At 43.9% G+C, this 61,957-nt stretch overlaps 5 protein-coding genes and 1 pseudogene across 8 annotated transcripts in view; 4 read left to right on the top strand and 2 right to left on the bottom strand.

The window, feature by feature from the left end:
- Positions 1-1,443, top strand: part of LOC133928052 (protein LAX PANICLE 2-like) — a 7,476-nt gene extending 6,033 nt beyond the window's left edge. The window contains exon 4 of the mRNA XM_062374342.1: positions 1,065-1,443. Within this exon, the coding sequence (XP_062230326.1) occupies positions 1,065-1,253 (189 nt within the window). The 3' untranslated portion in view covers positions 1,254-1,443. The remainder of the gene's footprint in view (positions 1-1,064) is intronic.
- Positions 1,444-6,605: 5,162 nt separating this feature from the next.
- LOC133928026 (uncharacterized) lies at positions 6,606-11,154 on the bottom strand. 4 transcript variants are annotated; one of them, XM_062374321.1, is made up of 11 exons: positions 10,547-11,154; positions 10,125-10,184; positions 9,870-10,037; positions 9,308-9,371; positions 8,557-8,900; positions 8,355-8,459; positions 8,211-8,244; positions 7,941-8,032; positions 7,259-7,327; positions 7,106-7,186; positions 6,606-7,015 (listed from the first exon to the last, which is right to left on the bottom strand). In XM_062374321.1, exons 1-11 carry the CDS (start codon positions 10,748-10,750, stop codon positions 6,953-6,955), a joined length of 1,284 nt encoding a protein of 427 aa, XP_062230305.1. In that variant the 5' UTR covers positions 10,751-11,154; the 3' UTR covers positions 6,606-6,952. The 4 variants fall into 4 exon arrangements, with proteins under 4 accessions (XP_062230305.1, XP_062230317.1, XP_062230310.1 ...); XM_062374333.1 differs by having other exon boundaries at positions 8,557-8,843; XM_062374326.1 differs by having other exon boundaries at positions 10,553-11,154.
- Positions 11,155-20,801: 9,647 nt separating this feature from the next.
- On the top strand, positions 20,802-38,095 carry LOC133928009 (coiled-coil domain-containing protein SCD2-like). Its single transcript, XM_062374311.1, has 17 exons — positions 20,802-21,307; positions 21,650-21,834; positions 33,395-33,470; positions 33,620-33,661; positions 33,753-33,815; positions 34,071-34,120; positions 34,202-34,229; positions 34,600-34,674; positions 34,773-34,883; positions 34,962-35,022; positions 35,619-35,735; positions 35,822-35,943; positions 36,345-36,414; positions 37,016-37,057; positions 37,193-37,233; positions 37,310-37,436; positions 37,842-38,095. Exons 1-17 carry the CDS (start codon positions 20,930-20,932, stop codon positions 37,946-37,948), a joined length of 1,695 nt encoding a protein of 564 aa, XP_062230295.1. The 5' UTR covers positions 20,802-20,929; the 3' UTR covers positions 37,949-38,095.
- A 7,570-nt stretch (positions 38,096-45,665) lies between these two features.
- Positions 45,666-48,449, top strand: LOC133927994 (transcription factor ICE1-like). Its single transcript, XM_062374304.1, has 4 exons — positions 45,666-46,399; positions 47,355-47,582; positions 47,822-47,992; positions 48,078-48,449. The coding sequence occupies exons 1-4, from the start codon at positions 45,782-45,784 to the stop codon at positions 48,159-48,161; spliced, it is 1,101 nt and encodes a 366-aa protein (XP_062230288.1). The 5' UTR covers positions 45,666-45,781; the 3' UTR covers positions 48,162-48,449.
- A 1,042-nt stretch (positions 48,450-49,491) lies between these two features.
- LOC133928001 (aspartokinase 1, chloroplastic-like) lies at positions 49,492-53,484 on the top strand (annotated as a pseudogene).
- Positions 53,485-55,551: 2,067 nt separating this feature from the next.
- LOC133927986 (auxin response factor 4-like) lies at positions 55,552-61,092 on the bottom strand. Its single transcript, XM_062374298.1, has 15 exons — positions 60,833-61,092; positions 60,603-60,709; positions 60,415-60,510; positions 60,234-60,290; positions 59,988-60,149; positions 59,792-59,876; positions 59,456-59,546; positions 59,217-59,378; positions 58,941-59,060; positions 58,742-58,814; positions 58,484-58,652; positions 57,481-58,397; positions 56,675-56,865; positions 56,425-56,597; positions 55,552-55,960 (listed from the first exon to the last, which is right to left on the bottom strand). The coding sequence occupies exons 1-14, from the start codon at positions 60,885-60,887 to the stop codon at positions 56,462-56,464; spliced, it is 2,421 nt and encodes an 806-aa protein (XP_062230282.1). The 5' UTR covers positions 60,888-61,092; the 3' UTR covers positions 55,552-55,960; positions 56,425-56,461.
- Between the last annotated feature and the right edge of the window lie 865 nt (positions 61,093-61,957).

Genomic DNA, 61,957 nt, shown 5'->3' with positions numbered 1-61,957 from the left:
AATGTGACCTGCGGGGCGACAGCAACCACTCGATCGACTGACCGGTACGTCGTACGCACGCTCGTCGTGCGTGTACCCGGCTCGGCCAGGAACGATCGACTCTCTCTCTCTCTCTCTCTCTCTCTCTCTCTCTCTCTCTCTCTCTCTCTCTCTCTCTCTCTCTCTCTCCCGTCGTACGCACGCTCGTCGTGATTGTGCTAGCCCCTCTCGATCGCAAGCTCTATCAGCCGGGACTGGGAGCTACTGGTGCACATACGAGCGTGCATGTGTGTGGTGGTCACGGCCTGCCACAAGCCCGTTTGTTACCTAGCTACTGTTATCCCTGACAGCTTAAGCTTTTTTATTTAACTATTTAATATGATGGAGAGATCCATCGATCATTCATGCGACCACTCCGTATCAGATCTAGTAAACTACAAGTTGTTATACGTTAGTACTTATGTTCTATGTGCCAGTCAACGAGGGGACGATCTTGACTGTGTGCTAAATAAGACCTGTCTATGCTCAATTAATATGGGAGTTTCTAGCATCTAATTAGGATCATTGTAGCTTTTTATTTCGATATAGAGTATATATATAGTATTGAGGCATTGGAGATGGAGAGGAGGAGAATTAGGAAAGCAACTTTTGGCCGCACCGTCGCATGCCTAGCTAGCTAAGTCTTGGCCTGAAGTGGTTAATTTCTACGGTAAGGCCGGACGGCCTTTCGAAGTGTGCTGTGCTCTCCATGCTGTAGAGGTTGTATGTTGATGGGTATGATGGATAGATGGCTGCACTGCAAAGGAAAAACGTGACGGCGACATGCAATATACCCATCAAATCAATGTCATCTAACCAACTAGTTAGTGTACAAGGTTCCATCTGCGCAGCATGCCTACGTCCACATGCCATCATGCTTACGTTATGTTATGTACGTAGAGCCGTACGTAGATCACAACAACGGTAGAAACAATACGAAGATTAATAAGCTTCATTATTGGAGAATTTGAGATTTTTTACATATATTGTTTTCAGTTTAACATTTGTTCTAAAGCTAATAATTGTACCGATTAATGGCATGACAGGTGGAACTGACATGCAGAGGGCAGCTTCTTCCACCATTCTTGCTGGTGAAATACGTGAGAGATGGCATCTGGGGTTCGTCGGTGCTATGGGAAGAAGAGCCACTTGGCGAGCGTCCTCGACGCTCACCGGCGGCAGCAACAACTGACCATGTCATGATACTATGTTACAGCACAAGTAGGACCAACTAGCACTCAACTTGTAATTAATTGATCACAGGTTCTTTGGTTACTCAATTCCTCGCTCCCCTGATATGATGGTTAACTGATGCTTAGACATCCCAGATTAACCAACCAGCTGTTGATAAAAACATAAAATTTTAATGTTTTGGGGTCCTTTTCCTTTGTGGACCGGCTAGCCCATCTGGCTTGTTGCAGCCCAGCCCAAGCGGTGATATATTTGTGATCGGGGCTTGGATCAGCAAGGGTTCACGGTGGGAAATAGATAGAGAACAGAGAAGAGAGGAGGAGGAGGCGGCTGTTGGGCGATGGCAGTGGTGTAATCGCATCCCCAATCCCTTCGGGGGTCGTGGGATGCTGGAGGGCGTCGTTGCGCATATATGTAGGTTGGCTCTACATTCTCTTGGTGCAGATTTGGATATCCTCTTCATTCTCTTGGCTTTCTTACTTGTTCTCTCCTTCGGTGCTCGGAATTGCCTCGTGTACTGGAGCCGAGTGGTGCTCGATCTTTGGTTGGTGGTTCTGAGCAGCAAGAGATCGGGTGACGAAGCCCTTATGTTGGTGCTTGTCGGTGCTATGTGTGTCGAGGCTCACCCGCACGCGCCGATACGGTGCGATGGGGTATTGTATCTTCGTCTCCCTCTCACCGGCAGCCGCTGACGGGTGATTGGACTTCTGGGACAACGGCAACTGAGTCGTGCCTTACCTCGATTGAGTTTGCCTTTAGCCGAATTGCAATGTAAGTATTTTGATTTACTCCTCCTTTACATCTCTACTTTCTGGATGGCTTGGTGATGTAACATACTCTGTGATGACTATATACACTGAGGTTGGCTAGATGTCTAAGTACAATAGGTGTTGATCCGGTTGTTCTCTGTTGTTGAATCGGCACAGGTAGTTCTGAAATTTGTGGTGTATTCCTCTTTGTTCAGTCCCTGTGTTAATTGCTAGCGTTTTGTTCATTTCTCTTTAGGCTTAATTCCTGGATAAGGAGTTGTTGTAATTGTTGATTCAATTTATTTTGTTGAATTCTGAAAGAACAGGCTATCCATAGGTATTGCTCTAGTATATTGCTGTTTGGTTAGTGATTTGTTCCTCTAAGAGCAACCTTCTACCTTTCAGTTTTCGTGTATAGTAGCTTGTCCAAGAAGAAATCTCAATTCCAGAGAATATTTTTCGGTCTTGCATCTAGTTATGATCTTAGCTTCTAGCCCAGCTTATGATATGTCAAATGGATAATTAGGAAGCAGGATATCAGTAGTCCCGGAGCCAATTGTTGAACTTCATCTGAGAGCATTGTTTATTATATCATTCAGAAGATGTTCAGTTCTTTATCCTGTTTAATAGGAGGTGTTTTTGCTTCTGTATTGTTGGCACTTTCATGTATGATCATGTTAAGTGTAAATGTACTATTTTGTTTCTTAATTTTTATATGTGGGATGAAATCCTTGCTCACATTATGGCAATATTTGCAACAATCTAGAAATCCAACTGCTTCTGCGATGGCTAGTTCTAGCTCCTTTGCCTTACCACCATCATCCTTAAATGCGATTAAGCCTGAAAGCTTTGATGGGATCAACTTTAAGTGCTGGCAGTCACGGACGAGGCTATGGTTGATGGAGCTCGGATTTTTCTAGATCCTCACCGAAGAGCCGCCTGCCCCTCCGGGGAAAGCCGTGCAAAACAAGGTCGAAAGAGCGTGTCTCAACACATTAAGGGCCCATTGGGAGAACGCTAATGTCTCAACCCTAGCACGCCTCTTGTTCATCCTATTGAACAGACTCTTCGACGTCTACGTGGGGTTCGAGGAAACACAGAAGGTGTGGATGAGCTAAATGACAAGTATGCTGAAAGCGATAATGACAACGAGTCTTTCATGGTGGCAAGTTATCTGAACTTTCGTATGTGAGATGGCAAATTAGTTATGGAATAAATCCATGAGTTGCAGCTGATTGTGCGAGACTTAGGCCAGTACGGTTGTGTTCTCCCTGAAATTTTTTATGTTAATGTCATTCTGGCCAAGCTGCCTACTTCTTGGAATGACTTTATCACTGCACGTTGATACTTAAAGAAGCTATTGACTCTTAATAAACTCATTGCTGCTTAAATGTCGAGGATGAAGGCGTCTGCTCAAGCTAATCTTGTCGAGCATAAGAATCAGCTTGGGAGGAATGTGAAGAAAGAGAAGACCAAGTCTGCCTTTTTGGGATCAAAGGCTAATGCTAAGAAGAAGAAGAAGAAGAAACCCGAGATTATCTGCTATGTCTGGGACAGGTTGGATCACAAGGACAACAGATGCCGCGATAGTAAGGGCAAGAGGTCGACACCTGAGCAACGGAAGACAAGTGTTTTTGCTTATGTACTGTTGCCAATTTCATGTATGTTCAAGTTAAGTGTAAATGTACTATTTTGTTTCTCAATTTTTATATGGGGGATGAAATCCTTGCTCACGTTATGGCAATATTTGCAACACCAACAACCCCTGAATTGATGTTTTTACTTTTTATTTCTTTATTTTGCTTTGATCACCCTTTCCAATCTTTTAAAAAATTAGCCCCATTTCGTGGAGATCTTCATTAACTTTCATCATCTAACACCATATTCATTTGCTAGCTTTCATCAGTTTCTTTTGCAGCTGTAAGCATTCCTTTACTCAAGGTTACATTTTTTTTCACTTGTATTTGTAAGTTTCTATTAGCTACCACTTAGTAATATATGATTCCAAAAGAGACCACACGTAGTCCAAAAGTTTCTATTTGGCTAACAGGAACGAAAGCCTTTACAATCTTAACAAGCAACCACACGTAGTCCGATTCCTTTATGCCAAGCTCGCAATAGTAACCTAGCTCGCATGGTGAAGCCTGGTAGTGCCCTCTCAATTTTACTACGGACGCCCAGACACAAGAGCGAGAGGGCATTGTCAGCCTTCACAGCGGCGGAACGACTAGCAGAGCGGGCAGCGGGTAGCTACTAAACTACGGAGGCAGGCTACGCTGCGGCAGTGGTGAATCTCATCATCCCAATTCTCAAATGTCTAGTCAGCATATTGATAGTGAATCCTTGTTGAAGTGCAATGCATACTTGACCAATGACCATCTAGTGGATTCTATGTGTTGCAAATGCCAGGACATTTCTAGGAATACTCTAGAGCAAGATATTATTACCATGCTACATGGCAAAGTATAGAATAGTGTAGCACCTAGATATTTTGTTGAAAGAGTGTCGAATGTGCCACACTATTCCAAGGGTACCAGAGCTTAGCTTGTGGACACCTACTCTCAACTTCTATATCTCTATTGGCCAATTATGTCATGTAGTAGACCTTTGAGAAATGTTGAAAAAATCGATTAGTTTGGACATTGAAATCTTTGTGGAATGAGATAAAAAAAAATCGATTAGTTGCTGCTTCCTCTGGATTTTTTTTTCTACAAATATTTTTTATTTATTAATATTTACAAAAATATGCTGCCATTTTGAAATTTCACAAAAATATGTCTTTGTTGCCCTTTCACCGATTAACAAAGACTTGTCGCCCGCCCATTAGACGATTTATTCAAAAAACCACCCTTTTATTAGGTGATTTATTTGAAAATCACAAAAATACTGTATTTCGATGCTCTAAACCTTCAAAACACCATCTAAATAGTCCTTAAAATTATATATAATGTGGTGGTTCATAGTATTCTACCATCTAGATCTCCACAATTTTTGAGCCAAAAATATGACTTTTACAGTGGAAATTTATCTTTTTTGTTTCTCATTGTACAAGCCATTGTGATCAGGGATTGCTATATAAAATGGATAAGTCACCAATCGAATCCCTTTGACAAATCGGGTGTTGAGTTGAAATTTTATGGTAGTGCTATATGATAGCATACTCTACACCAACAAAAGAAATAAAAAAAAATCATGATTATTTAGATGGTGTTTTAAAGGTTGAGAGCAGCGGAACGTGATATTTTTGTGATTTTTGAATAAATCGTCTAGTGGGTGGGCTACAAGCCTTTGTTGCCTCGGCAACTAGAATTTATTTTTGTAGAAATTCAAAATGATATATACTTTTGTCATATTAATAAATAAATAAATAAGAGAATATTGCAAAAAACACACATGCAACTTGGGAGTTTAGAAAAAAAACCTACAACTTGTTTTTCTCCAACCACCCACCTGTAATTTTGAGGTTTGTCAAAAAAAAAACATATGACCATGGACCACATGATTTGGTGCCCGCATAACTTACTAGGGTTAATAGGGTGGTGTAGTGTCTCACCTCGAGAACCATTTAAAATGGTTTAGCATTTTCTTATTTGGATTCCCTATTCACATAAATATTTATGCTATATAAGTGTGTAAAAATAGAGTGACAGATCTAATTTAATAGTTTATAAGACTATGAAAAGTCATTATAGGAGCTACCACGTAATTTTGGAAGTCACGCACCACTATATCATGCGATCAAACAATGCTAGAGGGTATTTGACACCAAAAGTTGCAGATGGTTGACTAAAAGAATAAGTTGTAGGGGGTTTTAAAAACCCCAAAGTTGCAAGTGTGTTTTTATAATTTTCTATAAAAATATTTTTTTAAGTTTTTCATTGCTCCCTTCCCCTGCCCGGGTTGACAGTATATCCGTCTACCAACTACAAATCCAAATGTAGTCCAATATGACTTGCTGGTAATCATTCACGAGCATGGTAAGAACGTGTTTGGTTTGTGACTCAAACTAACCAAGCCAATTTTTGACCTTGTCCGGCCATTTTGTCATCCTTTAGTTGGGAGCTAAATTTTAGCTAGCCCAAAAAAAAATTGGCATGCCAAATTTTTGCTTCCAAAAATGTTCAGACCATTTTATCTTCTAAACTGTATATCTAATTTATAATATTTTTGCACCATAATATTTCTTATAATTAGATCTACAAAACAAGATTCTAGATGACTACATTTCAGTGAAACTTTTCTATTGATAAATAGGACCCACATATCATACCAAAAGTTTTATCAGACTTTAGCATGACTACAATTCAAATACTATTTCCCCTCTAATTTAGCACTTATCTCAAATTTAACTTAATCATGAACCAAACATCATCTTTTTTGTCCTAATTTAATATGACCCTAACTTTAGCTACGACCAAATATTGGTCAGACTTTTTAAGACCTACAACGAAACTCGCCCTAAGTAAACGCGAGGCAACCTCAATGAAATTTCAGAAAAAATGGAGGGCCTTTTCGTAGAAAAACAGGACCAGAAGGAGGCGCGGACAGCCCAAAAAATTAGGGCGACGCGACCACAGGAGGAGGAATGAGGCCATGAGGGAGTTCGATGCTGTAACATACCCGTCCAACATACGGAGTAGTAGTCACTTGAGCAGCAGTGAACGGCAAAATAGAGAATATTACATGTGGAGCAGCATATGGCCAAGTGTACTACTGATGAGCCAACAAAAACACAAGCAGTACCAGACCATTACTCTTAACGGAGCACAAAAGGCGGAAGGAAAAAAGTAACTATTACAGCCACACTAACATACTCATTACTAGATCAACTAAATTAACCCCCATCAACAGCACACAATTAAAGTAGCTAGTGGGATTATCTTGACTCAGCTGCTCTGCTTCACGCGGTCAACACTGACACTCAGTAGACATGGCCGTCCGTTGTAGGCGCCATGGCCCTGAGATGGGGGAGGACAGCTATCTGTTGTCAAGACTCACCACCCTCCTTTCTGCATCTTGAATCTAGACATAGGCCTTGAAGAAGCACAAGTACCAGGCTGCAAAAACGTTCGGGAAAATAGTAAGACAAGAGATCATGTGAATTTCTATTGCACCAATGACAAGTTCAGGGGAAAAGAACAGCTTACTTTCTCCGAAGAATTACCCACTGAAGGTTGAATGGATGAAAGATCGTCATCATGTTCAATAATAGATCCTGTAAAAGCCTGCTGACAGAATAGATCAATAAACTAAGGTCAAGTGCAAGTTCAGACAGTATGGAAGCACAGCTAACAAAGTACCAAGAAAAAGACCTTTCGCCCACTTGATATTATCTTTCGATCGTGAGATCGAGCGAGGTCTGAAGAATCCTGCAAATAGAGTAACCAGCAATCAGCAGTATCCACACATGAAAATAACAAAATACCATGAATGAAGCATAGGGGTAACCGTAAACTTCGTCCCCAAGCCCCCAGACATGGCGCTTGTTTTCGGTTGACAAAAGAAGCATAGGGTAATAGTTCTACTAGTTTAAGATGAATATGAATATGAATATGAATATGAATATGAATATGCCTTATTCTACATACCACTGACCCAAAAATACGTGATAAATGATGCATGCATATGCCTGCTATTAGATCCGAGCATATTGGCTCGTATCTAGCTAGCACTTGGTTTAGTTAATATGTGTCTATTAACTCTATTTAATCATATTGACAGATGAATTAATCACATCAGTCATGTACAAAGATCTAAAGCCACTGATTAAAAAAAATCAGCCACCACCCACCTGCCTATCGCCTTTTAAAGCAGTGTCTAAATTATGGGCAAATAGTAAAATCATGTGTGAGAACTGCTACTCCCAATTTTTCATGTTCAATAATCTTAGTGTAGAAGTTCACTGAAGAAAACCTCACTTAGAGACCTATGCAAACAAAGGAACGCATACAGAAGTTCAGTAAGAAGTAAAACCACAAGTACCTTGAGTCCTGGAGCAGAGTATTTTGGATCCAATGGCAAGGAAGGAGACTTTAACGAACTAACCATATGCTTGTCATCTTGGAAAGAAATAGCTGTAAGTAGAACGATTGGGTCAAACATAAATCAGCATGGTTGGTAGCTAATTCTACACACTTCAAGCAAGCATATGAAGTGCCAAGGGAATCAAGTTCAGTTCCATCTCCAGAAACATTACAAGAGCAAGATGTCAATTCTACTACAAGTCGTCTTCAATGGTAGAATAGAACTAACCTTTAGTGGGAATCCAAACTTCAGAGTTTATTATCTGCAAATAAGAAGAAACACGATGTGAGGACCTAAGGGAGATATATCAATTAATAAGATGTTCATTCAGGGACAAAGGAGAAGGTACTCAAGGAAGGATAAACAACTTACAGAAGTTTGGCCAGGAAATATTGGATGAGATGTGTGAGCTGATGGCGTGTGAGAAACACCTTTCGGCAGTCTCTCTCCTCCTGGCTTCTTTAGTGCACTCTTCAGCTATTAGTCCGTGCATCAAAATGAATAATTCCAACACAACATATTAAACAAATTAAGATTACCTCAATCTTAAGTCAGATCAACTTGAGATAAGTACCTGGATATTCCCATGACTCCTATCATTACCACCACTTCCAGAAAACGAGGCAACAAAACCAGAACTGTGGTGCTCATTGTCATCACTCAAAGCATTTCCAGATTCCCCATTTCCCTCACCATCCTCACTTGTTTCAGCACCTTCATCATCTCCGTCATCGTCAGCATCTTCTTCTTCCGAAGTACTTCCAGCTTCCTTTTCTTTCATTTCAAGTTCATCTAACCTTGCCATGATTCGAGTAAGTTCCCTATCTCTATCTGACATGGTCCCAGCTGAGCTTGAAGCCTCTGAAGCAGACAAGTAGAAAAAACAGTTGTGCCAAAGTAGAATACTCAATGCGCTTGCTACACACGTAAGCACCAGGGTTTAATACCAGCACAGGACCATCAAGATGACATAATATCGCCAGAACAATATGTCATTCCATCGTGCCTAAATAATAGTAAAAAAGTACAAGATACACCCTTAAGTAACCCCACTGAAACAACATTTGCTTGTGGCATGAATATTGACGATCAACTTGCCCCAAGATTACTTAAAACTTGGGTGATTCAGGATTACTCAGCAAGAATATTCTACCAGGTAAGAATGATTTACAAGAGAGCAAGGATAGAAATATTGGGAAAAATATTAATATTAGAAACCATTATGTTAAGAACTCATCTCAAGAGGCAAACAAATCATGAAGACAATAAAAGTGCAGATTAGTTTATAACCATTAGCTAACTAAAAGGAAATTACAAATGGTTACCTGATTTGGATGAATTACTCTCCATGTCTTCATCATATTCTTCCCTAATTTCAACAAGACCCTCCTGCCCACACAAACAAAGTTAAGCATCCAATTTAACATAACTGTGCACAGAAACAATGAATACTGAACAGCAAGACGTGAACAGCTCTCACTTCTGTTAAGACAAAAATCATAAAAGTAGCACAATTATTCATAAGATCTACAAGGCTATATTACTACATCTCAACACACTACGTATAGTCAGACCATCTCTGTATTATATACAAGGATTGGAAAACAGTATAGTATTTCCAGGGGTGTGGTTTAGAACATAAGCAAAAACTGGCAGGCAGCATCCAGCTTTCAATCTAAAAGAAGGCTAAGGTGCTAGCTTCGTCTGCATACTGAGACCCAATAACTGCAATTGACGAGTCCATATGTCAATGAAGGTTTGTTATTAATCACTATCCATTTTCTCTTTTTCTATTACCAACAGCGTCAAGAAAATTGATATTATTGTCGTCTTTACTAAGTAAAACACAAATCTACCACTGCACAAAACCCATTAAAAAAGCCTTACAGAAGCCTCAGCAGCAGTGGACTCAAAGAATTTTGCCTCAGCCTCAAGGTCAAAGATAGTTGCCTTCATCGCTTCGACTTGAGCTTCCAATTCAAGCCCCCTCCTGTGCAATATCTCAGTTGTCTGCTTAGCAGACCTATCTGCATAGTACCCCTCACCTAGAAGCACCTAACACATAATGCAAATCACGAACATATAAGTTGATACGCCCATGTAGACTGAAAATCAAAAACTGTTTCACAGTGGCAACCTTACCAAGAGTTCATTTGTGTGGATTAAACGCCCCGGAAAAAATGCAGCGCCACCAAAGGGAACCTGCAAAGCATAGTTTTAAAAAAACTTGTTGAGAAATATAACACACACATGAGATTTTCCTTTGTTTGAGACTACTATTTTCATCTGTTGCAATCACGTACTTGCTCAAACTCCGAAATCAGTTATGAGAATGAAAATCTTGCCATATTCACCTTGTTATTCATTATGCATAGCCACAAAACGCCCTATATTTTGCAATGGAGGGAGTCTATTACTAGTAATAACAGCTGCTGGTTCTTCAGTTTTCAGACGTCCTCAAACTTTTCTCATCAAAATGAAGAAATCGGTAGTAACAAGTAAGCTAGCAAACTTATTTATAGAAGAAGATAAAGATCGATAGTTAAGAGAGCGAAGGGAAGGACCATGACTTCGTGTGAGAGTTCATCAGGGAGCCTGTTGACGAGGGAAACGAGCGCGGCGTTGTCGGCGACGAAACCCTGGAGGCGCTCGAGCTCGGCTTGGCGATCAGCGATGGCTTCGGCCACCCTCGCCACAGCCCTCTTCGTCTCCTCGGGCGAGAATACGGCGCCCAGCGGCGTCGCCGTCCCTTTCCTCGGCGCAACCATCGTTCTCTACTTGCCCACCACCCGACCCAAACCTCACAGATACGTCCCGGTTTGGCAACTCGGTAGTCGGTACGGGCACCTTAGACACCCCGGAGAGCCGCCGCGCTCGCCCTGCGTGCCTGGCCCCGCCTCGGTGCTCAACTTCTGGGCCGAGCGCGTGCACGAGTGCCTTCCCCCACCACGGCAGAGAGAAAGGCGAAGGAAGGCGATAACCTGTCCGCGCGGAGTACGCCTCTGCGTCGATGGAGGAGTGGATGCGGTGGCGGTGAGCGAGCCGCGAGAAGGAACGGGGGAGGCGGCGGCGCAGCGCGGCGGTTGAGTGGGGCGCTTGCGTGCGGCGTCGCGAGAGGGGAGGCCGAGAGGCCACACGACACGACGGAAGGTGTGGGCTGTTTTGCACGAGTTTTTTTTCTATACTTTTATATTTTTTAACATTAATATTTAAATAAATAGATCCTCGGTAAAAATATAATGTGAGAGCTCTCGACGTCTATTTTTTAATTTTTATTAGAGATCTATTTATTTATATATTAATATTAGAAAATATAAAAATAAAAATAAAACTCATTTTGCACTTCATCGGCCCATGGCTCCACGAGAACGGATCGGATTGGGCCGGAAAATTTCGTCCAATGAATCCTACCGAATTCTATGCACATTTGTATCGAGCAAGGGGATTTTTATGCTCGTTGATGGACCGGCATCCCAACCTATCCTGACTTCGAAATAGCTTCGTCTACAGGGCTGGCAACTGATGGAAGTGACCAACACATATGAAAATTCCCTTCATCTTCTATTTCCTCTTCTTTATTTATAGAAAAAAGTTCATTTTGCCTGACTTAACTATTGTCTAAGTTCATTTTCTCCCTTCAACCGTAAAACCAGTTACATAGGCTCTTTTAACAATTAAAACCGTTTGTTTTTCCCCCTGAGTGGGTTTGGACGATAGTTTTATCCGATGTGGATCACACGTCATAGTGGCCCCATATGTCCATGATAACTAGTTCTACTGTTCACAGGCCCCCTGTCTCCTCTTTATCAAAGTCATGGGGCCCACTTTTCAGCAGCATAGAGCAAGAGCACGGCCACGACGGCTCTGGTCACACTCACGGGTGGCTGGCAAGGCCGGTGAGCTGCACGGGAAGCTGCAGCGCATGGAGGTGGAGCTCAGATGGGGGCTTTGCTACAGATAGGCGTGGCCGAAGTCGGTCGGTGGCGGTGACACTCGGTCCTTCGGAGAGAACCTTGCCGTTGGTGAACTAGGCCATGGCCTGGCTAGCTAAGGGTAGCAGCAGCTTCACTGTGCTCTGGCAAATCTGCCTGTGGGGCTCTCGCCCGATGGGCATGATAAGGGTGCGGCCGGCGACGGCAAGGCGGCTCGACGAAGCAAGGGTGCTTGGTAGAGGGCCGCCCGGTGTCGAGCTTGAACCGAACTGGCACGAGAATCAGCATCCACGGGCCGAGGGGGACATCACTGCACTACCAATTGGCCTAGAGAGGTACTGGTTCGGGTCGACAACTTGGCACTCCTCGGTGGTGGCAATGGAGACCGGCAGTGAGGATATCGCCTACGTCGGACTGTACAAGGGAGGATCCACAACAGTGAGCAGCTAGGGATAAGGTTGGACGAAAAGCTCGAAGCTCGTGAGCTAGCTCAGCTCATGTCTGGCTCGACTCGGCTCATTTAGATAACGAGCCAAGCCGAGATAGAATTTTAGCTCGTTTAGATAACGAGCTGGCTCGCAAGCCAAACGAGCCAGGAGGAACCCATATAACATTGTGCAACCTAGGCCTAGTAGCCCATTTGCATAACCAAATATACACCCCCACTCTTAGAAACCCTAATGCAACATCCTGTTTCTATTCTCCCGCAGCCGGTGACTCAGTGAGCGATGAATCGGCAACGTCATCCTCCGTCCACAGCAGTCCTCAGTCCCCCATCGGCCGTCCACGACGTCTGTGTTGTCGACCACCTAGATCCCCATCCACCTCGGCTACTCGACGTTATCGCGGACCTCTGTTCACGTTATCGATAGTCCTCCGACAGCCAAACAAACTGGCTCGTGAGCATAACGAGTCGAGCCGAGCTGGTTTTTTTGCTTGTTTTTGTTAATGAGCCGAGTCGAGCCAGCTCGTTATCTAAATGAGCCATAACAAGCCGAGCTGGCTCGTTATCTAACCCTAACCAGGGAGCAACATGAGAAGGTGAGGAAACTGTTAATCAAAGGTAATCGAGATGAAGCTCACCATTGTGGCGAATTTGCCAGTGCTGTGAAGCTCGACCCAAGATTGAAGGCGAAGAAGAAGGCCCTAAGATCGGCTTCTTTGGCGGGGAGGCAAGGATCTAGTGGCTATGACAGTACCAGGAACTCGTAGTGCACCTTCCTGCGGCGGTTTCTTCGACGAGTTGTGGCCAAGGATGGAAGCAACTTGAGCTCCTTCTCATCGACCGCCGCTCTGCTCGGCTGTGGAGCAAATGGGGAAAAATGACAATGGGAGAGAGGGAGAAGGAAGGGGCTAGGGTTTTGGTGCCGACCGAATCCAATGAACCAACAAATAGGATAAAATGGCGGCAACAAACTAGTGGTTGGCACGATGCTCTCCGAAAGGCCGAGCGCCACCATCGTTGACTGACTTCGGCCACGCCCATCTATAGCAGAGCCACATCCGAGTTTGTCTTCGTGTGCTGCAACTTCATGTGCAGCTCAACGACCACCAGTGAGCACATCCAAAGCCGTCGTGGCCGTGCTCTTGCTCTGTGTAGCTGAAAAGCGGGCCCTACAACTTCGGTGAAGAGGATGATAGGTGGGTCCCGCGAACCATAGAGCTAGCTGTCATATGACATGTGGGGCCACTGTCATGTGTGATCCACATCAGATAAAACCACCGTCCAAACCTGCTCAGGGAGGAAAAACAAATGTTTAATTGTTAAAGGAGCATGTGTACTCTGGTTTTGTGGTTGAAAGGGGAAAATGGACTCAAACAATAATTAAGGAAGGAAAATAAACTTTTTCCTTATTTATAGTCTGGTAGAGAGATGGTATATATTGTGAAACCGGCTCCACCGGAGGGGGGGTCGGCTCGGCTAGGAGTACGACACGTAGGGGTCAGGCCCACCCGGACATCCCTCCTCTGTGTTCTATTTGGTATGGGCTCTGTACCAAACATGACTCTCAAGTAGAGAGACTTCCTTCACCCTTTTATATATGTAAATAGTTCTCCCATTTATATAACAACAAAAAATGACAAAAGAGAGAAAATAAGAAAGCTCCACCCTATATCTTGTGTCTTTGTGTTCTTCCTTGGATTTGTGATTGTGCTTTGTTCATCAGAAAGAGACAGAGCCGGAGAGGTTCTAACCACTGGCAGTGTGCATCGTAACAGTATGTTGGTGTGTTTGGTGCAAAAAAATAATTGCCGATGTTTAACTTACATATTAGGCTACTATTTGGTTTGCTACTAAATTCTGGAAAAAATATCCCCCCCCCCCCCCCCGCGAAATGCTAGCTCATTTTCTTGTCAAAGTTTGGCTAACTCATGGGTTGCCAAATTAGTGACCAAATTTTGGCAACGTAAAGTATGGCAAATTTGTTAGCACTGGCGCATCAGGCAGAGAGAGAATTTTTATTAAATTTATTGTACAAAAATTACTGGGAACTATATAATTCTTGCAATATTTATGCGAATTAGACAATTGAATTATATTATTTTACTAAAATGGTCCCCATTGTTTTGTTGTTTGACAGAGAAGGGTTGATATGGTGGAAAAGATACTCATCAACAGCATGGTTGCTCTTGTTGAGAGGGTTGGATAACCAAACCAAGCGGTGGAGGAATAAAGTGAGGCTTTCATAAAACTGTCTAAATAGACTATGTCTATTAGATCGGTTTGACATTTTACTGTAGGTACCATCCAGATACGGTACGAACTGAGCTTAGTCAGACTGGTCAGCACAGCATGAGGCATCGGATCGTACCTAGGTCGAACATGCGGTACACCATAGCGGCACAACACGGCCTGCCCTGACTACCCAGCCACCCCACACCGCCCCCAGCTCCGTCGCTCGGCCACTCCGTCACACAGACTGGGCCAGCTTAGTTAGTTATCTGGCCAACCGGCCCATATCTAAATGGGCCCGGGCCATGTCGTGAGGGGAGGCCCATTTGGTCAGGTTTGGTTCCTATGGCATCTAAGTACTGTTTGGATGATTTTATTCGCTGTGTTGCAGCTCTGCATGAAAAGTAAAGGATTGATGCGTCCTCTCCAAACACCGAGGGCGCACCATCAGGTAGCCAACCAGATTCAAGAAGAACTCACGGTTCGTGTGCAAGAGGCCAGTGCAGACAGAGCACATGACTTGTAAACTAGATGAGATGCATGTCTAGATGTGCTCCGCAAGGTCCTTCGCTCATGGACTGATTAGCAGTGCTAATAGAAACAAACTAGTACTATTCCAAAGGTTATAACTAAATTGAACAAACAAACAAATAACGAGAGACGACTAATCGGACAAAGTACTGCTGCTGCTTTCATTGGCTCGAGTAGGTACAGTAACACAGCACGAAAACACAAACACACCACTTAAAAATTCATAAATCTGAAACAGGTTCCAGAGGAAGGAGACGGATATAGCTGCAAATTCACATAGCAAAGCATGCAGCATGCATGACCACTCATGCGAAACATCAAGCTGAGTTGGTGGCCGAAAGAACGACACTGACTGAGGCACTGAGCATGCATGGTGCAAACCAAAGTAATATACATTTATATGGCTTTGCCCACCTTTCCCTCTTGCAATTTGCTGCCCTTATTACCTGCATCTTGGCCTTGGGTCTTCTTGGCCCTCACGAAGCAGAAGCACGAGCAGCAAGGGCACTGGAACAGGAGCTTCATACCTTGTGTCGTTGTGTCGACTATGATCTTGATCTGTGTTTGTAACTCTGAAGCACTCTGCTGGCTCTTGCTCAGGGCCAGGGGACTCACACACCTAAGCACCACGCACTCTGAAATGTTTTGATTGATCTCTGGCTCATCAGCGTCGACATGTACACGCTTGGATTCCCTTTTTAAATAGATGGAAATGGACTGGTTTCCTATATGCCGTCCCTTTTTCTGAAAGAGAGATGGCCCAGTCATAGAACGATTAGCCTATAGGCTATAGCTCAGCTGTGCATTATTATATTCTGTTTTTATCTGCACACTGTTCTGTAACAGCAGAGCTGACTATATAGCTTTCCTTGAGCCAATAAACCACAGAAATTTGAAGCCCGGCCCAAACATTACTGGTCAGTCAGTATACATTATGCTGCATTAGTGCTAGCATTTCATATGTTTTGCCGTTTTGGTGAAGCAAAGGCAGGAGATGAACAAACTAATTGGTGAGACATGTGTCCCAGTTGCACGGCAGACAGCTGCGCTGTCCTTGGTCAGAACTCAGAAGGTTATGTATGCATACATACATGGACCGTTGAGGCTGACAGGCCAGGTGACCTGATAAATCCTGGTTAGTTATCTGTACATATTGACTGCAGCCTCTGTTGGTGTCCATTCGATCTGCACCGCTGCAGTGCAATGCAATACATTGGCGACGGAACCGGCTCCTCTACTTGAGAAATTAAAGTTACGGATGAATAGCATCATAACTTTGCTTCTTTTTTTTTTACCGTGAATTGGAAATGGAACTAACTTTGCTTCATTTTTTTAACCATGAATTAGAAATGGAACGCCCAGATTTAGCATTACAGTGTTGGTAAAATACTAACGTGTATAAATTTAGCATAGTATTTTTGTAAACAGTAATCATACTATAATGTTACTGTTCCCCTCTCGCAGAGTACTGTTCATTCAACTGTTCATTCATGGCTTTACTTTCTCAAGTCAGAGGAGCTTGTTCCATTGGCGACGAGCTAATAGTGATTGGAATGCATCCATCAGCTTCAATGCCTGAACAGAACGGCAATATAAACACCAAGTTAGCTGCACCAAGTTGAATTGGTTAATAATACCAGGCAGCTCATGCATTTACTTTGAGCTGATAGGCAGGGCAAGTTTTCAGATCAAACACAGACTGCAGGCTCAAACCGATCTTTCAGCTGCGTGAATTGATGGAGCGAACGGTGCCCTGCTCCTTGTACAGGGAAATGCAGGCTCGTGAAGAAGAACATGGTACGCAGGTTAGGTAGACAAGCAGGCCGTAGATGGTCCTGTAGCTAGCTAGTGTGGTCATGTGATTTGATGCGTCCGATGGGGCTCGCCAACCACCATCGTAGGCATGATAGATCGGTTGGTGGATGTGTGCTGCATTGTGCATACTCCATGGTTAGGTTAGGTGCGCGATTAACTAGATTTTTTTAATAACAGAAGCATAACTTTTAATTTCTATATCCATAAATACTTAAATTCACACTTAAAAAAATCAAACTTGGATGATTTATATGCATGTATATTCACACCCTCAAAACCCGGACGTCGTCTCTTCTTCCTCTTTTTCCTCCCTCTACCTGAGCCTCGCCGGGGCCGGTGGATCTGCCGCTGGGACCAAAGAGAGAGAGATGCCGAGGCAGGGCAGGCATGCATGGGCAGCACGGGCACATGGCTAGATTGGCTGGTTTTTTTTTTTTTTTTTTTTTGCTCTTTTGCAGTTGGCAGCACTTGCCCTGCACGAACGCATCCGTTCTTCTTCCACCTAGTGCAAGCAAGGAATCGCGTGCATAGCCAACCGGGCGGTGGCTAGACCAATGCACGGTGTCACACCCATGTCCTATACAGTTAAAATAAATTGTCGCCGTTTGAGTTACAGTAACTACAAAATGGGTCCAAAATTGTCTATTGGTTACATTAACCAATGCATATATGGCTTGGAGAAATAACAACGCGCGTATATGCATGAAAGGATCTAGCTCCTGTTTGTAATTAACTCCATGGCTACCTGTATATGTGCAGGCATGCATGCTTCCTAGCAGCAGCGGATCAGGGGTCATTGGGTGAGCCGGGAAAAAAAAAAACCCTAGCGGTCTATCTCAACTCGAAATCTCAGCAGCCCAACAATCCTGTATAAGATCATCTTAAATATATTCTTTTTATTTCATTCTCTTGCTGATTCATTTTCTCGTTCGCATTCTTTTTATTTTTATTCTATCTTTAACAAATTCCTTTCGAAGTATTTATAAAGGAAAATGAGATAGAATACAAGGTAAGAGGAATATAGTGGAAATCTTTTTTTGATAAAACCGTGAATGAAAATCATTAATACGCTAAAGAAAATGAGAATCTCTTTGCGAAGAGAATCGGTACCACGAAAGGATTCAATTGGAGGTGGTCTAGCTCGGTGACCCCAATTACAGTTGGCTGCCCTAGGGCCTCATCCCCTCCAGCCGTGAATCGTCCACTCGACCACGGGCATCGCTGGATCTAGACGGCTACACACCACCACCGGCCCATAATGTCACGCCGCCGTGACTTGTGACCGCCAGTCACCGAGGCGCCAGGCCGGCATGCACTCCATTCCTCCAGGCTCCAGTAGTCAAGTGCTCGCGCTGGATGCGCCCTCGCCGTGATCGTCACCACCCCGCAACGGCGACGTTGTGCCTGCGGCCTCGCGCGGTTGCACACCGCGGCCCAGCTCAGTAGCTACGCCTAGCTCGCCTGCTCTGTTAAAATATGGCTGTGCTCGGGTGAATCAACCAAATTCAGGCACGCCCTTACAAAATTTTCTGATCCGCCGCAGCTTCCTAGCTAAGCAACATTTGCCATACTAATAAGGGCTTAAAGCAATCTCCATCAAGCTAGGCTTGTTGACTGTTGAGGCTTAGTGATAGTACGTCGATAGCTATGGTCTGATCTCTGCTCAGGATCATGCATGCATGCACCGATCAGCAGCACTGCTCAAGCTAGAGCAAGCTTCTTTTTCTCTCTCTCTCTCACGTGCAGAAAAGTCCTCGAGGGTCTGCATGCGCCGATCGAGCATGGGCTTCTATCTCCACATACCTTAGACCAGCGGTTGTCCATTGATGTGTCGGCACAGTTTCGCACAAGCATCGTCATTCTTTCCTTGCTTGTGTGATTGTGTCGGCCAGTCGCCCCTGCAACCATGCGTAACGTCAACGTACCGGCGATGATGATGACGGTGATGCAAGACGTGTAACCTACACTACCTGGTTCATAGTAACCTATCATCATCAGTTAAAGTATACATAAAATGCTAATATTTCTCTATCAATTTAGATTTTTAATGAGTTAGTTAATGTATACATCTTTTATGTATAAAAGTTAGATGTCTTGAATTCGAGTTTTAACGAACACAATTAAATAAATTATAGTCAATTCCTATTTTCAGGTTTGAAGTTTGCCCCATCTGTTTAGCCTTTATATTAAGCTTTTGGGTAGGTTGTTTGGTGTATGAAGCTCTATATTATCAACTAGCTTGTACTGTATCTGTACCTATGGATTAATTAGAGTGGATGCCTAATCCAAGCCACGTAGCTATAATTCATTGATTACTTAAAAACATCTTGGATGAATTTTTAATGGCGAGAGCTAAAAAGGGCGGCATCAAGCTCATGAGAATATGCTCTGATTAGTAAGCATATCGTTGATAAAACCATGTAACCATATAAAGTAAGTGCGATGTCATCAGATTTATGAGAAGCCACTCTAACTACACAGGGTCACAGGCATGCGGCTAGTTTCTCTGGGAACCCATGAATTTTTCTATAATAAGAAATGGAAATGTTTCTCCAATTCTCTGAAACTAATTTATTTCCAGGAACCAAACGAAGCTGAATAAAAAGAAACTTTTACTTGCACTAACCTAAAAAAATTAGTACTTGCACTAACCTCATCTTCAAAGTACCAACCATTGTTTCAGCAGATCTAAACCTGCCACGAAGGGTCAATTAATTTCAGCTTCCTAGCCATATTCCCCAACCATCACCTGCGGATCCTCTGCGCCGGCCGCCTACCTTGCCATCTCTGCAGATAGTACTATGTCCGTCGGATCATATCGATCAACGGTGGAAGAGGAGGAAGAGAGGTTGTCGATGTGACAGATCCGCGCATGGGATGTGATGCGCCAGCAACGCACCCGAGAACATCGCTCTCTTATGCTCCGGGGACGTGCAAGGGATTTTAAGTGGGATCATATTCTCCATGCTCAAACAAATATATTTTATTGTAAAAATTAAATTGTACAATTTAGTTTCTAGATGACAACAATCTAATCATTCGTTTTGTATCAACGTTTATGATTCAGGTTTCACAATTCAATTTTTTATAATATAAAATCTACAAACTGCCTTTTGCTATCCACAATTAAAACAAACAATTTTGCTTTGCACAAATTTGCATCGGTTATTCTGTTTTGCACCACAGCCCCCTTCTCTTTTCCGATTTCATACTGTTTTCGCTCACCACCTTCTGTTTGTTGTTATTGTTTGGGGCGTCCTATACTTTTATATTTTTTTTTCTTTTTAGGAACACATGTGCTATCCTTGCTATGCATCCCTCCCGGAACGGATTTTCCTCAAACAAGTTATGCCTTAGATCAAATACATGTGTAATTCATGTGTGGCCCTACGGAGACTGCACATTTACTTTCGTCGTATAAGGTAACAATGTTTAATATCAAATAGCTGGCTTTTGAAACACATGTTGCTATGTCTTTAATATTAGCACTTATGATAGTAAAAAAATATAGAGGAAGCGGGATATTAGAGTTGAGGGCAGATACTTGAAAATGATATAAAATATCATTGATGATGTTATAGTTGTTGTGATGTGAAAATGCAACTTAGGTGATTACTACTTCACAAATAACATACTTTATTACAATGCCGCTACTCAAAACTCCTCATGTGTAGATAGAGTTCCCATGTCAAAGTTGGTTTACGAAAATAGCTAAATTACCATAATTTTTCAATAGTCAACTTGAATAATAAACCACACATAAGAGTAAAAATAAGGTACGGAACAAACAGAAAAGGAAAAGAATCGGAACTGTTAAAAAATTAACAGAAGTTGAGGGGGCAAACTGCAAGAAGACAAAAACTGAAAACTCCACCGGCGTCGCGAGCGTGCTCGCCCACTTCCTTCCTACTCCCTTGCCTCGCCTCGCCATCTCCGCGCCGCGGCCGTCCGTACCGCGCCGCCCGACGGCCCAGATCCCTTCGGCGAGTTGCTCCATGGACCGTTTCCGGGCGGGGAGCCCCGTCTACGGGCGGCAGCGTAGCGGCAGCAGCACGGGCTCCTCCTCCCCCGGCGGCGTCTCCCCCTCCCACCACCGCTCCTCCTCCACCTCCTCCGCCGCCTCCGCCGCGGGCGCCGGAATCTCCAACGTGCGTCGCACGCAAAACGTTGCCGCGCGCGCCGCGGCGGCAAGGCTCGCCCAGGTCATGGCCTCGCAGAGCGCCGCCGCGGCCGCCGGCGACGACGATGACGAGGACGACTACGCTGCCGACCACCCGCCACCGGCCCCCGTGAGGTTCGGAAGCGGCCGGCCGGCGCACGGAAGCAACGGCGTCTCCATTCTCGGCCGCACCGCAAGATCTCCCTCCCCTGCGGTATTTTGCTTACGGATCTCTCTCTCCTCTCGCTCGAGGCTGCTTCTCTACTTCGGAATCGGCTGTTCCGGGTTGCTGCTATGCACGAATTAGTCCAAATTGGTCAGAGTGAGGTCAAATTGTTACGAAACCGGCCATGAGTAGATTAATTTGCAAATGAAGATTGTTCCGATTTTCTAGTGCTGGATCACTTTTAGTTATGCTTGTTAACTCATTTTGAATTTGGGGATTTAGAGAAGTGATCAGCGTATTTAAATTTTGGGTTAGTGTCTCGGTTTGCTCAATTTGCTAATTGCTGGTCTGCGGCCTTCTGCTAATTTGATCTCCTCGTGTTTTCATTAGTTAGGTCGGAACATAGTAGAACCACCTCCTAGTGTCCGCTCAACATCAGCAGGGAGGCCAGCCGTTGCGTCGCGACCGACCACCACAGTGGTGCCACCGATCAAAACCAACACAACATTGCGAACCCCGTCCCCTGTTCCGCCTGTGACTGTGGAGCCTCCAGTGGATCGCACTCGGCAGAAAAGGTACACTTGATTACATTTCCCGAGATCTCCAAAACTTGGTATATGTTTTGTGCACTAAAAATAGTTTAGTCTCAGTGCCCACAAAATGATTGCATGACTAGTGGTATTAGCGTCCCAGCAAATGGAACAATACTCACTGAATTTTACTTGTTGTACCACTCATCGAAAGAAGTGATGATATTAGCTCACTGCATTAATCAACTCTTGCTATGGGCTTAATTTGACTTAGCATTTATGTATTGTTGCATCAATGTAAGCATCATCCCCACTAATGTTGGTCAAGAATTAGGTGCCGATGAATTAACCTGGAAAAAAGAGAGAGAGCAAAGACATACAACAAAATTTCCGAGCTAAGATTTTTAAAGAATGACATCACTACATCAGTATCATAAAGTTGAAAGCATAACATGTTTTGTGTTTGGTATAAGTGTTTTCAAGCCGTCCGATTAGTCGTGATTAGTCGACGATTAATTGACAAATCGATCAGTTGCCACCGACTGGGCACTGTGATGCGACTTGAGCGTCTAGATGGCTGGTTGTCCGACTAGTTGTCGATTAATCGTGATTAGTCGTCCATACAAGTCGTGGACGACTTGTTGGAATTGGGAAGTTGGGCTGGTTTTGGCTACCCAGTAGGGTTTCATGAGCCCATATATATACCTCCTTTGTCCTCTCTCCAGTTTCTAGTCCATGACTCCACCGCGCTTCCTCCTCTCTCCAGCCCGTTTCCACGCTTCCTCCTCTCTTTAGCCCGCCGCCGCCGCCGCCACGCTTCCTCCTCTCTCTTCAGCCCGCTGCTGCCGCGCTTCCTCTTCTCTGCAGCCCGTCGCTGCCGCCGTGCAAGAGTTTTCTCTCTCCGTTTCCAAGTCTCCTGCCCATCCCTGCCTGTAGCCGTCACGCTTGCTCTTCTCTTTGCAGCCTGATGTCGTCGCCGTGATGGATGGCAGGAGTCCTCTCTCTCCAACCCGCTGTTGCGCTTGGTTCCGCTCTCTCCATCCCGCCCCCGCTGCCGCCGCCTCTCTCCCAATTGCTACACTGCTAAGCTCCAAGGGATTACGAAGATGAGCCACTCCTTGTCCTCTAGCGGTTAGTGTACTTCATCTTCTTGCTATTTGTTGCTAGTGCTAATTTGCAATTTGTGCTCTTGGATGTGTGCTCATGTGTATAGGCCTGGTAACGGGTCGTGTCGGGGCCAGGTGCAATAAGAACGCACCCGACCTGAGCCTGAAACTGCTAACGGGTGAAAATTCAACCCCAGCCCTGAACCCTGCGGGGACTCGAAACCCGATGGGGACCCCGCGGGTGGGAGCTGGGTGCCGAGCGCCACGGTGGCCTGGGGTGTGCGGTGATGCGGCGAGAGCAGAGGCGGGCACGGGCGGGAGGCGGGTGGGCACACCGAGACCGAGGTGGAGGTGGTGGTCTCCCACGTGAAGCATGGCAGCGATAGCGGCCGGCCAATGTTTGCGGTGGCTTGCCTGATGTGGCGGCACGCCTGACGCAGCCTCCCAGCGGATCAATGTTGGTGGTGGTAGTGGTGGCGATGGGACGGCGGACCTACGGTGGATCTATGACGCAACGATGGCGGCTCCAAGACGTCTAGGTGGCAACGTTGCCTCTGCTCCAGTCGTGCGGGTGGGGGTGGGGAGGCAGGGAAAACTAACCCTAGCCCTCCCCCACGCTTTATAATCGGCCGACGGATCAGGCCAAGCCCACATGGGTAGTTTGTCGCCTACCAGGCTGCCGCATCCGCGGGTCGCGCTAGGCCATCGTGTCTCGTGCTCAGCCGTTAACAGGCGCCCATGGATAGCCACTGGCAAAAAAACACCTCCGCGCCCGACTGAACACTTATCGGGTCCCCGACCTGCGAGCTACCCCCGCGTCGGGTCTAAAACCCGTGGGACCCGCCCCACCTTGACTCGTTGCCAGCCTTACATGTGTAGATGCCTATATATGTGCAGATGCATACTATATTTACAGTACTACTCCCTGTTGTCGAATATTTAACTATCGGATATATACGCATAATGAGTATATTATATATAGATAGAGTATACCGTGTGCATACTTAACAACTCTGGATATTACGGAACCGAAATTTGTAGTACCTGATACTCACGGAACTTAGAAGATGTATATTAGGAATGCCTAAATTGCTTACCCAACTCGAGAAGACTAAGTATCCATAACAGATTTATCTACTTGGGTGACAAGAAGGACTCTGTATCGACTACGGGTGGATATGAGGCGGTACATCACCCCTGTATAAGGCGGGGACCCAAATCCCTTAGGGGAGGCTCTTTTTTCCGGTTACTCGAGGCAAGCATCATGACCTTGACACAAGAGAAACTCGGGCGACTTTAGCTCTAGGTTAGATTAGATCCGATATACTCCTTGTAATAGGTTAGCTATATTGTCTGTACTCAGGTGAATATATACATAATCATCCACACAAGACATAGGGTATTACTCCAATCGGATATACCAGCGTTGCTAGCGATATACCACCGGAAACATCTGCAGCTGGAGCCTTACGTGTCCTTGACACAACTCTCCATCGATGGACTGCAGGAGGTCAGATACCATCTGGTCTTCAACGACGACTTTCGGTGGGCACACCTCCACCGCTAGCATCAAGGGACGAGCTCCCCCATAATAGCAACCGTGAAGCAGCATCGTCTCGACACCAGCCAAGTTTGGGCAGCGATGTTTTCAGCACTCCGGATGCTAATGTCCAGGGAGCCCATCTGATTCTGAGATCCCTTCTGGAGTTGGATCCGGCGAATCCTTTAATCCTTATGGTTAATCAGGTCAGGACCTTACTCGATGCAACCCAAATCCAAGCCGCTCGAGCAAACTATCCTAGCAACTCTAGGCACCCTAGTTGACAAGGCGCTGCCTTAAGGAGCCACAGACGCGAGTATCCCCGAGTCGATGGATCCTAGGCAGGAAGCTCAGGTGATCGAGCCCGAGTACCACTTTGCGGGCCAAACTGTAATGGCCTTATCCATAGGCGTAGGAACCAGGAATACCTGAGGAATCACATTCCTCATAATCAATATGATCTATGTACAGTGATAGACAACCGCTGTGAGGATGAACGCCGTCGTTACGATCGCATATCTCTAAGACAAGATGGTTGACGTGACTCCCTTGCTCGAAGGAACATGGGCGATAGTCCTCCCCCATCTCCTCCTGAAGAATTCGATGGAGGCTACGAAGCTTTCGTACACGAGCTTCGGTCGATACGGTGGCTCGAGAAGTTCAAGGCAGGCCTAATCTAGAAGTATGATGGGAAGATCAATCCTAACGAGTGGTTACAGATTTATATCACGATTATTCGAGCTGCGGGCGGCGACAACAAGGTAATAGCCAATTATCTACTGACCGCGCTCGATAGACCTGCCAGGTCCTGGTTGTTTAACCTTCCTCCTAACTCGATTCGATCGTGGGTCGAGTTGAAGGCTCAGTTCATAGCCAACTTCCAATGCACATTCGAGTGCTCAGAAACGGAGAACGATCTCCATCAGCTGAACCAGGGTGAGGATGAGTCACTCCGAGATTTCATCCGCCGGTTCAGCGACAGGCGTAACACAATCCCAGACATCTCTGATGAGTCAGTCAGTCATCATCGCCTTCAAGCGAAGTGTCCGAGACACGGATTAGCTCGGGAAGATTGCTACTCAGAAGATGCACATAGTCAAAGAGCTCTTTGAGTAGGCCGACAAGTGTACAAAGCGGGCGGAAGCCCAGATACGCACCAAAAATCCTCAATCTGGCAAAGACAAGTTCGAGTCCTCGAAGAACGGGGAGAATAACAAACTCGGTGACAAGCGCAAGGGTCCAGATACGACCATAATTGCGGTTGACAGGAGCAAGTCATGCAACACTATGGACAACAAAGGCCTGACTTAGAGGTAGTGGGAAGTGGTGTCCCGTTCATCGGATTAGCCAACACGACTTCGACGAATGTCATGTCATAAAAAAAAAGGTCGAGGGAAAGTTTAAGGCCGCTTTTGCTGAGCATAACAACAGACCAAGCCAAAGTCTAGCACATATCTTCGTAGGATCTGCCGCATATGAATCTAAAAGGCAGCACAAGACAGTCGAACGAGAGGTCAATTTGGCTCTGACTGGGCCTACTTAATACCTCAAGTGGTCGAAGGTTCTGATCACCTTCAATCAAGTTGACCACCCAGCCGCGGTTCCACACCCTGGTTGAGTTCGGTTATGGTCCAATCGACTATACTCAACATCCAAGTCTCCCGAACTTTGGTTAACGAGGGTAATTCGCTTAACCTTATCTTCGCTAAGACACTAGACAAGATGGGAGTTCAGAGGTCAGAGCTTAAAGCGGGAGTCGAGCCTTTCCATAGCATAACCTCCAACTCATCGACCATGCCCATAGGCTAGATCGAGTTGCCAGTCACGTTTGGCACGTCCGACAACTTCCGTATAGAGAAGCTTACCTTCGATATCGCGGACTTTGAGACAGCGTACAACATGATCCTGGATTGCCCAATGCTGGGCAAGTTTATGACAATGGTGCACTGTGCATATCAGACGCTCAAGGTCTCGGTGTCCCAAAGGGGTCATAACTGTCAGGGAAGATCAATGCACAGTGGTCAAATGTGACAAGCAGAGTCTAGATATGGTCGAACACCTCAGTCGAGCGGCAACCACTTCTAAAGGCGTGGTTTCCAAGTGTTAGAAACATCAAGCCACCGATGAGTTCAAGGACTCCAAGCTTGTAAGTCTTGCCGACACCTCCAAGTCTAACAATGGCGCTAAGGGTGAGACCAACGACGACTCTGGCAACAAAAAGACTAATAACAGCGTCAAGGTGATACCCCTTGACCCGTCTGAACCGTCCAAGACGGTTAAGGTTGGGGCTGACATTGACCCCAAATAGGAATTCAAGCTCATCACTTTTCTCTAGGCAAATTAAGACGTGTTCGCGTGACAACCGTCCGATATGCCCGAAGTCTCTAGAGAAGTGATCGAGCATCGACTAGCTGTTAAGCCCGACTCTAAACCTGTGGTGCAGAAGCAACGAAGATTTGCAGAGTATAGTAAGCAAACCATTCAGGAGGAGGTCGACAAACTCCTTAAGGGGGCTTTATTCGAGAAATTCGTCACCCCACATGGCTCCTAAATCCCGTCCTCATCAAGAAAGCTAATGGTAGATGGAGAATGTGCGTCGACTTCACTGACCTCAATAAAGCCTGTTTGAAAGATCCTTTTCCTCTTCCACGCGTCGACCAGATCGTCGACTTTACAACGGGTTGTGCATTGCTGTGTTTTCTATATGCCTATTTGGGGTATCACCAAATTAACATGGGAATAGAGGATGAGGAGAAAACTGTTTTTACTACTCATTTCAGTGTAATTTGCTATGTAAAGATGCTATTCGGTTTAAAGAACGCTGGTGCTACTTATCAACGGTGTATTCAAAACGGTTTACAACTCCAAATTGGACGCAATGTGGAAGTTTATATCGATGATATTGTGGTCAAGTTGAGAACTGAGGATCATTGATTGACGATCTCAAGGAGATGTTTGACAATCTCAGGAAGTATCATATGATTCTCAATTTGGGGTTCGACGTTTCATCTGGCAAGCTTCTTGGCTTTCTGGTGTCGAGTCAAGGCATTGAGGCCAAACTACGCAAAATTGAAGCTCTTGACCAGAAGCGGTCACCCTGGACACTGAAGGAGGTTCAAAAATTAACATGATGCATTACATCTCTTAGTTGATGAAGTGTATTACACAGGAAGAGGGCAATAAAATATTGCTCGATATCCATGGAGGCATATGTGGTAATCATGCTTCTTACCGCGCCTTGGTTGGAAAAGCTTTTTGTCAAGGATTTTATTGGCTGACTGCCTTTCGAGTTGGTCAAAAAGTGCGAGAGCTGCCAATTTTTCGAAAGGAAGACCACTCGACCAGCCCATGCTCTGCAAACAATTCCTCATTCTGGGCCCTTTTTCGTCTGGTGCTTAGATATCCTGTGACCATTCCTGAGGGTCCAAGGTGGTTATAAATTCTTATTCGTGGCTATTGACACGTTCACTAAGTGGATCGAGGCCGAACTTGTGGGAAAGATAACCGCAGAAGCAGTTAAGAAGTTCATGAGGAGTATAATTACTCGATTCGTTATTGCGCATCGGATAATTACGGATAATGGTAGACAGTTCAGAAGTGGGACCTTCACTTCGTTCTGTGAAGAATTTGACTTTAAAACCTATTTCGCCTCAGTAGTTCACCCACAAAGTAACGGTTAAGTTGAGCGAGCCAATAGTATAGTCTTGCAGGATATCAAAACTCGGGTCTTTGACAGGCTAAAGGCTACTCAAAATACTAAGTAAAAGAACTTCCCTCGATACTATGGTTCGTTCGTACTTCGACTAACAGGGCTACCGGTGAAACTCCATTCTTCTTAGTTTATGGAGCAAAGGCAGTGCTCCTGACTGAGTTGTAGTTAGGACCGCTTTGAGTGGAAAGTTACTCGGAGGAGGGGCACGAGCAGTTACGAGCGGATGGCATCAATTTACTCGAGGAGTATCGCGATCGAGCATCTATTTGAGCAGCTAAGTATCAGCAAGCGTTGCGCAGATACCACAGTCAAAAACTCGCTGTTGGGGATCTTGTCTTGCGAAAGGTGCAAAAACAGGCATGACGCCATAAATTATCACCTAAGTGGGAAGGACCCTACATAGTAGTTTAAGTTACTCGATCAGGATCGGTACAATTATCTACTCCAAACAGCGAGATACTCGAGCACTCGTGGAACATCGACTAACTTTGACAGTTTCATTCATAGAAAAGGTAAAATACAGGTAGATCAATTACATTTGATTCGACTACACACTTTTTCTTTTTCTTCTAACTTGCGTAGCTAGTGCAAAGTGATGGAAGGATCCACCTAGCTCTTGCAAACAGTGCAAGTTCTACTTCCCCTTGAACGAGTCGAGGGATCTTCTATACTCATCCCTCGAATGGCAGCTAATTGCGCTGTGGACTGGGCACCGGCTAGCGTAAGGGCCAGTGAGAGTGGCCGAGGCGAAGATCTTGCTGGAGCTGCTGATCGATGCAAACGATGCTAAGTAGTCCTTCGTACGACGTGAAGACGATCTGGCGGTTGTCGACGGAGAAAGCGGTTGAGTTCTCTCTACCACCGGAGGTTCGGGGGCTTCGTCACCGAAGACATCGTTGACGACCCGGTCGATGATCTCATCAAGATCACTACCATCTTCATCTCCTTCCTACACGACTCGCGTCGTCGGTTCTTGTGTCGATTGTTCCGTGGCATCGGCGTTAAGGAGACGCCGGAGGTGGTAGGTAAAGGGTCGGTGACCTCTAATGGACATTCTGCTCTTTCTCCTCTTAGGCTTCTCGATTAATTCTTCCTCGTCAGAAGAAACAATGATGACTCCTGGAGGAACCATATCGAGGGGCCTGGGGGTGAGAAATCATATCTCTTGACTTCTGGACCAAGCTTGGGAGACCATGGTGGAGTGGAGGCCATGGCTTTAAGCTCTACTAGTTCTATTGGGCGTGTAGGGAGCAAAGGAGGAAGATGGGGTGAAAAACAAACGGCCTTGAGTCCTCTCTATTTATAGCAACGAGAACGGGTCGCACTGTACACACGGAGTCGTCAAGATCCGATATCGCTGGACGTGATGGCGAGGTCGCCTCGATCGCGTGGCACGTCTGGAGGAAGTCGAGGCGTCGCTGCGGCATCATGATATGTCTAATCTCTATAAAGAGGAGTGCATAGTCGTGATGACGCATCAAATCAAGGGTTGCAGTGAAAACAAGCACGAGAGGGAGTGGGTTTTCAATGCTCACCTACCCGTCGGTTCGACGTCACTCGATGATTGTGGAATAAGTCATAGCCGTGAGCTTGGGGCTAGCGCTCTCGAGCGTGGGGTTGAGAGTAATGTGTCGATGCTTACGCCCTTTTTTCCGTCTTGATTATCATATCGATCAGAAAGCCGGGAGCTACATCGCGCTTTTTTTTATGCTTATGCCCTACTCTTCACTTGATTCATGCATTGAGTAGAGAGTCGGGGGCTACATCATATAATTTCGATTCGATGCTTTTGCTTCACTCTTTGTCTCTGGTTATCGCACCATTCAAAGAGCCGGAAGTCACATTGTGTGAATACTTATGCTCCATCTTTTACTCGAATTCAGTCATTGAGCAAAGAGACAGGGGTCACGTCAAGTATATTTTGATGCTACGACTTTATTCTATGCTTTGATTATCACATCAAGTTGGGGGCTATATCGCATACTTTGATATTACGGCTTTCCTTTTCACTCGATTTCGTCATCGAGTAGATAGCCGAGAGCTATAACAACATATATCTTCAATGTTACTCGTATGTTCTTTTTCTACTCTTAGATCGAATAATCTTCTCATTTACCATAGAGTCGGGGGCTACATAATAATATCATATTTTTCGTAAATTTTATATATGTTTTTTGCAAAAGTTTATCTGATTTTGCATCGACTGTTTTGGATAAGAGCCAGTAGAGGCATATGTTGGGTTGATGACGGACAACTACACCTAATAAAGCATAACGGCACAAGAGATTGTCAGACATCTCACGCCTAACAGCTAAAAAAGGTTCTGAAGTTCTAGACGATCCCATGTGTGCCATCTGTCGAGTTTATGTCCGAACGCTGGTTAAACACGCAAGTCAATGAAAGTTTGCAAAAGACCATCATGTTTTCTGTTTCTAGTTTTATATTAGTCTTTTCATTATTATTACAGTCTTCTTGAGTGTTCACTCGAGGGCTGCACAACTAATGACTTGTTTAGTTGAGTTTTTAGATATCAATGGATATTTGATTAATAAGTCTTAAAGGTGGTCCACACGCCCACAGACCAAATTGCATCTACTCATGCTAACTTTATTTCATCGATAAGGAAATAGTGATAATAGCATGTTAGATAGTCAAAATATCAGCAACGTTTCATGGCAGTCATGAGACAAAGGCATACCAAAAAGCTTAGTGATCGACTAAGGAGAAAGTTTCGGTGATATCCATTTACAAGAACGCTATTTGAAATTCTCCTCAAGAGTTTTTATGGTCCTGGAAACATCGGCATGATAAGAAACTTCGAGCACGTCATAATCGTCCCGGTCGTAAGCTGAGTTCATTCGGCAGAAGCTGAGAATTTGACCAGGGTTGGTAACTCCGGGTACTGATGGTACAACTTCGGAGGTCATGCTTAGTAGAATTAATCTTTCTTTCGCCCAAGGAACAGTCTCTCATTCTAGTGGCTCCCAAATATCATTGTTGAACGTGTGGAGGGAGACCGACATCAATGCACTATGCTTGGCTGGATTATTAATTTGTTCGCCAACCTTCAGGAAAAATGCTCGAGATTCGATCGGGAGCGGTCGAGAACCATTCAAACCAGGTTGCCAGATCTCAAACTCGGGCATCGATTGTTCCAATGTCGCCATAACACCTGATGGATCCTCTAAAGCCACTCTATCCAGAAAATTCAAAATACGCCACCAAAATCTGCCATTAGAGATCTGAACCACCGTAATGATTCGTTGACAAGATAAATGTGCACTCCCTTTGTCATCTGAAGATGAAAGCACAACATCCTTGTGCACTGCAAATCCCTCCTGATTCACCCAGAACGCATCATAGGAAAGCGATGGGAGATCACCGAACCATCTGGTCATCGGGTTAATTATCCTACCTTTGATCAGACGCCCTCGCTCGATGACAATCAAGAGCCCGTTCGAGGCCCCGAACATCTCCCAGTTGTCGGTGACTAAACCCTGGAGACGAAGATCAAAAATTGCTTCGCTTCCCATGCGATGGACCTCCAATGTCGTAGCTTGTTGGAGATAATGTCAAGCACCCCTAAGGGCAAAGTCGCCTAATCGGGGGTTTCTACCATGAGATCCAAGGAGAAAGGTGAAGTTTTTGAGTAGAATTCAAACAATGATGGATGAGTTCAAAGGGTGAAACTGTTGAGGGAGCAATGGGGATAAGACAATGGAGCTCTCCCATCAGATAATTAAATAGGTCTGGCTTCAAGGTGAGATTCGGAAATCGTTTCCGCTTCGGACGAAAATTGTGGCGCTTCGATCGGCATGAAAGACAGGATGATGGTGACGTGCGAATCTCTGGACACCCATCTGTATTCTGTGAGCATTAAATGCTCATATACCCGTTGTTTAAAACTTCGAAAAGTTCTTTAACACTATTTAGAGACAGATGTCGAGAAGTCGATATTATTGGACCTTATCGAGTCTCGAGTGCCGATTACAGCAGGACGCTCGACCCAAAAGTGTTTCCACTTGTTACTCGATATAGAGCATCTTCTTGTTCGATTCTTTCGACTGTGAATTCGATCTACCTTACTCGATCAAGCTTGGACTTGGCGGTACTTGAGTGGGCGCTTACAGAAATCCTCTCTGCTGAGTAGAGTTAGAGGGCTACTATCGAATATCTAATTATAGGGTATATACGTATAAGGAGTATATCATATACGGATAGCGTATACCGTGTGTATACTTAACAACCTCGGATATTACAGAACCGAAATCTGCGGTACCTGATATCCCGGAACCTAGAAGGTGTATATTAAGAAGGCTTCGATTACTTATCCAACTCGAGAAGACTAGTATACATAACATATTTATCTACTTGAGCGACAAGAAGGACTTTATCGACTACAGATGGATAAGAGACAATACATCATCCCCTAGGAGAGGCTCTTTTTTCCAGCTACTCGAGGCAAGCATCAAGATATTGACACAGGAGGAACTCGACGACTTTAGCTTTAGATTAGATCCGATTTACTCCTTATAATTGGTTAGTCACATTGCATGTACTCGGGTGAATACATATGCATAATCATCCACACAGAACGTAGGTATTACTCTAAACAGAGGCATGAACCTGTATACATCGTGTATGTTTCATTCCATGTTCGATCTCTGATCCACGAAGGTAATCCCGTTATTTTCCGTACACATTGTTAGAAACGAATCCTCGACACCTGTCCCTGAGGAGTGCCAGGACAACTTAGTAACCTAGTCAACCGACTAGATACCAACTAGTCGGGCCTAATTGGCCATCTAGCCGACCTAGTCGCCTGAACGGTGCCATGACATCTCGGTTCGACTTACTGACTTGAAAACATTGGGACTTTGGTTTGGACACTTAAAACAGAAAGCCCCTGATTTTCTATCTAGTAAAATCAATACCTTGGAGTCCACTTTTATGTCCTTGTTAAATACTACAATGGTTACAGTGTGACTGAAATCTTGTTGTCTCATCTGAGAGAGTACATCTAAAACTAAACATAAAAAGAAAAATGTTTTTTAAGACCCACCACGATATCACTACCTTTTCTGTATGTTATAAACTTATAATGTGTGCTGCATTGCTTTTGTTCATAGGAAATTTGGATTAATCAGCTGTCACATTATCATCACTAGCTTGGATTTTCTTTTCATCTCTTTCCTTTTTCAAGAAATAGGAAAAAATTTAGTTTCTGACCCCCTTTTTGTTCTTTAGGTTTGATCCGGGGCATGGCCATCTTAACTCTAGAGAATCAGGACTAAAAAGGGAGGCATCCACACTTCATGATGAGGTGTTCCTTGTTATCTAAAGATTAGTCACTTACATTGTAGCTCATGTTTTCTTGTTTAACTATTAGGAATTCTTAGTTTCTTACTATAACATTGAATATTTGAAAGTGCATATAAACTATTTAAAGACTAATGCAATACTATCCTACAGCTTGATATGCTACAAGAGGAGAATGAGAGTGTTCTGGAAAAGGTGAAACAGCAAATATGTTTACTATACAGTGAACTATAGTCATAGATTTTGTGCGGGGCTTCAGTAATTATTTCTGAATCTTGATGGACAGTTACGACTTGCTGAAGAAAGATGCGAGGAAGCGGAAGCTAGAGCCAAGGAACTTGAGAAACAGGTGAGATAAGGATCTACTGAAAAAAGTTATTTTACGCTCCGAGTTGGGATATGTTTGCTCATTTGTAATATATGTTGTAACTAGTTAGTCTGTATCTACAGCTAAAAAAACTTTGAAATATTGGAATAAGTTGGCCTTTTTATGCTCCCTGTAAAACAAAAAAATTGGTCTTTTATGTTCGTGAGATTAGTGTTCCTTGCTTAGTGAGCTACATGCATCTTCTGTTTGCTAAGATCATAGTTTGTTGATATGCAGGTAGCTGCTCTTGGAGAAGGAGTGTCATTAGAAGCTCGCCTCTTGAGCAGGTCTGTTCCATGCTTGAATACACATGTTTACTTACAAATCCACAACTGGTCATAGCATAACATGCATATGATTTCTGGCAGGAAGGAAGCGGCACTTAAACAGAGGGAGGTTAGTTTTTCTTTTTGTGTTCTGCCTATAGGTTGTTGGCATTCCAATTTTGTCGTACTGTTTGTTTTGCCAAGATTTAGATGTCTAATGGTTTAACTGTTGGATTTTAAATGTTGTTTATTGTTCAAACAAGAAGATAGCTCATGTGCAGAATTTCAATCCCAATTTTCTACTTTGTGCTGCCCTCAAATACATTATGTTCATGCTATATACCTATTTCGAAGTTTTCCTGAATGATATATGAAACTATGTGCCTATAGATTTTAGAAGCTGATATATTTATGAATGGCCAAAGAGAAAAATTCTTGTCCATTAAACAACACTTTGATGGTGATTTTGCAATTCTTTCTGTTATTCCTTTTGTCCTCAGGCTGCACTAAAAGCTGTGAGGGAATCAAATGATGGTAACAATGGGGAAGTAACAACAATAAGGCAAGAACTTGAGGTAAATATACTTTCTACGAATCTGAATGTGGAAATTTTTGGTGTATATGGTTCTTTATTTGATTCCTATGTTCTGTTCTTTTCTCATGTTTTGAATAGTCTGCCAAAGAAGAGGTTGCATCAGCAATTGACCAGCTAAAGGAAGCAGAATCCGAAACAAAGGCTCTCCGGTCCATGACTCAGAGAATGGTCTTGACCCAAGAAGAAATGGTTAGCCTGATTACTGCTTGATTCTGTTCATTTTTTTTTATTGACATTGATTTTAATATATTTGCAACTTTATCCTAGGAGGAGGTTGTCCTAAAAAGGTGCTGGCTTGCACGTTATTGGGGCTTAGCAGTTCAATATGGTAAGTTGCCTGATAAGTCTTTTTCAAAATGGACAAATCTTGAACAATTTTCTAATTAACCTAACTAGTCACTAGGCATTTAAATAGAAGAATAGGAGGACCTTATGTGTTATTCTTGATGCAAAAAGTTCCATTTGCACATATATTATTCATTATTCTCTCTGGAGAGGCAGTTCGGTAGCCTATTGCTGTGATATACTTTGTTTGGATATATTTCAATAGGATGTCATGTCTGATGGCTCTCTAGTCACTATCCACAGATGATGTGATTATGGCATACATAAGCAAAAGGCAACTGTTCATATTTTAGGACAGAGTAAGAGATTAAGAGCTATTTAGTTTGGTATGACAACATTTATGGGCTGTTTATAGTTTGTCTCTCGATGCTAATACTTTGCACACTAAACTTTAGCCAACCAGGCCAGTCCTAGTATGTATATGGCTTGGCCTATGTCTAGGTTTGGCAACCGAAAAGGAACTGGGCCTGGTCTGGAAAATGCACAGGTCTACTCCACATGCATCAGTGGTGCTAATGTTTTGCTTTCCCCTTAATCCTGTATTCTGGATTATCTGATGACCAATTAATAAACTTGAAGGAGTGTATCCCGAGATTGCGGTATCAAAGCATGAACATTGGTCATCATTAGCTCCTCTTCCTCTCGAGGTTGTTCTCTCTGCTGGACAAAAGGCTAAGGACGAACCTCGTAAACAAGGCAAGTTTGCATCTTCACATTGTATATGTTATAGATCTAGTTTTTCCATGGACTACAATTAATCATGCTAGAATTTATTCAAGCAGGCGAGTATGATGCTCAGAGGAGAAATAAACTTGTGCGAGAAATGAGTGACATAATGGGAGAAGGCAATATAGAGAGCATGCTTTCAGTTGAAATGGGACTTAGAGAGCTTTCATCATTGAAGGTGTTTACTTCACTTCATATTTTTCTAGATTTCTCAAAGGCAACATTGCAGTAGCACTTTTACTTGCTCAAATGTAGAGGCAAGCTCCTGCATAAGAAAAGACACGAGGGAAGATTCCTTATGTGATTCCTTTTTTGATTATGCTCAGTTGTTCACTCGGATGCTGTAGAGGCAACATAATTTAACATGATAGCTCAGTTTTGCTTCTGCCTAAACTTGTAAGAACTTGGACCCCCACTGTAGTAAAGAGCTCAAAGTGATCAGTTTCTTTTGTACAGAGTGAATTACAAAGGCTATAAGGGCGGTTTTCCCTTCTACTATTGCACAGTTTCTCTCCCATATTTAATCACTAGCTGGCTTCTCTGACATTTTAAACCTAAATTATTGTTATTGTCATGTAGGTGGAAGATGCTGTTGTAGTTGCACTTGGCCAACATCGCAGACCTAACATAGTTCGGCAGTTCACATCAGGTTTGCTCTTTGTTGTATGTTTACCATGTCTGTTGGATTTTACAATTGCTTTGTTACTGTAAGCAAAATCATTGACGGTACTACAATTTCATGTTTAGGCTTCAAATTAATGCCCTTTTGTTTGCAATGTGTTTCTTTGTCAACCTTTTTTAGCTACAATGTTATCGTAAGTTGTTTGCATGGTCATTGTCTTTGATGCTTAACTAGGATATAACTATTTTGAAGGTTCATTGGCAAAACATTTTTTGTGGCATTAGTGAAATTCGCGATGTCAATTATCACCTATCACGTATCATGGCAAGTTTTGGGTTTGCATATCTGCTATGTTCATGGTTGGGCACTATAATGTTTAGTATGTGTTTGAAACATTCAAATCCCTCCATGTACTTGCATTGGTTTTCATCCAAAAGCTGTCTCACCAACACTGTAAGACTTGATAGTGGCTATTGCATGAAACAAATACTGATCGTATGGTACTGTGGTGCCATCTACAAATGCATGCACCGATTTCACATGGGCGGTTTTACATGTAAATGCATTTCTATGTCCTTGCTTGCACGCTTACAATAAGCAAGTTATAAATTCTTTTCTACCTATGCAGATTTTAAATCACCTGGTGAACCTAAATACTTGGAGGCATTTGGTACTACTTCATCCCCTTGATAGGGTTTTTGTGAAGTTTCCCCTTTAACTATATTTCACTACTTGTATACGTAAGCATTTCGGTCGGTTTTGTACAGCTTAAATTCAAAGCTGAAACTATTTCTTCATGTTGCAGACCTTAGCCCAGAAGAGGCGGAGGATGTTAGCTTTAAGCAGGTAAGCCTTCAGCAATGTGAACTCTGCAATTCTTCCATTTATTACCCATGACTTATGTGATTCACACCAAATTCAGGCTTGGCTTATGTACTTCTGGAGAAGAGCCAAAACTCATGGTATCGAGGAAGATATTGCTGATGACCGGCTTCAGTTCTGGATTGGTCGCAACGTTCAAGCTCCAAATTCGCATGACACTATAGATGGTATGATGCTTGCTCCATGTTACCAGTTCCTGAAATAACTAACCATTGGCAGGTATCCCTGTTAAATATTTACTTATTAGCATGATGTTCATTGGGTGGACTTACATTTCTGCAGTTTCTTTTGAACAATTATACCCTTATGAATGATCAGATGGTCTTATTGCCCTTGGAAGCCAAGCCACTTTTGTAGAGAACCAAAAGATTGTTATAGATGTCGATATGCATAAACTAGTTAAATGTTGCTGTACAAATTTTTTTGTAGTATGCCTTCTTATATATGTTGTCTATCTGTTGATTTTTTTTCTAATTTTGTACCTGGCTTCGTGCATCAGCTCCATTTTTCTGGTCAAGGTGCCATCTTTTTCCATTTCTTCTTACTGGGTGCTGTTGATTTTGTTAATGCAGTGGAGAGAGGCCTAACAGAGCTCAGGAAATTGGGCATAGAGCAGCAATTGTGGGAGGGTTCGAGAGCAGAGATAGATCAAGCTTCTTTGGCAATCGAGAACCACTAGGCATTCGTCATGGTTGTCTATGCTTCGTGTATCATCCCAATTTTGGAGAAATGGGAACTTCGGTTCCCAGCAGGTTTCGGGTCCTTGGATCATCAAATCTCAGAAGTGCTTCAATCTTCTGGTGTTCAGCAACGAATTTGTCCAAATTCCAACGAGTTTGTGTAGTGCATGTGCAAGCCTTTATCTGTTAAAATAGCTTTGTGAAATGTGTAATAGCTTTGCCTTGGCAAGACAACGACGGTGACCTCAGTTCCAGTAATTGTGAATTTTGTGATTATTTATTCTCTGGTATCGAGCCCAATATCTCTGCACCCCGGAAGCTGCTTCCTGCAACAAATGAACAACGAACTTTGTATGATTCTCCTGGTATTTTGAATTTCGTCTTGGTGGCTTTAGACTTCAAAACTATCTATTATCCTTAAGTTCTGCATCATCTATATGGTTGGTCCCCATCAAGCAGGAGATGTAACGTTTGTTAACACTCCCATTCAATGCCTGTCTTGAGTTACAGCCTTCCCTTACAGGTTGCTCGTTGTATCTTCGTCGTAAGCATTTGCCATAAATCTGCAGTCTTGTTTGATCACATTGTTTTCTGACTTTTGCCCTGATTGTTGCATGGTCAGGTCATAAGCGGATCTTAAGCTGCCAATCTCTGATTTCTCATCATCAGCTTGGACTCGGAGTACCACAAGCCTGCAGGTACGCTGATGTCGCTGGCGCTGTCTGTCTTTCCCTTTCGCTCGTCACATGCACCCCTTACCCAACACATACAGAACAGAGCCCAACTCAAACTTGTCCTCCACGGGCACCACATGCAAAAATCCTGCACGGCTTGCCTCCAGTTTTGCCATTCTCTTCCCTCTTTTTTTTACGCCGAACCATTGTTCATCTGTTCTACTTGTGCTACCCTGTAGAACTGCAATGCCATATTTCACTCACCCAGATGAGATCAGATATTCAGTAACACCCAGAAAGTGACCTGCGGCGTGAGAAATCACCAATTTATTGCTCCAGCCAAACCCCGAACACCGGATCTTGATCTGACGGCCGCAGAACCTCTCGAACAGTGACCACACGATAACAAGACTGCCGGCTCAGGTCCCTCTCTTGGTGATACGAAATTTCTCCGGAATTCAGCGATGGATCGCTGGCCAGTTGCATGGCGAGAAGGGAACCCGGCGGCCGCCGCGTTGCACCGCTGGCCGGCGGCGATTGGTGAGGTGTCCATGTATCTTGATTACAGTACGCACAAGCAAGCTAGCTGGAATTAATCACTCTTTTTAGGGGAGGGGTCAAGACGGTTTAGTGCTGTCACGGGAAGCCTGCCTGGGGTGCCGCTCTCTTTTGCCCTGCTCCTTCTCTTCCTGGAGTCTGTTTGTATGGGTTTTTGTTTTAGAGTTTTTTTAAAAGCCGTGTTTTTATTTTGTCTGAAAAGCTGTTTTTGAAAATATGATGTTGGATTTTACAATAAATTTTTGATTTTTCAGTACATAGTTTGTTAGAAAAACGTATCTTAACGAGCTTCTCAACTTTAGTTTATTTTCTTTAGAAGCAGTTTTTTGACTTCTCTAGAAGCTATTTATACAGAACTCTATTTATTCTGACTTTTGACGGTGACAGAAACAGAACTAAAAGCAGTAAACAAGACATGACCTTATTCGCCACTTCCATGCATCCATCCATGGCCGTGTTGCCCTGCTCATTCCCTCGGCAGCACGTTAAGGGCGCAAAAAATGTGTCGTCGTACCGTCGCCATCTCATACGGTTGGCCTTTGCTAGCAGTGCAGCAGTGGTAGTGGTAGCTTTTCTGGGGTTGTGTATTTAGGCAGCAAGATGGGTGTGTAGGAAATACGAACCGGAAACTAGGCTATGGTTTCTGAGTATTTATGCATGCCTGGAAATCACACCGATATTTTGCATCATGTGCCTAACTCTTGGGTTTAGTTTATGGAAATGTGCTCTCTAGATATACTTGTACACAAGTCAGGGTTTTGTTTGGCTCAATGGCCTCAGCACACTTGCACCCTGTGTTGATATTGATTTACTACTTCCAATAATAATGATAAAAGGTATAAATGGACCGTTCTACTACTTGTATGCAGCATCAACAAGTGGCCTCTCAAATCAACTCTGGACCATGGGCCAGCAAAGCAACTCTAGAAAGTTGGAACTGACCTGTCAGTATACATTGCAGTACAACATCGTTCTAGGGATTAGTAAACTTCCTGACAAAGACCTGTGTTCCGCAATAGCTGCACTGCCTACACTGACAAAATTGGACGTACCACTCTTGAAAGGATTCCAATTAGCACGTAATTAAACTCTCCTTTTGTTTATCAGATCCGTAATTATTCTCCTGTGTATTGTATTACAACGAGCCGTCTCAACGTGCCGGCTGCTTGACTTGAATTTTTTTTTCACGCGTCCATAGGTCGAAGAGTACACATCGTTGTTTCTTTGTCAGCTGCTTGACATGTACTACTTGTTCCGTCGAATGGAAAGAACAACTGAATTCTTCTCTCGCTCGCTTTGCACGCAGGAACTCATGTGAGCCGTGGTAGGCAGGGCAGGCTTTTCCCAGCGTTCCCTCCGGTTTACATTCCCTTGCATTTCGTCCGATGATTTTCTCGGCAGTATCACAGGTTGCATGAGAGAGCTTGTAATTGGAGAAGATGTCGCGTTGCGCACACGCTCGAGGGGTTGAGCAGGAATTCATTTCAATCATGCACCCCTCCCCTCATCCTCAAACCGTGAACAGAATGATCTCGCTCTTTGGTTCCCTCTCCATTCCTCAATTCTACTCGTTTTTTTGGGATAGAAGTTTACTGCTTGTTCTACCGCGATAAATAACTGCAGATAACTTAACAAGAAGGGGATGCCCACATAATCATATGCTCCTTCCGTTTCAAAATATTAGGCATATGTTTTTTTTTTCCCAAATCTCATTTCAAAACTTAAGGGGTGCATGAAGTTTTAATATTTTCTCTCTTTTTATCCCTGTCAATCTTCCCTATTTTTCTTCAGCAAAGTAAACACCTGGACAACTATTTTTGGTTTATCCGATAAAAAAATAATTTTGATTTATCTACCATTCCCTTTCGTTCATATTGCCTATATATATAGATTGGCGGATTGCGATAAATTCAGGTTGTCTACCCTCTTCTTTAGATTTTTTGTCGCACGCACTTGGTTGTTTTTCTTTGAAACATTTACAATATGATACTAGAGATAAGGTAACTGTAGCAAAACGACAAACTTAAACCAGCAAGTTCGTTCAACTAGCTTAAAAACGATAAAAACTTGAAATCGACAAGCTCGCTCTACTAGCTGGAAAACAAAAAAAAAAAAAACTTAGACCGATCGACGAGTTCGTCATGCTCAGTGGTTACACACACCGCATGTTATACAACTTCTATCTTATATCTTCATTGTTTAGGCACACTCATGCCACTTTCTTTCCATAACTTCTACACTCTATATATCTTGATCGTTTAGGCAACACTCATGCCATTTGTTATGAATAACAAGGTAATTCTTGAGTTAATGGTACAAGTAAGATATGATAAAGGTAAGCCGTTATGATATTCAGACCTCTTGGGCATCTCACCTAAGATATATAGGATGATCCATCACCTAGATCTACGTGTCTAGATAAGTCCTTCAATTCCTAACTGATTTTGGAGTTCCAAATGAACCAAAGGAAGCAATGGCTTGGCCGCAAGAAACCAGCGCCGGCGACGAGCAACCGAAGGCAGCCTTCTTTTCGGCTAGACTGCCAAGAAAAAGCAGCAGAAACCGACGCGCGAGGACGCGCGCGGACAATGCGGTAGGCGTGTACTCGGCAGCCTTTCTCGCCGGTCGCAACGCTTCCTTCTGAGATTTCTTTTCCTTTTCTTTTCTTTTAAAACTGAAACTTCCTCCCGGTGCATTCCAACTTTCACATCACTGTTGAGTCCTTATCACATAGGATGCTGGAACAGTTTTTGTTGTAGCACTGCACATCACAGAGACAAGTTCAGAAAGTTTTTTTTTTTTATCAGAACTAGCTAATAATGTTGTAGTTTGTAAAATTTTAGTGTCCCAAGAAATTACATAACCTTTTTCATTTCGGAAGCAATCTTAATGACCTTTCAAGATATTCCATAATACTGGAGAATATATTCAATGAAAATCCCGCCTATATACACACGGTTTAGAGCTAAAAAACGTGAGGAATACATTTGTGTCGGTTTTTGAGGGAATACATAATTCCATTAAACAACGGATCGAGACAGTGGCTCATCAGCTCATATGAGCCAGAGGAAACTACAGACGCACCATAGGCAGCTAAACAATTTGCCACTCTGTTAGATTCTCTAGAACAACCCGAGATATCACAAGACATTAATTCATAATGCATAAAATCTTGAATCTGCCTAAACAAACCACCGTTTTGGCTCCGTTGTGTTGGTTTTTTTGACACTACACTCCATAGGTTAGTTACGGAAGTGGTCATTTTTGTCGTTAAAATACTTACAGTGTAATGTTCGAAATAAGGTAATTATAGCACAAACGACAATAACTTGAAACGGGATATTCGTGTGGCAGGTTGCGCTCTATTCAGTCTATCCGCTCTCCTCCCTAGTCTTTTGTCGATGCACAAGCATTTTGTCATTTTTTTGAAATACTTACAGTGTGATGTTAGAAATAAAGTAACCATAGCACAAACAGCAATAACTTGAAATGGAAGATTCGTTGTACTAGCTATTAATACGGATCGACAAGTTATACAACTTCTATTCGCTTTCTTTATTCATTAGCAGCACTCGTGCCACTTTTTCTATCGGTTTTTTTACACTAGAACTGCATTGGACATATTCTTTATGGAAGCTACCTTTATCGATTGGAGGGCCACGCTCTTTTTCAGTTTGTTCATCCTCTTTTCTAGTTCTTTATCGGATGCTTAATCATGTTGTCATTTTTCGAAACATTTACAATGTAACATTTGAAATAAGGTAACCAAAGCACAAACAACAATAACTTCAAATGTCTGATTCGTTCTACTAGTTAGTTCTATATATCCACAAGTTATACAAGTCCTATTCACTTTCTTTATTGATTGGCGGTTGTGCTCATGCCACTTATTTTGCCGGTTTTGGTGATACTTGAACTGCAATTGATAGATTCGTTATGCAAGCTGCATATTGACGGGTTGCGTATTCAACCTATCCACTCTCCTCCCTAGTTTCTTGTTGAATGCTCGGTCATTTTGTTGTTTTTCGAAATACTTACAGTGTGATGTTCAAAATAAGGTAATTCTAGCATAAATGACAATAACTTGAAACATCAGATTCGTGTGGTAGATTGTGCTCTATTCAGTCTATCCACTCTCCTCCCTAGTTTTTCGTTGGATGCTCGGTCATTCTGTTATTTTTCAAAATACTTTCCGTGCGATGTTAGAAATAAGGTAATTGTAGCACAAATGACAATAACTTGAAACTGCATATTCGTTGTACTAGGTATCGATACGTATCAACAATTTATACAACTCCTATTCGCTTTCTTTATTCATTAGCAGCGATTGTGCCACTTTCTCTGTCGATTTTTTTGACATTGAAACTGCATTGGGCAGGTTCTTTATGGAAGCTACTTTTATCGATTGGAAAGTCGCGGTCTTTTTCAGCTTGTCTCCATCCTCTTTTTTAGTTCCTTGTCCGATGCTTGGTCATATTGTCGTTTTCCGAAACATTTACAATGTGACATTTGAAATAAGGTAATTGTAGCACAAACAATAATAACTTTAAATGTCGGATTCGTTCTACTAGCTAGTTCTATATATCGACAAAGTTATACAACTCCTATTCTCTTTCTTTATTGATTGGCGGCTGCTCTCGTGCCCCTTATTTTGTCGGTTTTTGTGATATCATAACTGCAGTTGATAGATTCGTTATGCAAACTGCCTATTGGCGGGTTGTGCTCTATTCAGTCTATCCACTCTCCTCCATAGTTTTTTGTCGGATGCTCGATCATTTTGTCGTTTTTTGAAATACTTATAGTGTGATGTTCAAAATAATATAATTGTAGCACAAACGACAATAACTTGAAACATAGATTCGTGTGGCAGATTGCGCTCTATTTACTCTATCTATTCTCCTCCCTAGTTTATTGTCGGATGCTCGATCATTTTGCCGTTTTTCAAAATCCGTCTAGTCTAATGTTAGAAATAAGGTAACCGTAGCATGAACAACAATAACTTAAAACGGCAGATTTGTTGTACTAGCTATTAATATGGATCAACAAGTAATACAACTCCTATTCGCTTTCTTTATTCATTAGCAACGCTCGTGCCACTTTTTCTGTCGTTTTTTTTTTACACCGAAACTGCATTAGGCAGGTTCTTTATGGAAGCTACCTTTATCGATTGGAAGGTCGCGCTCTTTTTTTCAGCTTGTCCATCCTCTTTTCTAGTTCTTTGTCGGATGCTTGGTCATGTTGTCGTTTTTGAAAACATTTACAATGTGACATTTGAAATAAGGTAACTGTAAGCACAAACAACAATGACTTCAAACCACGTATTCATTCTACTAGCTAGTTTTATATATTGACAAGTTATACAACTCATATTCACTTTCTTTATTGATTGGCGGTTGCGCTCATACCACTTATTTTGTCGGTTTTTGTGACATCAGAATTGTAGTTGGTAGGTTCGTTATGCAAACTGCCTATTGGAGGGTTGTGCTATATTCAACATATCCACTCTCCTTCCTAGTTTCTTGTCAGATGTTCGATCATTCTGTCGTTTTTCGAAATACTTACAATGTGATGTTAGAAATAAGACAACCCTAGCACAAACGCTAATAGCTCGAAATGACATATTCATTAAACTAACTAGTTCTATATATCGGCAAGTTAAACAGCTTGTATTCACTTTCTTTCTTGATTGGCGGTCTCGATGTCCCTTACGAAATAAAACCATGTATGAAATATGATATAACCTTCCACTTCTAAATGAGTATAGCCGTATAGATATATAATATTAATTAGGTGAGACTATTTTTGGGTTTTTTCTAATATTAATATATAAAACCTAGGTGTCTGGATTAGTACGTCTCGATCTTGCTAATTGATTTTGGAGTAAGTGCCAAATGAATCAAACTAGGCAATCAGCCAAAGCTTAACCCAGATTAAGCTGGCGATTAGCCAAAGGGCTCGCCGGAAGCAAAGCAAAGCAACACCAGCCCAGCCCAGCCGGCATCCGTTTCCGTTCTCCTTCCGAAGACGAGCAACAACAGATCGGCGTAAAAACCAAAGGAAGCAGCAGAAACCGACGACGTCCCGGAAGCCGTACACGTCGGCTGCAAGTTCTGATCACCCTGCCATGCATTTCCACATCACTGTCGAGTCTCGATCAGATGGGATGCTGCAACACTTTCTGTTGCAGCATGGCATGCACAACACTGCAGACAAACAAATTCAGAAAAAAAAATTTATCAGACATCACTGGTGAGATGTAGTTTGTGAAATTTTGGTGCTCCAAGAAACTTCATAAGCTTTTCTTTTTGCTTATGGTAATAATCTTCATGGCCTTTTTGACGTGTAACGTGACACGAAGAGCCATGCTGGAACCAAACAATTGGACTCGCATCTGGGAAGCAAAGCTTGTACAAGGTGCGACACACACGCATCTCTCTCTCTCTCTACGTCTCTTTCTCTCTCCTCTCCTCTCCCTATAAGATGGCAGGCCAAGGCTTCTGCTCTCTCGGGCACAGAGAGAGAGAGAGAGGGGTGGTAGTACAGGCTAGAGAGTTGCAGAAGAGAAGGATAAGTGAGGAGACGAACGGAGGGGAGGTGGCCATGAACGACTCGGCGGCGGCGAAGATGGACGAGATCGCGGAAGGGGGAGCCGGCGGGGCAGACTGGGCGTACCTTGGATCGGACGCGATGGCCGGGGGCTCCTTCCCGGCGTTCCCTTTCCACAGGGACATCCTCTCCACGCCGGCATCCGCTTCGATGCTCCTCTCCATGGACCCCGCCGCGTTCTTCGACCTCCACGCAGCCTTCCCCTCCTCCTCCGCCGCCGCGCCAGCGCTGCCCGCCTTCCACGACTTCACCTCCTCCAACCCCTTCGACGACGACTCGCAGTTCCTCGGGGCTCCCCCGCCGCCGCCGCAGGGCGAGAAAGGTGAGTTCTTGGTGCCGCCGGCCCCGGCGTTCTCCGGGATGGGGTGGGACGACGACGAGGAGGAGATCGAGCACAGTGTGGACGCGTCCTCCATGGCCGTCTCGGCCTCGCTGGAGAATGCCGCGGGAGCGGCGGCAGGGGGAGGTGGCGGGAGCGGCGGCGGCGGCAACGGGAGGGCCAAGAAGAAGAAGGGGATGCCGGCCAAGAACCTCATGGCGGAGCGCCGCCGCCGGAAGAAGCTCAATGACCGCCTCTACATGCTGCGCTCGGTGGTGCCCAAGATCAGCAAGGTGACGAATGGCCTCGCCCATTTATCTCTTTTTCATCACTTCCCATTTGATTTTGTGCTTGCATATATCATTCACTTTTACCACGTTAGAGTTCTTAGGTGATAATTCTATAGGACTGTACCATGATATTGTCACTTCAATAGTTGTGAATTTTGGTGATTAATTCTTGTGTTGGGTACGTTTAGATCCCAAAAATCACTCCTTTTTTTAATCTATGGCGCACCATACTGTTCTTTTGTATCTGCTCTTGTGCCGGATAATGCCCTGATATGTCGAGGTGTTTTCCATGACGAATCGAATCCACAAGTCAATATACTTTTTATTACTCATTATGCTATATCGCGAATTCGATCATGTGATTTTTAGTACCAAAAGGAATTATTTTTTAACTCGTTGATGATTGTTTGATTGTCTAGGGATGGTAATTTTCAGTCATGAAATTGTATTTCAAATGTTTTTTTTCTTAGGACCATTAATGCTGTTGCTTCTTGAGATTACTTATTGGGACCTTTAAATCAGAGACATGCCCAAAGCCAAGGGTGCATGATTAACAGTGTCATGCACAAAATGTCATGAAAGCAACCGGTCAACCGGTATCTTGCAAAACAGTGAAGATTTTCTTTTCTTTCCCTTTCTGTTTTTGATAGTTTTTCGTGTTGGAGGCTTTATCTTTAACAATTGTCGGTTTCCTTGCGAAAGTCCAGCATTTGGATGTTTCGGCATGGTAACCCATGTTCCAGCATCAACTTAGTTTCCTCACAATCATCAAGATGGTTTTTGAACAATATAGAAAGACCTTAAGTACAGTTATTGGAATGTTTAACAAGTCGCGGCATAACAACTCAACACCATTTATGATGTAACCCTTTTTTTAGTGTATCAGAACAACACAGTCACGTTTAACTCTTCTCCTGTAGTTGGTTAGCTCATCAGCAGTTTTCTTCTCTTGTGACAGATGGATAGGGCCTCTATCCTTGGTGATGCAATTGAATACATGAAGGCACTCCTACAAAGGATCAACGATCTTCACAATGAAATTGAATCTGCTCCTAAGTCTTCGCTTGTTGGACCAACATCAGCTAGCTTCCATCCGTCAACGCCCACATTGCAAACATTTACTGGCCACGTCAAGGAGGAACTTCTCCCAGCCTCATTCCTTAGCCTTAATGGACAACAAGCCACGGTTAGTCCGGTTTCGACTATGAATGTTAAGCTGCGAACCTCATTTAGTTAGGTGATACGTAAACATCTTATATTCTCAATATAATATTCCCAAACTGAATGTTTTACAGTTCATATTAGTTCTCTGCAAAAGTTCTTCATCCTTTACTTCTTTCTGAGAATGGTGTGAGCAATCTCAAACCATGCAACGGTAACAGTCTGTTTAACATCCACTGAGATGCACCTCTCTTGTTTGTACAGGTTGAAGTCAGGATGAGAGAAGGGCATGGAGTCAATATCCACATGTTCTGCCCACATAGGCCAGGCATCGTGCTGTCCACGATGACGGCCCTTGACGGCCTTGGCCTCAACATCGAGCAGGCGGTCATCAGCTGTTTCACCGGGTTTGCACTGGACGTTTTCCGAGCTCAGGTTTGTGGTGACCACATCATCATCATTTCTCCTCCTGTTATATTCAATCAAAACTTAATTTTACATCTCCGATTCCATCATCCAGCAATGTGGGGATGGTCCTGGACTCGCGCCTGAAGAAATTAAGGCCGTGCTGATGCACTGTGCTGGTCTTCAGAATGCAATGTAGCAAGTCCGAAAACGGGATCGCCAGGATGACCCTCCCCAAGGGATTTGATTAGGAAGTGGCATAACCCGTGGTGTTTATCAGTTTCTGGGGCAATTGATAAGATGAGGCTCGCCATCTAGGGACATGAATCATGAGTGATGATGTAATTGTGGATTTTCTTTGGTGTACTGTCTATTTTCTCTCTGGTTCTGTGGTGTAATTGTATTGTCGTTGTGTGTTAAACCATCTGGTGATGAGGTATATCAATTCAGTGTTTTTTTTTTCTTTTGCATTCCATGCCGTCGGTCAGAGATGATGCACAAAGATTCATCATCCTCTCTTCTGCGTCAAGCAATGATCACTGGCAGGCATGCTGCATGAGCTAGCAAACAGCGCCTGGTCCTTGATGCAATTGAATTGAATTTCTGGCCTCTTATTATTTATGCAAACTGTTTTGCAGTCAGTGAATCCCTACCTGTTGAATGAATCCTATACACCATCTGCAGGACTGAAGTGAGGCTACTAGATGCATCCGCTGATAGCTGATAAATTATCAAGGATTGGTTGGGAACAGGATTGGCTGCCTCCCTGCTCTGATTCAGTGATCCCTGTACCCAACCTGCAGGATGCAGCTCTTGCCTTCTGCCATGTCCCTCCCAGGCCACAGCAAGATTTGCAGTGCAGCTGCAGTGCTAACGGTTGGAACTTGAAACACATTTATCCATTCTGGTCGTAGTAGGTGCAGTGATCTTCCCATTTAAATGCCAGAAAACAATATATAGGGCGTATTAGGATTTAGAAAAGTCTTCAAAAGTATATTTTGACCCTTAATTTATTTTGTAATATATTATTAATTTCTATAAAATCAATATCGTATTAAAAGATCTATGAAATACGGATCTATTGATATAACTTTTGTACATACGTATAATTTAACTAATTGTTTATCAAAATTTACGAAGTTTGACCTTTTCAAATTCTAATCCGTCCTATATTTTGAGATGAATGGAGTATGTGTTTTGATCCGTTCGAGCGAAAATCAGCATTTGAGATTGATGACACGTAGTTTTGGAATCGTGAGTTGATAATTCAACGGCCGAAAAAAAAAGGGAAAATTTGGGAGTGGTTAAGCTTTTTGACAAATATTTGTAAATTCTCATCTGCCTCAATCTCAGCCATTTGGGCTAAATCATACGGCCCTGAAATGCGTCCAGGAGATGGATTGCATCCTTTGCAGGTCCGCTGACTTTCCGTCTTGACCGGCACATTACGTAGACCCGAAAGCCCGCTTTCACGTCTACTGTAGTGAACGAGCCGCAACAGGCAGTGGCAGTTCTACTGTGGTCTGTGGTTCAAGAAGGCGGCGAGGATGGAGGAGGTGGCCGGCCTCATCCTCGCGTTCCCCGAGGAGGGCCCCGTCGTTGTCCTCTCCGCCACGGGGAAGACCACCAACCTCCTGCTCCTCGTACGGGGAAGACCACCAACCTCCTACTGTCTCGATTGATTCCGCTTTAGGCGCTAGCTCTGCGCAATTTTTCTTTGCTTTACCGAACGCTTGTTGTTCCCTTTGTCTTCGTGATTCACGTTTGAGTGCATCAAGGAGAATCTTCAATCATCTAAAGTAAAGGTCTCACCCTTTGTAATTATGTGCATTGCGGCCAATCAAAAATCCCTAAGCTTTAGTAGATGCTGGGTGGAAAAGTTCAGCTTTGTCCATGTTTTGCTGCAGCGGTGCATCAACAATGGCTATAGACAAGGCTAAATTTAACTAAAACTGAATCCTGGCTTGGATGTTGCATTGTACTTTTAGCATAGATCTATGAGCACAAGGGAAACTTTCAGGTTAGGAAATTTTGACCGTTGTGTGATGCTTATGCTGTAATGCGTGGTCTATGTGGTCCTATTTTTAGGGAGAGAAGGCAGTGGGATGTGGAGTGATCCGTGTTTCTGAAATCGAAGACTGGAACATGAGCAAAGATCTACATGTTAGGTATGCCTACTTTTCGGGCGGTTTACTGCTTGAGCAGTTCGCCAGTTTTGATAATTTCATTTAATGACGACTTGTTTGTTGTCAATCCAACACAGTGGATGAACTTGGATTGCCAAGGACTGTAATACATAGTAAACCCACTAACTTAGTAACCTCTTCCTCCGGATTTTTTTACCTTGATATAACAAGCTTATGTTTCTCTGCGGATGAAACTCATAGCCATGTTGGAGGAACTGGAGCAGCTCTTGAAAGGTATTGCTATGATGAAAGAGCTGACGCTTCGGACCAGAGACTACCTTGTTTCATTTGGAGAATGCATGTCCACACGGATTTTTGCTGCTTATTTGAACAAAATTGGTGTCAAAGCACGGCAGGTACTTCTTGACATCTCCTTGATTTGCACAGTGAATTAGTGTACCAGCCTGCATGAACTTGCAACAGTATTCCTCCCTATGGTGTGGGGTCCTGAAAGTCTGATAAATACTAGCTGAATTATCTATTTCACCTCCACTTCATGTTCTCAACTCATATTATTAATTGTACTCTGCTCTTCTGCAGCATTTCATGATTGATCTGATATTGCCATAAAAATGTGCAATCGAGTGATTGAATATAGTCTAAAGGTAATACCACAGTATGAAGATAGGTTGTTGTCTTAGTCTCTGAGCTTCCTTCCACAAACATCGCAATTTGGTCTAGGGACCCATGAAGTTAGCTAGTCTGGCCTGCAATTCCCTATCGATCCAACTTCTTCTACATTATGTCATGATGTGAACTCATGTTGATTATTAATCTAGTTTTTTAAATCTTGTGCAGAACGATGCGTCTGGTATTGGTTTCATAAAAACAGACGATTTCGGTAATGTGGATATCTTGGAAGCAACTTATCCTGCTATTGCAAAGAGACTGCATGGAGACTGGATTCGAGATCCAGCTATACCTGTTGTTACTGGGTTTCTTGGGAAGGTATCTTATCGAAAGATGTGCTTTTCACTTATGGAGCAAATTATTTATTCATTGCAACTGTCATCACTTGCAGGGCTGGAAATCAGGCGCTGTTACTACTTTAGGCCGAGGTGGCAGTGACTTGACTGCTACAACCATTGGTAAAGCCTTGGGATTGAGAGAAATTCAGGTCCATGCTTAGTCTGAATAGATAATATATTAACCATATTTTGCTTTCTGAGAATAATAAATTCATGTGGAAGTTTATTTTTTTACTTATCATGCTAATCACTATGCTGGAAATTGTTTCTTATCCCCACTAATTACCCGTTTTGTCTGAATGCACATTATCGCTTGTGATAGGTATGGAAGGATGTTGATGGTGTACTGACTTGTGATCCAAATATCTAGCCAAATGCAAAGACTGTCCCATACTTGACATTTGAAGAGGCCACAGAACTGGCTTATTTTGGTGCCCAGGTATGCGTTCATGCATTCATTTGAGCATTGACGAACTTTTTCCTACGAATTTCTGAGTGTCTAAGATTGTTCAAGAACAGGATTCTATAAATGGGCTGTGATTAGTTGACAAGCGATAATTTGTTTTGAGCATCTGAGATTATTCTTTTTTTTACGAAATTGTTTGTGTCTAAGATTGTTCAAGAGGATTCTGCAACTAAAGTGCTAAGATAGTTGACACAGGATAATTCATGTTCATTGCAATTTCTTAGGACTCAGAATCCATGTATTTTATGGTCAAAATCCTTCTCGACACAATGAATAAATGCATCATTCACCTCCATAGATTGTTTTTGCACCTACACATTTTGATGCATTACTAAAAATTTAAAAGATAAACTGAGTGGCCTCTATTGTTCGTCAGAATCAGTAATGTAAAATGGAATGACTTCGGTTCCTTTTTCATACTGTAGCTGTGTACGGAGTGTTGGTGGACATTTTTTTATTCTAGTCGGCTACTCGCCATGAATTTATAATACATATACCCCAGGAAAAAAGAATTTTTAGTACAAATAGCTCACCATGTTCGTTACTCCTTGGCACAATAAAAATGAGGAATTTGGGTTCACTAATGATCAAGGATTCCTGTGCTCCAAAACAGGTTTTGCATCCACAATCAATGAGACCTGCTAGAGAAGGTGGTAAGAATTCGGGTTAAGAATTCGTACAACCCTAAAGCTCCGGGCACCCTTATTACTAAACAAAGAGAGATGGATAAGGTCTGTAGCAAATTACTTAAAGTATATTCTCACATCAGAACCATTTGACTCTCAAGGTATCGATTCATTTCCTCTATTTTCACTACTAGGTTGTGCTAACTAGTATAGTGCTGAAGTCGAATGTTACTATGTTGGATATAGTGAGCACTCGGATGCTTGGTCAGTTTGGTTTTCTGGCAAAGGTACATTGAGAACTGAGCCATTATTTTTACTTCGCATTTCATGATTTTGATTGTTGTCTGTATGATCTTGAGCAGGTCTTTTCTATATTTGAATATCTAGGCATATCTGTGGATTGTGTGACTACTAGTGAAGTTAGCATTTCTGTATCACTCGATCCATCAAAGATCTGGAGCAGGGAACTTATTCAGCAGGTGAGTCCTTCCTTCTACATGATAAATGTCAGCTAGCTGTAACCCTGACTAAATTGTATGCCTCCCTAAGGACAGCTACCACAGTAGGAGTACAAAGAGTAATGAGTAGAACTAGAATTAGTTGATAATTTGGTGTTTTGACATTCCCATTAGAAAAGACTATGTAGTTTTTTCTTCTAATGTCTTGGGCGCATGAGGCCGCTTAACTAAGAAACATTCTTTTCATTGCTTTCAAAGAGCTTGAATTTGTCACCAATTTCTAGGAACTTGACCATGTAGTCGAAGAGCTTGAGAAAATTGCAGCTGTTCATCTACTTCAGAAGAGGGCAATTATTTTGCTCATTGGAAATGTGAAACGATCATCTCTTATACTAGAAAAGGTATAATACTTCGTTCAGTTTAAAGAAATGTTCCTTCAGAATTCTCTCTTTGGCTCATTTCATTGGAGAGCCACGGACTCACACTAGCCATGCATCTAATAAAAATCTTAAGGCCTTCCATGTGTTTAGGAAAAGCAGTGTCGATGTTCAGATGATCTCGCAAGGGGCGTCAAAGGTACTTGCCTTTTGTCTTGACCAGGTTAATGTCGCTGATAGATCATGACAGCGAGTTCTTCGAGGACGATGTCCTGACAGAAGTTGAAGCAGAGAATCTGCTCATGAGTTGATTAGTACAGGCCGCTGGCTTCCGCCTTCCAGCATGCTATCAAGCCACGGCCATGGACAGATTCAGCTCGGTGTTCTTGTTGCCAACTCGGATGAATAACAGTAGTGCTTGCAAATGGTTGCCATGTAGGTAGGGGCTTGCAATGTGTTACGACGATCTCGATAGCAGTTCCCTGATGGATCTGACCAAGTAAAGCTATTGGGTTTGCTGCAAGTGTGTGTAGCTGTGATCACACGTACTAGAGACGCCACCTGAGACTGGAGTCGTGTTTCTTCTCTTCCATGTCCGGTCTGGTCTGCATCCATGCCATGTCAAAGACGCGCTGCTGATGCTGGTCCATGAGCGCTCGCAGGACGCGGCCGGCGGCGATGGCGATGGCGACGGCGGCCCATGACATTGCATTGTCTAAAGGGAAGTCCGAGCATAGCAGATAGCAAGAGAAAAACGAGGTGAGTAATTGAAAGAGCGGCGGTGAGGTGTCGACGCGTTGTGGTAGGCTAGACTGGCGAGTAAGGCGAGCCTTGTCGCCACGCGTTTGGACTCGCCTGCAGCCTGCCTAGATTCATTCACGTCAGCGCTTGGGCCCCAACCTGATGCAGACACCACCTCCCTGTTGGGCTGGGCTCGCTGGCAACGTCCTCGCCATGTCAGTAATGGACCGTCAGCGGCAGCTGCTGCCTTGCTGGTTGGAGCCTCGGCATGCGAGAGCGCAGCAGCCTATACAAACCAAGACAAATACTCGCTCGTTCTAAAATAGATGACGTTCGTGCAGTTAAATATTTAAACTTCAACCACTAATATATATATAAATATTAAGATTTATAACATAAAAATGATATTAGTAGATTTGTAATTAAAGATACTTTCACATGATCATGTTTCAACAACTTTGAATAACAAATAATTAAAAAAATGATGGTCAAAGGCATGCATCAGAGACCGAACCGAAAGAACGGAGGTAGTAGTTTCTTTTACACAGGAAAAAACCCATTTCCATTATATCATAACGGAGGTAGTAGTTAACCGTGACACATGCAGAAGGCAGCACCAGCACAGGCAGAGGCAGGAGCAGTAGTTAAACCGCGTCGAACCCCGTCGGCTTGTCTCCATCCGGAAGCGTTGTCACCGAGTCGTCCACCGATCCGGTCAATCCTATTGATGAAGACCAACAGATTCTTTTTTTAGGTCCAGTCAAAGTTTGGTCTTGGCTTGGCATGGTACACTGTCGCGCTCTAGTGACTAGTGGTGACGGTGCTGCTCCTAGCACGATCCACAATAGCGGCAGCAGCAGTGACGCTGGTGTTAGTTGCCGGGTACCACGACTGCTTCCATTGCTCGCCGAAGCATATCCCATCCTTGCCGTGGAACAAGGCCGCCGCCGGGTGCAGGGAATCGGTTTCGACACGAAAGAGACTCGCGCATAACAAAAGCGCGGTGACTTTACAGGCACATTACTCGGTTCTTCGTTCCTCTCCTCTCCTCTCCTCTCTTGCCCCGGTCCAAAGGAGTTCAGGAATTCAAACTTGAGGTCAGGAATTCAGCATCACTTGGATCAGCACAACGCCAAGTTGATCAGGAGAGTTGACAACCATACATACATTCATGCATGCTCCTAGCAAGTACAGCAACAGGTACTGCTAAGAACTGCAAACCTGGGAACCGAGTGTACGAGTCAAAGAAGACAGCATTTGTTTAGTAGAACCAATTGGGAAGGATCTGCCTTTCTTAGTGCCTTGCCGGTGTGCCACCCATTGTTTTCCATGGGAAGGCAAGGCAAGGTTGAAACAAGACGCAAACACAGGGAGGCAGGATCAGCGTCAACCACACCTTTGCTTGTTGGTTTTGTTTCCCTTTCCCTTTCCTTTGTTATCTCGCCTTGTAACAAAAACAGGATCTGCTACTGTTTTGCCAGCGCCACCTCCATGGTTTCTTTGCATTAACAGAACCACCATCGGTGCCGTCCACAACAAGAGTCTTCCCACCATTGGATTGCATCTGTCACCAGGCCAGGAGACGATAAGGGAGGCGAAAAATGGCGGGGCCCCAGACACTTGCCCGACACTCCTGCATTCCCATCCGGCCATCCCCAATCATGCACCCCAGATATGGCGTGGTGCGGTGCGGGTGTGCGTTTGTGTCACGACAACGCGCTTGTAAACAAGTTTGAGAGTAGTATGCATCACAGATGCGCAGCCAGGTGAGGTCCTCTATAAACTATAATACATTCAGTGAGAAGATCAGACATACATATACCATTGTTTGCCATTTTTCTCAGGCTACAGAGAGCTAGCTTACAGAAATTAAAAGCCGGGAATAGCTCGTTAATAGCCGGGAGTACTGCTACTACTGCTAATGGGTGAAGACTGGATGGATAAATATTTACATCAGAAGGGAGAGCAAATCAGGAGGGAGGCAATAACAATAATAATAGCAATCTTGGCCCTTAAACTTTCTGCCAAGAGCTAACGCAGAGAAGGAAATAGGGCAAGTCTACATTTCCTACTAAATCCAAGGGGTTGCGCATCAGACAAGCAAAAGATTTCAGGAGCTACTTGGCTGGGACCCGGCACAATGAAAGTTCCTCATGCATCCTCAGCTTCACACAACCTACACAAACGCCAAAAGCAACAACTGATGGGTGAGTCCCTTTCGGTGCAACTTCTCTCGCGGCAAACAAAAATATCATGTGACCAAGCTTGAAGATCAAGAATCGACGACTCGCCTGTAAAGGAACAGGGGAAGAGCTAGCCTAATAAACACTGAACGTAACAATGCATTTACCACCAGAACAGAATATCATCCCTACAATTTGACTTCACTGACATAAATTTCAACCAAACTGGTAGGATCGTTTTAAGCAAGAGGTTTTCTTTCTGTGCATGGGTGCGCAGGTGTTTTGGAGCTAGACCTAGAAATGTTGGTTGCGGTATTGCAGCAAATATCCAAACATGGTACATTCTTCCAACAGGACCATCTTTCTTTCCGTTTCGATTTGTTTGTTTAGTTTAGTTAAAACTCATTTGTCATCATTTGTACAGAACAAAATACAAGGAGCAAGTTGGTTGACATACCTAGTTATATAAAGTGCTTGCTGCAGGCAGACAAGCCCTACTCGTTTGTGGCTGCACATTCTTCACCAGCCATTAGAGGTTCCTCCTTTCTCGGGGTAGATGATTTTGAGTTCATCTTCTGGACCTCCTCCTTCGTGTAAATATAGATCTTGCGCACTATGTTGCAGAATTCTCTGCTCATAAAATAATGAACTGGTGTCAATACTGGAACGAAAGCTCAGATTCATATATCTCTAAGACAAATACTTACTCCCATGGGTCATCACCCACAAGCATCATATCACCCTCATTGTCAGTATAAACAATCTGCCAGTTATTGTTAGCAGACACCAATTCACCCCTGAATTCAAACATTTTGTCTAGTTCTGCTTTAAGTTCGTCATAGTCGTTGAACTTAGAGAGATCCACCGATCTGCCAAGCGCAACTCCTTGCTTATGAACCTGGAAAGATCATTGAAAGCAAATGTAAATTGTAGAGGATAGACCTCCAGAAAAACATAGGCATAACAAATATGCAATATGATAACTGTACAACTAAGGTAAAAATATGTTCCTCCATGGAATGAATAGTCTATTATTTGATCATGACATTACAAAGGAACAGACAAATAAACATGTCTCAACATGAAAGGATCTATGTGTCTCATCAAGCATGTCAAATATTAGTGAGTTCTTATGTTGAACAATAAAAATCAGCACACTAATGCTACCACAAAACCATTGGAACTTTAATTTTACCAAAAGAGAAATCTAAATTTAGGCAACCTAGGAAGTACACCAAAGTCAAACAATCTTTGGTAGATTTGTTCAGTGTCAGCCAAAAGCGCAAATGTTTACATGTAAGGAATACTCAAGGGCCTTTTTGAATAGGGAGGATTAGGATTTTAAAAATTCCTATAGCAAAACTACCTAATAGATTTTTGCTTCAACAACAAAATGAGCCAATAACTCTGAGAATGCATTGCCAATATCTTGCAAAACTCAGATCACACGGCAGAACTACATTAACATCAGTATAGACCAGTACATGGCCATGGACAGGTAAAAAAACAATACCTTTGTGCAACTCCTGGTCGAAGCACCCTGGGACTTGCTTTGGATATCTTTTGAACTTTGCGGAGCTTGCTGAACACTTTTCTCATTCTCAGTTGCTGTCCCAGCAGTGCTTACGGACACCTCAGGTAAGCACTCTGCTTGCACAGGTTGCAATTCATTCATTGATACCAATGGTTGAGTTTGTACCAGATGCTCACGCATTGCAGCCATCGGAGAGCTTAGCTGAATAGGAGATGCACTGGTGGTATCAACTTTGAACCCAAAAATCTTAAAGCCACTGCCTTCTCTTGTTTTCTCCAAATCAAATGGAGCAACTGATGCATGAGGTCTGAAAACTCGCGGCTGTTCAACCCGGGCAAACGGCTGATTTAACCAACTTGATGGGTTTTGTCCAAATCCAAAACCTTGAGGTTGATCACTTGAATTGCCATAGACAGTATTCTGGTCGCTCCAGAAGCGCAACTCATTGTTTGTTGTGTGCGTTCTTGAGCTTGATTCAACAGTCAGAGAAGGTTGTGGAGGCATAAAGAAGTATGGGTCCGCAAAGCGATGAGCTGATCCTTGATCTTGAAACTGATTGTTGAAAGGATTAAGACGGTTTTGATTGTCGTCAAAAGCTTGCATAAAGAACCCCTTGGAATCTCCGAAATATTGAGAGGCGGAAAGGGCATCCTTGAAGTCAGTTTCACACCTTCCCAACTGCATCCAATTATCCATTGAGGATCTCTGCTGAAAAGTTAGGGTAGGGCTTTTTCCACTGGGTGACGGGGACCATATCATAGGCTTTTGAACAGTGCCATCAGAGTCATTACTTTCAGTCAGGTTGTTCCTCAAGGTCACCACCTGCTCTTGGCCTTGCAAGACCGAGTTTGGATTTTGTTGTGTTTGAGCAGAATCGATATCAATCTTAGTTGCACCTGCAAATGACACAGATGATCAGTCTTAAACTAGTCATATTTTGATCACCCTTCCTCTTCAAACTGGAAGGATCTAATAAACTTACCTTCTTTCGTGAGAACAGATGATTCAGATGAAGGCGGAGGAGCATTTTGTCTAGGTCTTTTGACTCTAGAAAGAGGAAGGGGGTTAACAGGAGGTGATGAGGCAGGCTCTATCTTCCAAGGAGAGACCCTATCTGGACGCGGTATAGTAGAAGGCTCATCCCAACGCACCTAAAATCAAGAAGCATACCTCCATAAGCACATAACATGTACACCATAATGATAATGGTAATACTAGTGAACATTAAACAAACAATTACCTTCAAGTGCCTCCAACTGGATTCAGGCCATAGTGGGTCCAGATTTTCACAACCAACTATAGTACCAGTAAACCTACATGACAAGATAAGGACATATCACAAATAATCACTTGGAATAACTGTAAATAATCATCAGGAACAATGATAGGATCAGGTGACACAAAACTACATACATACGGAAGGCAAGTACGGCAGTTACCTCTGCTCCGGTGCCTCTTCCCCTTCAAACCTCATCCTGAACCTCATCCCAATAGAATAATTGTTTTTTACTGACTCCATATATTGATCATATGGTATGATGAACTCTGAAGGGCTTGTCCTAACATTGACATTTAGAGATGAGACACGGGTTTACTACCTTTAATGAGAACAAATTAGAAGTCACAGTTTCATGCAAGAAAAACCTAACAACCAGATAAATCAGTATGTAAAATCTCCAAAATGGAATGGGTCTGTTGCAGACATGTCAACATACCTAGGTTTGTAGTACACGGTGAACATACTTTTCGTGTTGATAGCATGCCATGCAGTTGCAAGGACTCCGAGGTGCATGCTTTGGCTAGATATCACTGAAGAAGGCACGTTAGATAGCTGTCTCATAGCCCGCCTAACACCAACTCGAAGCTCGCCATTTTCTCTGCGTCAGGCACAATAGAAACTTAGCATCTGGATTGGGGAATTGTTATGCCAGGTAGGCAGGAAATAACAACAAACCTGAGGAAAATGAAGGCGTCCCCAGCGACAAGCCTTTTGGAACTAACAAACACACTCCAACCGCTCTGAAGGAGATGCCTCCTAGGTTGCCCTGACGATTTTGCACACAGTTAACAATCATCAACATCAAGCACAAAGGAAGCTTTTTTATTTATCGACAGATGCAATGTATCACAATAAACTGATGGCTAAGCTAAACTACAAATGCTGAATGCATTAACATCACCCAGACAACAAGTAATGGTCCAACAAACCGATCAGTGCCAAATAACAAAGCATATATGACAAATTGTAAAAGATGGACTGAATCACAGTAAAGAGAGGGACCAAAATTACCGCGAAAGATGTGTCTGAAGCGCCACTCCATGCCATGCAGATCTTTCGCCACTAGCTCCTGTGTGGGAGGCGACTGGGTCATATCCTGCCGAAGAAACCACGGAGATCAGCACACCCGATGAGACAGATCAGAAGCAAAAGCTTATGTATATCTTGCTATTAGTAGAAAATCCGCAGGGGCAAGGAGAACACAAACCAGGGGAGGGAGGCACTCGTCAGCGTGCCGGCGCAGCACAGAGAAGCCACCGTGTGTGCTGGTGTCAGAAGCCGTGAGCGTCTTGCAGAAGGACCTGACTCCTGGCCTTGGCAGCGTGGCGCCCGACCCAGAACTAGCCTTCTCGGCTGCCATGTCGTTTTGCTGCATGAACAAGCCGAGCACAATTAAGCATCTCCTTGAACCGAAAAAATTGGCCAAATTAAGTCGCTTAAGTAAGGAGTTTACCTCGGGCTCTGGCATGAGCATGATCTGCGCGTAGACCTCGTCCGTGTCCGTCTCCGCCTGTTAAATTTCGCAGAACATGTAAACATCCGAACAAAAATCGGCCGAAGCAGCTAAAGGGGGCGCGCGAGCTGCGGAATTGGACAGCAAAAGTGGGGAAAAGCAAAGCGGAAAGCTGAAGAACCTTGAGCTCGACATTGAGGACGCGGCAGAGCAGCTTGGAGGGCAGATCGTAGAGGCGCATCTGGTTTCCTGCGACCTGGTTCATGGACGCCTCCACCTAAACGCCCCCAAATAGCAGGAAATCAGCACCCGGAACACAGCAAACTAGCTCGCGCGGAACCAGATGAAGGGAGAGGGAGGGGAGGGTACCTGCTCGATGTGACCCTGCGGGAAGTAGAAGACGAGGTCGCCAACGCGCGGGACGGTGACGAGCGGGCCGGCGCACGCTCGCCAGAGCTCCGGGTAGAGCGGATCCCCTGCCGGAACACAGCGAAGCCAACCCATCCATCAGAACGAGAACACAAGACAACGTACGAGAAGAGAGGAGCCAACAGCCCGCCGAAACTGACCGGATCTGGCCGGCCGAGGTGCGCGCGTACCTGAGTTAGACGCGGGCTGGGGCGGCGGCGGCGGCGCCATGGCTGCCGGCTGCATCTGCCTCGGATCGGGCGGCGGCGGCGGCGGCGGGGGGAACCCTAGAAGAAGGCCGCGGCGGGAGGGGAGGAAAGGGGGAGGCAGCGGTAGCAATCGAGGGAGAGAAATGTTTTTGTGGGGGGAGGATTTGGTGGTCTCTTTGTAGGGAGTAGAGAGAGACACCCACGACACGAAACGAGCGCGATGGCGTTCGGACAAAAAGAAAGCCGAGCCGGTGGTCACCGGACCGCCGCGCCGGCTTTCGCCTCACGCTCTCTCTTCTCGTTCTCGCTTCCGGGCGGGGACCACCGGTCTGGGCGGTTCGGGCCGGGGCGCGGGGTTTGGGTCGGTGTTTGCGTGTGTGCGGCTGTCTGGTCTGACCGGCCTGCAGCAGCAATGGGAGGGAGGGACGAAGGGAGGAGGTGGGTGGTGGGTCCAGCAGAGCACAGACTGCCGCTGCCGCTGCCGCGCACCTCACGTCCTCACCTCACCAACGGACGGACAGCTTTATATGGACGCAATTCATCGGAGATTCCGCACCTACGCCACAGCAGTGCTTCTGTGCTGCTCTTCTGTTACTTTTTCTTTTTTTTTTCTTTTTTTTTCAGAGGTAGAGTAATTTTCAGTGCGTTTACTTCTTAATAATGGTTTTTTACTTCTGCTATAAGTATACTTTAGGTATCTGAAAATAATATATTTTTATAAAATGACGTCCATAGCCATCAAATTTAATCGGACAAACGAACAAGATTCTTTCTTCTTTCTTCGGTCGTCACTCTCTCTCTTCCTCGTCACATCTTCCCTCGCCTCTTCCCACAGCCTCGCACACGCCACAGCTCACGTTCTCACCCCCGCCTGCCGCCCTCCTCCACTAGTCTCCCTCGGTATCGCTTGTCGCTACGCTAAACTGGAGTCATTGCCTCCCTCGCGCTGGCACTGGTTCATCGATCGTTCACCACCGCCCACGACCAACGACGCCCTGACGTTTCACTCTGCGCCTACCTCCTTCATCAGGCTGACTACCTCCCCTAATCTCTTCTAAGCCTAGCGACGAAAGAAGCCCCCAATCAACCCCACCAAAGATAGACTGC

This window comes from Phragmites australis, chromosome 1, assembly GCF_958298935.1.
Source record: "Phragmites australis chromosome 1, lpPhrAust1.1, whole genome shotgun sequence".
Classification (NCBI taxonomy): domain Eukaryota; kingdom Viridiplantae; phylum Streptophyta; class Magnoliopsida; order Poales; family Poaceae; genus Phragmites; species Phragmites australis.
This window is presented reverse-complemented; position numbering and strand designations above follow the sequence as displayed.

Coding starts and splice junctions, on each gene's coding strand:
- LOC133928009 (XM_062374311.1), top strand. CDS start 20,930: ATGGACCGTTTCCGGGCGGGGAGCCCCGTCTACGGGCGGCAGCGTAGC. Junction 35,736..35,821: donor GGACGAACCTCGTAAACAAG/GCAAGTTTGCAT, acceptor TTATTCAAGCAG/GCGAGTATGATGCTCAGAGG. Junction 37,234..37,309: donor AGGATGTTAGCTTTAAGCAG/GTAAGCCTTCAG, acceptor CACCAAATTCAG/GCTTGGCTTATGTACTTCTG.
- LOC133927994 (XM_062374304.1), top strand. CDS start 45,782: ATGAACGACTCGGCGGCGGCGAAGATGGACGAGATCGCGGAAGGGGGA. Junction 47,583..47,821: donor TTAATGGACAACAAGCCACG/GTTAGTCCGGTT, acceptor TTGTTTGTACAG/GTTGAAGTCAGGATGAGAGA. Junction 47,993..48,077: donor TGGACGTTTTCCGAGCTCAG/GTTTGTGGTGAC, acceptor TCCATCATCCAG/CAATGTGGGGATGGTCCTGG.
- LOC133928026 (XM_062374321.1), bottom strand. CDS start 10,750: ATGGTTGCGCCGAGGAAAGGGACGGCGACGCCGCTGGGCGCCGTATTC. Junction 10,038..10,124: donor TCCACACAAATGAACTCTTG/GTAAGGTTGCCA, acceptor ATTATGTGTTAG/GTGCTTCTAGGTGAGGGGTA. Junction 9,372..9,869: donor CCACTGCTGCTGAGGCTTCT/GTAAGGCTTTTT, acceptor TTGTGTGGGCAG/GAGGGTCTTGTTGAAATTAG.
- LOC133927986 (XM_062374298.1), bottom strand. CDS start 60,887: ATGCAGCCGGCAGCCATGGCGCCGCCGCCGCCGCCCCAGCCCGCGTCT. Junction 59,379..59,455: donor GACGCCTTCATTTTCCTCAG/GTTTGTTGTTAT, acceptor TGCCTGACGCAG/AGAAAATGGCGAGCTTCGAG. Junction 56,598..56,674: donor GTGGGTGATGACCCATGGGA/GTAAGTATTTGT, acceptor TTTTATGAGCAG/AGAATTCTGCAACATAGTGC.